The 63,647-nt window shown below is 57.4% G+C and overlaps 4 protein-coding genes across 4 annotated transcripts; 2 read left to right on the top strand and 2 right to left on the bottom strand.

Moving 5' to 3' along the window:
* The first annotated feature begins 13,120 nt into the window (after positions 1-13,120).
* Positions 13,121-14,164, top strand: LOC142004060 (putative G-protein coupled receptor 33). Its single transcript, XM_074981482.1, has one exon. It carries the CDS (start codon positions 13,139-13,141, stop codon positions 14,162-14,164), a length of 1,026 nt encoding a protein of 341 aa, XP_074837583.1. The 5' UTR covers positions 13,121-13,138.
* Positions 14,165-17,720: 3,556 nt separating this feature from the next.
* Positions 17,721-18,659, top strand: LOC142004059 (chemerin-like receptor 1). The gene has a single exon (XM_074981481.1). It carries the CDS (start codon positions 17,721-17,723, stop codon positions 18,657-18,659), a length of 939 nt encoding a protein of 312 aa, XP_074837582.1.
* A 1,998-nt stretch (positions 18,660-20,657) lies between these two features.
* Positions 20,658-39,968, bottom strand: PPP2R1A (protein phosphatase 2 scaffold subunit Aalpha). The gene is made up of 15 exons (XM_074980987.1): positions 39,838-39,968; positions 33,258-33,348; positions 32,717-32,817; positions 32,292-32,524; positions 30,450-30,597; positions 30,184-30,339; positions 29,633-29,747; positions 29,044-29,114; positions 28,448-28,582; positions 27,999-28,172; positions 27,641-27,701; positions 23,670-23,824; positions 23,130-23,272; positions 22,727-22,818; positions 20,658-22,175 (listed from the first exon to the last, which is right to left on the bottom strand). Exons 1-15 carry the CDS (start codon positions 39,913-39,915, stop codon positions 22,159-22,161), a joined length of 1,770 nt encoding a protein of 589 aa, XP_074837088.1. The 5' UTR covers positions 39,916-39,968; the 3' UTR covers positions 20,658-22,158.
* Positions 39,969-45,505: 5,537 nt separating this feature from the next.
* LOC142004058 (uncharacterized) lies at positions 45,506-63,063 on the bottom strand. Its single transcript, XM_074981480.1, has 14 exons — positions 62,928-63,063; positions 62,169-62,588; positions 61,564-61,870; positions 61,209-61,366; positions 60,535-60,643; positions 60,064-60,137; positions 49,908-50,009; positions 49,293-49,454; positions 48,541-48,953; positions 48,301-48,313; positions 47,927-48,247; positions 46,958-47,051; positions 46,643-46,766; positions 45,506-45,679 (listed from the first exon to the last, which is right to left on the bottom strand). The coding sequence occupies exons 1-14, from the start codon at positions 63,061-63,063 to the stop codon at positions 45,506-45,508; spliced, it is 2,607 nt and encodes an 868-aa protein (XP_074837581.1).
* Positions 63,064-63,647: the final 584 nt, after the last annotated feature.

The following is a 63,647-nucleotide window of genomic DNA, read 5'->3' as shown; positions in this document are numbered from 1 at the left end:
AGCAAAATCCGTCCCTACTGACATTTCATACAGTGACTTGTTTATGCTGCTCTATATTCTGAGCATTGGAAGGTCAATATAATATTTATACTCCAGTTGACAATAGAATGAGCACATTTACCCACTGCTGCTTGGGTGCTTGGGTCCTGTTTCGGGGGGGGGCGGGGTTAACTTCACAAAAATAACACTGAGTATTTCTGAAAAATACATCCATTTAAGTGAAGTGCGTACATTTTCCTTTTTGGAAACTAAAAGGAGAATATGCCTGTTTTAGTTCAATAACTGTATTTTTCAAAACTATGGTGTTATTTTGAAGAATTTTGTTTGTATTTTGTAACAGCAACGAAGGGTCCTGTGGCACCTTATAGACTAACAGAAAAGTTCTGAGCATGAGCTTTCGTGAGCACAAACTCACTTCATCAGATGCTGGTCATGGAAATCTGCAGGGCCAGGTATAAATAAGCCAGAGCAAGGCTGGGGATAACAAGGTTAGCTCAGTCAGGAAGGGTGAGGCTTACTACCAGCAGTTGATCTGGAGGTGTGAACACCCAGGGAGGGGAAGCTGCTTTTGTATTCAGCCAGCCATTCGCAGTCTTTGTTTAATCTTGAGCTGAGGGTGTCGAATTTGCAGATGAATTGTAGCTCAGAAATTTCTCTTTGGAGTCTGGTCCTGAAATTTCTTTGCTGTAGGATAGCTACTTTTAAGTCTGCTACTGTGTGGCCTGGGAGATTGAAGTGCTCTCCTATGGGTTTTTGTATATTGCCATTTCTGATGCCTGATTTGTGTGCGTTTATTCTTTTCTCTACGTAAAAGAATAAACGCACACAAATCAGATATCAGAAATGGCAATATACAAAAACCCGTAGGAGAGCACTTCAATCTCCCAGGCCACACAGTAGCAGACTTAAAAGTAGCTATCCTACAGCAAAGAAATTTCAGGACCAGACTCCAAAGAGAAATTTCTGAGCTACAATTCATCTGCAAATTCGACACCCTCAGCTCAAGATTAAACAAAGACTGTGAATGGCTGGCTGAATACAAAAGCAGCTTCCCCTCCCTTGGTGTTCACACCTCCAGATCAACTGCTGGTAGTAAGCCTCATCCTTCCTGACTGAGCTAACCTTGTTATCCTCAGCCTTGCTCTGGTTTATTTATACCTGGCCCTGCAGGTTTCCATGACCAGCATCTGATGAAGTGAGTCTTTGCTCACAAAAGCTCATGCTCAAAACTTTTCTGTTAGTCTATAAGGTGCCACAGGACCCTTCATTGCTGTTACAGATCCAGACTAACATGGCTACCCCCCTGATATTTGTATTTTGGACTTCTTTCATAAAGGGATTGTTAACATTTTTCTATTTGATTGTTTTTTACTACATTATTTTACTACAGACATTCAAACTCCAATGCCTGAGATCCAGCCTTCACATCCCATAACAAGACTTGGTCACAAAGGAGGAGTGTGGGAACAGAGCAGGACAAGAACCAATTGACATTGAAATCAAGAGAAGAAAGTGGGGATGGCCGGGCCACACTCTCAGAAACCATCATTCAGCAGAGTCCGTCAAGGTCTCCCATGGAACCTGCAAGGAAAGCAAAAGAGGAAGACCTTGGACAACCAGGAGAAGATCTCTGAGGCTGAAGCAGAACAGCTAGAGTACTCCTGGGGTCAGCTAGAAGTTTTGCCTGGAGACAGAGAGACGTGGAGACTTGTTGATGACCCATGCTCCACAAGGAGTTCAAAGCAAAAACAAAGTGTCCAGCACCTTAAAGGCTAACGATATTATTAATTAGGTGATGAGCTTCTACTTCTCCAGATCTGAAAAAGTGGGTCTGTCCCGCCAAAGCTCAGCCCGTAATAAATAATGTTGTTGGTCTTTAAGGTGCCACAGGGCTGCTTTCTTTGTTTTGTGAAGATGCAGACTAACATGGCTGCTGCTCCGTGATTATTCTGAGTACAAGGGCTTAAGTCAAGTAAGTCTTTAAAAGGGGAATTCCACTGCATGTATTTTTAATTTAACCCTATAAATTCTTATCATTCGCTGCATGTTTACAAAAAAAAAGCTGTAGCCAGTGAAGGTTGCAACAATATTTTCTTCAAGTTTTCAAACCTAAGTGTTGATATAGATGTGCCGAGACAGAGCTCTACTCCACTTTTCTCCTTCTTATCTCGGTTCTCGAAGGTTTGTTGAGAAACAATCCTACAGCAGATTCAAGCCATTTTTCTGGCTTGTCTTGGTTCAGTCGAGGGGTGAAAATACCTGGACTATTTCCAGTACAGCACTATCTCTTGATCTGACGAAGTGGGGCTGCCTCATGAAAGCTCATCACCTAATAAATTATTTTGTTAGTCTTTAAGGTGCTTCAGGGCTGCTTTTTTGTTTTGTTAAGATACAGACTAACACGGCTACTGCTGTTACTGAACTTTTCACAGGTAATCTCTGAGCTGCAATTCATTTGCAAATTTGACTCCATCAACCGAGGATTAAACAGAGACTGGGAGTGGCTGGCCCCTTACAAAAGCAGCTTCTCTGCCCTGGGTATTATCATCTCCCCATTAGACTCTAACAATGGGTCACATCCCCCTGTCTGATGTGACTTGTTTTTTCCTCTTTTGATACATACTATTGATAATGGGCCATTTCCACCTTGCTGAATAGACCTTGTCAGCTCCAGCCCTCCCTCTTACTGGGACCCCATTCTTTACATACCCCTCTGACCCCCCCCCCCCACACACACACACTCGGGCATCTGATGAAGCAGGTCTTTGCCCACAAAAGCTTATGCTCCAAATTATCTGTTTGCCTATAGGGTGCCACAGGACGACTTCTTGTTCTTGAAGATACAGACTAACACGGCTACGGGTACTGTTTTATTGCAACCCCCCAGGACCAGCTCAGGGCAGGAGTTTGAAGGATGTGATACAAGAACGAAAGAAATTTACGAAAGAATTGTCAACCTTGATTACTGTTTTTAGTTCTCTGTACCTTAAATACTGAGTCTGTTCTGGTCTGGAGAAGTGGGTCTGTCCCATGAAAGCTCATCCCCTAATAACTTAGTTTGTTAGTCTTTAAAGTGCTACTGGACTGCTTTTTTGTTTTAAGAAGGAAAGAAATTTAGGTGGGGTGGGGGAGTATGAGCAGCAGCTCTAGGCAGGGCACTGGGGAGTTCGGTGGTTGCAGAAGTCAGGGTTGGGGGTGAGTAGGGTTTGAGAGCAGGGACCAGGGAGCTCCCAGCAGAGGGCTGGGGTGAGGGGGTGCAGAAGTCAAGGCTGTTTGAGGAAGGTCTGACGACTGGGGGGACAGTGTGTGGGGAAGGCGGGGGGGGTTGAAGCTGGAAAGTGAACAGCCCCTCTGCCTCCCACCGCTGAATGAGGAATAAAACAAACTGTTCCTTCTCCCAGTGATCCCTGACAAAGGGAAACAGCCAGCAACATCTTCATAGGAATCTAGGGGCGAAACAGCACAGAAGGTGCGCAGGGGTGGGAGGCTTCGAAATGGGGCCGTCCCAGGCAGGGGGAGGCGCCTCCAGCCAGCCCCTTTCACCTGCCTGGCAATTGTCTCTTTTCTGAGAAACAATCCCATTCCAGCCACGTCCCCTCGCCCGAGCACAGCAAACCCCGACCTTGCTGTATGGTCCAATGTGAGGAAGCGGTTTACTGAATTGAGTGGTCCTAGCACTCACCGATTAGGGAGTTCTGGAACAGACAGACAGACAGACAAACTCTCCCAAATACCTAGGGGATGAGGAAGTCAGCCAGGACTCCCTCCTTGCGCGCTGCGACGCTTTCGAAGGTCTGTGTCTCACTTTATAAGCAAGTCGTTATTAAGTGAGGTGAAACTTGGGGGGACATAAGATGTATCAGACTCCTGAAAGTGTCAAAGGCCCCTGGGAAGGTCGAACCACCGGCTTAGAAGGTCTTAAACAGGAACAGCTCATCCGTTGAATGTAAAATAAGGGAGAACAACTCACCCACCCCACAAGCCTCACCGACTACCTCTGTTGAGCGCCCCATGTCAATCCCACTGCTACCCAGTGGCAGGGAGTTCCACAGGTTAACCCCACTGTTACCCAGCGGCAAGGGATCCTGCAAGCCTTAGCAAGGAAATTCCCCTTCAGATCCAGCAGGAGACCCTCCAACCATTGTCTTAACTCACCTGGGTAGCAGACGACGGCAATATGGACCAAGCATGAAAAGAGTCCCCGGTGGCTTGTGCTTGCCAGCAAAGTGTCTGTCTGTGTGTCTGTCCCTTCGCCCCCAAAGCCCTGCCAGTGCGTTGAATTCACACACACCTTATCTCAGTGTCTTCTTAATGCTCTGCCCCCACCTGGTCTCTGCAAACCATAAAGGGAAATGAGCATTGGACTGCGGCTTAGCAGCAGGGGCAAAAATAACATTTCTCACATCTTCTCAGCAGAGAACCCACCTAAGCAACAGCCTTTCACCAAGCTGGGGGAGACCCCAGGCATCCCAGCTCCCAGCTACCCCTCCTCCAAACCCCAGCTCCATCTCCCCTCCCAAGGCTGGCAGGAGACCCCAGACGTCCCAGCTCCCAGCCCCCTAGGTGCATGGCGAGGAGGTCCTATTCTGAGAGGTGCCCGTGGGAAGCGACAGGGCCTGTGTTTTGCACAGGTCTGTTCGTGACATGTGCTTGCACCACAGCCAGAGATAACCCTGGCCCTGTTAGCTCACAAGAGCGCTGAGTCGCAAACAATGCTCTCAGCCCAGGAGCAGCACATCTAGTGGTTAGAGCGGGGGCGGGCTGGTAGCCAGAACTGCTGGGCTCTGTCCCCAGCGCTGGGCGGGGGTAGGGCCTGGTGGTTAGAGCAGGTCAGGAGCTGTACGAGCTCCTGCATGAGCCACACATCATGGGAACATGACCGGTGGCCGTGGTTGCCGTGACCTCCTGCCCCTTCCGGTTCTAGACAAACCCTGTCAGCTCCAGCTCTTCCCCAGAGGGTTCCTTACATGGGCTCCAGCTTCCGAGCTGGGACCCCCGACCGTAACCCGACGCCGCAGGGAGAGGGAGCCCAGACGCAGGGGACGAGTGGTTGATTTCTCAGGAAGTGGAGTCTAGTGGTTAGAGCGGGGTGGGGCTGGGAACCAGGACTCCTGAGTTCTCTGTGGTTCGGGGCAGGGACTGGGGTGTCCAGTGAGCTGGTCGGGGAGGGGGTCAGAAACCAGTGGTTCTGTGTTCAGGTCCAGGAGGTAAACGGGGCCCACAAGGTCAGACTGGATGGGTGGAAAGCCAGGACTCCTGGGTCCTGCCTGTGGCTCGGAGGCGGGTCCTGAGTTAGAGGGGGTGCTGTGGGCGCTGGGAGTCTGGGTTCTGCCCAGTGTGCGGATGCAGCCTGATCAGCCTGGGACGCCCCATGTCTCCCCTGTGAGTCCTCCACACGGCTCTCTCTCCCCCTATCCTAGCCTCTCCCATCCCCTTGGCATCTTTCCTGCTCTTTTCACAGCCCTTCCACCCCACTTAGCCGGCCCAGCCCAGCCCCACACAGCCCCTCCATCTCCTCACCCAGCTGGGCAGCCAAAGGCAGCCCCCTTGCAGCCAGTCCCTAAGGAAAGCCCAGCGGCAGCTGCATGGGGGTGGCTGGCCGCGGGGTCTGCCTGAGGCTGGGGAGCAGGCTGACAGCTGCTGCCGTTTTCTCCTTCCGTCTGCTCCTCCTCAGCCTGCTGAGTGACTCTGGTCCCTGTCTGCGTCTGCCCGGGCTTCCACTGGGTCTGCGGCCCCCCAGGGGCTTCTCCAGGCCTGCCCCTCCCTGCAAAAGTTCTCCTCCATCTTCCGCCCCAGCCACGCCCGCCTGAGCATCCCCCGCTGAGCATCCCCTCCTGGCAGCACCGCTCCGCGGGCCAGGCCAGAAAGCTGGAGACGGGTGTGGGGTTCATCACCCTCAGCCTCTGTCACACGGGTTTCCGGCAGCTGCTGGAGGTGGAGGGGGCAGGATCCCTGCAGCTGTAGTTATACGTTTAGCAGACAGCAGGCCAGAGCTGAGACCATACAATCCAGAACCGCAAGGGACCCCGAGAGGTCATTGTGTCCAGCCCCCTGCCCTTATGGCAGGACCAAGCACCATCTAGACCATCCCCAATGGTCTAACCTGCTCTTAAATATCTCCAGCGATGGAGATTCCACAACCTCCCCAGGCAACTTATCCCAGCGTTTGACCACCCGGACAGCCAGGAAGTTTTTCCTAATGTCCAACCTAACCCTCCCCAGCTGCCGTTTAAGCCCATCGCTCCTTGTCCCGTCCTCTGAGGTTAAAGGAGAACAAATTTCCTCCTCCTCCTTCGAAGCAGAGGATAGCGGGACTGGAAGGGACCTCGAGAGGTCATTGAGCCCAGCCCTTGTGACACCCTTGTAGCTATTGAAAGCTGCTATCATGTTCCCTCTCGTTCTCTCCTTTCCCGGAACAAACAACCCAGTTCTTCCAACCCCCTCCCTGGTCATGTCTCCCGACCCTGGACTCTTTTTTGTTGCTCTTCTCTAGACCTTCTCCCATTTGGCCTTTCCTGAAAGGTAGGCCCAGAAGGGGACACCGAACTCCAGTCAAGGCCTAATGGGCGCAGCACAGGGGTGGAAGGACGACTTCCCACGTCTGGCTCGCAAGCCTCCTGCAAACACAGCCCAGAGACCTTTACTTGGTTTGCGATCGGCCACACCGGTGCGGGATAGCGGGGGGAGGTTGATGGGAGGAGGGGGAAAGATGAGGGGGGTGCATGACTCTCCAAATGCCGTGGGTGAGGGGGGCAAGAAGCCAGCCCTATGGGTGGCCCGTGGGACTAGTGGTGAGCACGTCCTCCCGCCCAGCAGGGATCAGGCCCATTGAGGTCCCCAGCAGCAGTGGCAGGAGGTGCCTGGCTGCACGGCTTGGGGAAGGGGAGGGACCACCCCTGCCCTCACCCCTGGGGAGCAGAGCGATGCAGCCAGCAGCCTGGGGAGTGGCATGAGCACCACTGCCATTGAGGGAGGGGGGCGACCCCTGTTCTCCCAGCCAGCCCCCCGCCCCACACTAGTCCTCTGGGCTGGGGGGAAGAGGCACCCCCCTGCTACGGGGTGTGCAGGGAGGACTCACATGTGGGATGGTTATGTGGCTGCCCCCCACCCCATGTCCTCCACACCTGCACGACTGACTCATCTTTTGCTTGTGGCCGGCTCTGAGCCCTGGATCCCTTTGTGCAGTTCTCCTTCCTCCGCTCTCACTTCCCGTTCGGGGTGTTTCAGACTGACTGGCCCTTCTCCAGAAGCCGATCTGGCATTTGTCCTGATTGAACTGCACCCTGCGGACCTCAGGCCATGTCTCCACCTTGCCCCGCTCATGCTGAATTTTAACCCTGCCCTCCAAGTGGGCGCAACCCCCTCCCAGCTCGGTGTCACCCGCCCACGTTATAAACGCCCCCCTGTGCCAGTACCTCAAAGGCAACCCCTGCGCAACCCCCATTGTTAGGCCCATCCAGCAAGACCCTGAGCCATTGGCAACAAGTCTCTGGGACTGTTTTGCCAAGCAGTTTTGGACTCACCTTAGCGTAGCTCCAAGCCGGTTGCCTTTCCCTCATTTGCTCATAAGAAGGTCACGCGAGACTCTATCAAAAGCCTGACGAAAGGTCTAACACGTCTCCTTCCCCCGTGCGCACCGATGAAGGCCTGGACGAGGTGTCTCCAGCTGGTCTCATGCCGGGTATGGGCCCTGCTGGACTTCCTGCTGCCCTTCCGCTAGCTGGGGGAGCCACGGCTGGACAGGGACGGAGCAGGGGTTGGCACAGATCAGGAAGCTTTTGGAAGTCCTGCCTGATGCCCCACCACGTCAGCCATGGCCTGGCGCTCTACAGGAGTGTTGCTCACCGCTGCTCTCCCCTTACTGACACCCTCCTGACACATTGCTTCACCCCCCAGCTTCTACGTCTGGGTGGGCAGAGGTTCTGGCTGGAGCTGGGATATCCCCCGTCGGCCTGGCCAGGGCATCTTTCACTGATGATCTCACAGCAACATGCCTGAACTCAGGGAGAAACAAGGGAGAGAGGCCAGAACTGAAGATGTCCTGAAAGGTGAATCTCCTGGACTGAGTCTTACCCACGAAAGCTCATGACCTAATAAGGTGCTACAGGACCACTTGGAGGGCTGGTTTGGTTTTGCTCTGTGAAGCTACAGACTGATGCAGCCATCCCGCCGAGATAATCCCCAAGTATTTTGGAACGTAGACTCTGTACGGTCCACAGGTCAAATCCTCAGCCAACCTTGTTCAGCACAGCTCTGCTGAGTTCAGTTCAGAATTCTTAGACTCTTCTGCTTCTGGAAGTCAGGGGAAATTCAGTGCCAGGACTCCTGGGGACAGATGCTGGAGGCCAGGAGCAGGAGTTAGAGCAGCTAACGGACACCCAAACTTTTAACGCATTAGTATTAAATTGGCCAGAATGCTCAGCTCAGCCAAAAGCTATCCAACTTTTTTGGTCTGAATCGTTTCGGTGTTCTTGTTTGAAACAGATTTGCATCCAAATTTGCTTCCATTTTATTTTATCATTGCTGAAATTGTGCAAACACCGTGCACAAGAAAAAACAACATTTTGTGCAGCCTGAAAACAGCTTTACCCGGCCCCATGCTCAGACATTTGCAAAAAAAAAAGAAAAACAAGAAAAAGAACAAAAATCATTTGGCATTATCTCTGTTCCAGCCCTGCTGCCTCCAATTTTTTGGAACAACCAGAGATCCGAGGAATCGGTCATTGGCAAGGACCAGAGGTTGAGCCCCTCAGTCCCCACCTGCCAGCTCAGTGTGCATGTTACTCGCCCACGGCTCCCAGGGAAGCTGAACGTCCCAGAGGTGTGAACTGTTCTTCACCAGAGGTGTGAACAGGTGTGAGCAGCTTCTGCAGGATGACTGCACCTGTCAGCGGTCCCGTTGTAGAGCTGAGATCGGGGCTGGTCCAGGTTGGCCGTTTCCTGACTTTCGCTGTCTTGGCTTTCCCCCATTGCTCTGCACCCAGAATGTCGTCACCATCAGTCAGTGCTTGCAGGGCTGCACCATGGAGACCCCTGGACCAAGTCACCCCAAATATGCACCGCAGACCCCCCCCCCCTCCAACCTCCATTGCTGGGAGTTTGGAGCTCAGCATTGGCAAACCACCTCCACGTGCACCAGCCTGCTCCTCGCTGCCCTCTTTGTGGCATCCGCCCAGCCCCACACGTGCCAGTCGCCGCAGGTGTGTCTCCGGGGTGTGGGCTCCCTGGGAGCCCCCTCGAAGCTCCAGTCCCTTTGGTCACACAGCTCATTCCAAGGGGCAGCAGCCGCCGCTGAGTTTTCCCCAGGGGTAACATTAGCCCCATGTTTCTGTGCATCCTGCCCCCTATCCCCCCCGCCCCCAGTCTAAGAAGCCAGGCTGGGTAATGGTGGATTACCCAATGGGACAAAGGGACACCCCCAGCACCAATCCTGAAGCCCCCAAAGAGCACTGGAAAGGCAGAGCAGGGGCTGCACCCCACACCCACACCCTGGCGGACGGGTGGAGGGGAGCCCAGGGTGCCTGGGCTCTCTGCCCAGCGCGGGGATGGAAACTGGGCTCGTGTGACGGGTGGAGTTGCTGCACAGACAGCATCCGAATCAGCATTTCCGTCTGTGGTTTGCAGCTGGCGGATCTCAGTGAGCAAGTGGGGCGGGCAGGGGAGTGACGCCTCGCTCAGGGAAGCGCCTCCACGCACGGGGAGGACAGATTCATGGCGGCTTCGCTAGGCAGACACACACCCGCTGAGCCTCTGCGCTGGGTCCTGAGTCACCACTCAGGTGAGTGGAGGCCCCAGGCAGGGGGCTCCCGGGGGCGTGAAGGGGAGTTTCCAGGCTAAGGCTGCTTAAAAGGCACAGAACATGGCCATTGTCAAGGAAAACCTGTGGGACTCCCTGCCCCTGGGTGTTAGTGGGGTTTGCCTGTGGGACTCCCTGCCCCTGGGTGTTAGGGGGGTTCACCCGTGGGACTCCCTGCCTCTGGGTGTTTGTGGGGTTCACCTGTGGGACTCCCTGCCTCTGGGTGTTTGTGGGGTTCACCCGTGGGACTCCCTGCCTCTGGGCGTTAGTGGGGTTCACCTATGGGACTCCCTGCTGCTGGGTGTTAGTGGGGTTCACCTGTGGGACTCCCTGCTGCTGGGTGTTAGTGGGGTTCACCTATGGGACTCCCTGCTGCTGGGTGTTTGTGGGGTTCACCTGTGGGACTCCCTGCCTCTGGGCGTTAGTGGGGTTCACCTATGGGACTCCCTGCTGCTGGGTGTTAGTGGGGTTCACCTGTGGGACTCCCTGCTGCTGGGTGTTAGTGGGGTTCGCCCGTGGGACTCAATAGACAGAGGCAGCCAGGGAGGTCTGTGACAGGGTGAAGTTTCCCTCATTTCACGGTAATCAGCTGAGGCGTTAGGCATTTACAAAGCTTTAAGTCACCTCCCCACCGCTTCCTGGTAGTGGAGCGCCAGTGCAGCTGTTTAGGAGACCCCAGAGCTGCCTAGCGGATTAGCAGAGCTCCCACACAGGTGTTTCGCTTCCGCAGCTGGTGCACATTGGCACAGGCCTCAGTGAACATAAAATTTATTCCACACACGAATGGAAATGCTTTGACAGACTGTTGCTCCCGTCCCAGCCCTTCCATGCCCCCACACCCAGCTCCCCTCCCATAACCAAGAACAGAACCCAGGAGTCCTGCCTGCCAGTCACCCCCACACTAACCATTAGGCCACAGCAGAGAACTGTCCCCCACAGACACACTAGCCTGGCGGCCCCTGGTCAGCGTGGGAAGCTCGGCTGTGCAGCAGAGAAGCAGCTCTTGTGGATTGCAGCTTCCTGTGTTACAAAGAGGCTGAAAGGGACCCTGCACACTCTCACAGGTCAGGGTGTAGCAGCAGCTCCCATGCCAGGCAGAGGAACAAGAGAGATGGGTGCAGGAGGGACAGCTTCTTCCATCCTGGAGCAGAGATTTCCACCCACCCCCGCTCTGCCTGGAGTTAACCTCACCCACGCCCACCTCCTTGAGCCAGCTACCACCAGGCTGTGAACTGGACCAGTGCCAGCAACTGCTAGAAGGTCCTGGCGCACCATCCCTGCTCCCCGAGCTAAGCAGCCCTCCACGTCTCAGCCAGCTGGAGGGCTTTGCTCAGCTGTGTGTTGGATCTAGTAGCATTTCCCCTCCTGCGTGCTCCCAACCTGGTATCCCTCCTGTCCCTTCCACCCGCCATTGCCCAGTGAGTGAGAATACCCTGCCTGGAGAAACAGAGGGTGCCCAGAGAGGCCCTCTCCCCTAGTGCATTGATGATCACACCTTAAGTCTGGGACAGTTCCTCAGACGTGTCACCTAAAAGAAGGTCTGAGGCGTGGGGATCCCCTGGTGCCCTATTTCCAGACTGCTCTGAAAGCAGCTGCAGCCACAGGTGGGTCTGCAAACTGGCACAGCACCACGGGGCTCTGCTGGAGAAAGGGTGGGGTGGGTGGGGGGAGGCCCAGGGGATGCAGCGTCCTGATGGGAGCTGCTAACAATATCCAAATTGTACTGACACCGTCCAGACACAGGCTGACGGCTTTGGAAACCCGAGTGTGGTTAGTAGTGGACCAACTTCTGCCTGTCCCCACAACGGCCTGACCAACAGAAAAGGAGAAATCAGCTCCTGTCTCGGGGAGAGGAGCTGAATCCTGGGAGCTCCCTGGCCCAGCTTTGTAACACAAGCCACCCCCCAGCCTCTGCTGCTGATTGCCGGTTTTCAAGACAGTTGCCCTGTGGAAGATTGTTCCACTGCTAACGGGTCTGGACTTCAGCTCATGGGCAGTTCACACCTTTGCCAGCTGTAGCTTGCACAGGAAATTTGCAGAGAATAACACTTGGCGAGCTGTCGGCCTGTGCCCTTTGCTGGCTGTCATGGAGTCAGAGAAGATGAGGGTTGGAAGAGGCCTCAGGAGGTCATTAAGCTCCACCGCCTGCTCAAAACAGGACCGACCTCCAACATCCCAGCCAGGGCTTGGCCGAGCCCCAAAAACCTCTAGGGAGGGAGAGTCCAGCCCCTCTCCAGGATACCCGTTCCAGAGGCCCACCACCCTTTCAGGGAAATAACTTTTCCTAATATCCAGCCTAGACCTCCCTCACTGCAACTTGAGACCACTGCTCCTCATTCTGTCACCCCTCACTACTGAGAACGGCCTCTCTCCGTCCTCTTTAGAGCCCCCCTTGAGGAAGTTGAAGGCTTCTATCAAATCCCCCCTCACTCTTCTCCTCTGCAGGTTAAAGAAGCCTGCGTCCCTCTAAGACGTTGTCTACGGGTCTGTAGCTTCACAAAGCACAAGCAGCCCCGTAGCACCTTAAAGACTAACTTTTTAAAAAAGGCAATGAGCTTTCATGGGTAAGACCCACTTCATCAGCTTGGAGGAGAGTAGAGAATAAGAATCCAGGGGTTCTATGAAGGCAGGGAGGTGGGGTCACCTGTCATTAAGAGGACCAGTAGAAGAAATTTCATCAGCGGGGAAATTGCCCTTCCTGTCATGTGGAAGATAACTGAGCTCTCTGTTAAGCCCTGGGTGAAATGTGTCAAACTTACCAACGAATTCCAGTTCCAGGTCTCCCTCTGTGATCCTGGACCAAAACCCCTTGGCAGAAGAAAAGCTACTTTCAAGATCTCCAAGACTCCCGAGCCAGCTAGTGAGCCAGAACCCTTAATGTTCCATTGACTGGCCCCAATTCCTGCATGCTAGGAATCAGCCCTGCCCATCCCCACCTCCCTGAGCCTCACAGTCCCCACCCTGCAGACAGGCCCCCCTCGTGCAAAAAGGCCCCGTAACCCATTCCCCACCCTTCTGACACAGCCAGGCCTCCAGATCACTTCCATAACCATGCATATAACCTAATAGAATGTCCCCTCCCTCACTCCTCCCACCTCTACCTGCTTACCCTCCTCTGCTGCCCTTGGCTCCATCCTGCAGCAGTGAGTTCCACCAGCTGCAGCCCGATGGGTGAGAACATCCAGCCGGAGCTTTGCAGAGGAGCTGTGTGTGACCATAAAGGTCCCTTCTGATGGTGCCACCCAACCCCCTCTCTGGTATTTCTTCTCTCTCCTTTTCCACATCCCCTTTTCCCTCCTCATCCTCACTTCCAACCCCTCTCCCGTCTCTCCCCAGGGCACCATGGAACAAGATACGTCAACCTTCCCACCAAGCCCAGAGCCAAATTCCACCCAGACACAAGCAGCTGTGAGCGCCCCTCACCTGGCCGTGGCTGTGCTGTTGTTCACCATCTTCCTGCTTGGGGTGATGGGGAATGGGCTCTACCTGTGGGTGCTGGTGATGAAGATGAGAAGGACGGTGACCACGCTCTGGTTCCTCCACCTGGTCTCCTGCTACTTGCTCTTCGCCCTGCTGATCCCCTTCTTTGCCATCTACGTCCTTCTGGGTTTCCACTGGGTCTTCAGCACGGCCATGTGCAAACTCCTCAACGCCTGCATCTCCTTAGGCATGTTCTCCTCCATCTTCCTCCTCACCCTCATCAGCCTGGACCGCTACACCCTCACTCACCACCCCCTCCGGTGCTGGACCCACCGCACTGTGCCCCCGGCTAGGAAGCTGGTCGTGGGCGTGTGGCTGGTCTCCATCGCGCTCAGTGCTCCCTACCTGGCCTTCCGTGAGACCCGTGAGGTGGGTGGGGGTAGGATCATCTGCATGAACAATTATGTTCTCTCCAGAGAGAGGAATGGAACAGGGATGCAGGACATGGGGCGACAGGTGCAGCTGGCCGTCTTCGTAATCCAGTTCTTGGTGGGCTTCTTGCTGCCCTTCTGCACCATTGCGGGATGCTACAGACGGGTGGGGCTGATGATGAAGGAGAAAGATGTGGCCTGGGCTGGGAAGCCCTCCAAAGTCTTACTGGCCGTAGTGCTTTCCTTCTTCCTTGGCTGGCTGCCCTACCACCTCTACCATGGCTGGGAGCTCTATGAAGGGAAGGTGCCAGAACCAGTCATGGGTGCCCGCTTGGTCATTTACACCTTCACGTCCTTCTTCAATGCCTGTTTTGCCCCCATCCTCTACCTGTTTGTGGGGGAGAAGTTCTGGCAGGTCTTCAGGTTGTCCCTTCTCACCCTGGTTAAGGCGGCTTTTGTCGATGAACTCGGTATCAGTGGTCCCGAGCTGAGTGGAAGAATGCATGACAGAAGCTGACTTGGGACAGCTGGGAAGGCGGGATCCCACTGGTTCCCAGGTCCCCAGTGGTTCTAGAACATGATGGGTTCCATGAATCTCACTGTTCATAAACTCTGCAGTGTCCCTGGAGACCAGATTGATGATTATCCCCAGATTCCTGTGGGTTCCAGGTCTCACATCGGTTTTCAACCTCAGTGAACCATCAGTGGCACCCAATCCATAGCCCTCTCCAGGGGTTTGTTTGTTTTAAGTCTCTCGGTGTACTTCAGCCTTAGTAACTCTCTTGGATTCTGCCTCGCTCGCCAGCTCTGGGATCTCATTCATTCTAAGCCTCTCAATGTGTTCAGACAGAGTCCATGAGTTCTAGATTCTTGTGGGCTGTAGGTTAACCTGCGGGACTCCCTGTCACTGGCAGTCTTGGGTTCAACGTGCAGGACTCGCTGCTGCCGGGTTAACCTGGGGAACTCACAGGGCAAGATCTGATACAGAGTGAGAATTTCTCTGTCTTGTTTCAAGTCAACCCACCTAATGATGCCTGAACTCCCAGGCTCCGAGACCTGGGGAAAGAACCCAGGAGTCCTGGCTCCCATTCCCCCTCCCCACCACTCATTAGACCCCAACTCCTCCTAGACTTAGGGAATAAAACCCAGGAGTCCTGGCTCCCAGCTACCCACCCCACCACCTCTGCTCTAACCATTAGCCCATTCTGCTGAGCACAGAGGACTCCATATTAGCAAGTTGTGAGGGGTCACAGCCCCTGGCAGAGCCAGTACCCCCACTGGTGCAGGGCTGGTGGCACAGCAGTGGGGCTGAAGCATCTCCACGGGTCCAGGTTTTCCCCTCTCTCGTATCACCACTTCAGAGCCAGCCAGTCCCCTGCCTTGGGGCCAGACTGCAGCTGGCTCCCCTACATGGGGAAAGTCCCTGCGTCCAGCCCTGCCCTGCTCCAGAATCTGGTGCTTTCTGGGCTGAGGGGCAGGAGCCTGCCATGGGTGTGGCTCTGGGAGGGGCATGGAAGCTGGGGGGCAGAGCGCAGGGGAGGGAGTGGGAGGGAGGCCTCCTGGCTTCTGTTCCCTCTCTGTGCCTCAGTTTCCTCAGCTGACAATGGTAAGTGTGTATGTGCACAAGTGTGTGTTGGGTGTCTCTACCGCCCCCTGCTGGAGGGGATCGGCCCTGAACACCGTGTGTGTGTGTGTGTGTGTGTGTGTGTCCCTTGCGCCCCCAGCTGTGTGTGTGTGTGTTTCCCTTGTGCTCTCTGCTCTGCTCTGCGTGTGTGTCCCTGGTGCCCACTGCTGGGAAGGGCTGAGCCCTGCTCTGTGGGGGGTGGGCCCCCTCCCTGCTGCTGGGCTGTGAGCTGTGGGGGGGGGGCTCTGAGCTTCCCCACACCGGGAGCAGCCGTATACTCCCCCTCGGAGTCCTGGCGCCTGACACACACACACACACACACACACACACACACACGTGGGGGGCGCGGGGAGTCTGTGAGGTCGGGATCAGAAGGGCTGGAGAGGGGCTGTGATAGGAGCCGGCACCGCCCTCAGCCCCTCCCCCCCCGACAGGTGGGTCCCAACTCCCGCAGCCTCTAGGCGCCCACAGCGCCTCCCGCTTGGGCCAGCTGGGGAAACTGAGGCCAGGGGCTACAGGCGCGGCAGGAGTCCGGCCTCCCCGTCCGGCCCCTGCTCTGCCCACTAGACGCCACCCCCGGCGAGGGGCGAAACCCAGGAGTCCGGGCTCCCCACCCCGCCCCCGCTCCCTCTCGGCTCCGGAGCATCCTTCCCACAGGTGAGCGATTTTGTATTAGCTGTGGGGGCGGGGGTGTCTGGGACTGGATGGGTCAGAACAAAGGTGGGCAGAGAGCCCGGACTCCTGGGTTCCATCCCCGGCGCGGGGCGGGAGGAGGAGGGAGCCCGGACTCCTGGGTTCCATCGCCTGTGAGGGGGGGGAGGAGGGAGCCCGGACTCCTGGGTTCCATCGCCTGTGGTGGGGGGGTGGGGAGGAGGGAGCCCGGACTCCTGGGTTCCATCGCCTGTGGTGGGCGGGGGGGGGGGGGGAGGAGGGAGCCCGCACTCCTGGGTTCCATCGCTGGCGGGGGGATGGGGAGGAGGGAGCCGGGACTCCTGGGTTCCATCGCCTGCGGGGGGGCGGGGGGGAAGAGGGAGCCCGGACTCCTGGGTTCCATCGCCTGCGGGGGGGCGGGGGGGAGGAGGGAGCCCGGACTCCTGGGTTCCATCGCTGGCGGGGGGATGGGGAGGAGGGAGCCGGGACTCCTGGGTTCCATCGCCTGCGGGGGGGCGGTGGGGAGGAGGGAGCCCGGACTCCTGGGTTCCACCCCCGGCCGGGCGGATCTAGTGGGTAGAGTAGCCCGGACTCGGACTCCTGGGTTCCATCCACAGCCAGGCGCCAGGCAGCGCCCTCCCCCCTGCCCCCGGTCTCTGCAGCCGACACCTTGAGGATGGTCCCGTTGCTCCGGCTACGGCAGCGCAGCGAGTCTGGGAACATCGCGGGGGGCGGGCGGTGAGGGGACGTTCCGTTCCTGGCCCGGGGGCGGTGCGGGGGGGCGGACGCCTGGGTTCTGGTGGTTGCGTGTCCGGGGTGGGGGCAGTTCTCTCCGCAGAGCCGCGCACGCCAGGGAAGAGGACGGCCAGCCAGGCACCCAGAGAACCCAGGCGTCCGAGCTCCCAGCCCACCCACCCCACCGGTCCCCGACTGCGCGGCTGGTCCCTGGTTTTACAGCTCCGGCGAGAGGCTGGGGGGCCGCAAACGGCAGCCAGGAACCTCCGGGGGCGGGGGTCTCAGATAGCCCTTTGGGGGGGGGCGCTAAAACCTCTCGTTAAATCTCCCCCCCGAGCCAGAGAGAGAACCTAGGAGTCCCGGCTGCCAGCCCCCTCCCCCCTATAACCCCTGCACCCCACGTTCCCTCTCAGAGCCAGGGAAAGAACCCAGGAGTCCGGGCTCTCATTCCGCTCCTCCTTGCTGTAACTACTAGCTCCTACTTCCCCTCCAAGAGCCTCAGAAAGCAGCAGCAGTCCTGCCTCCCAGCCCCCATGCCCAAGCTGCAATCCCTAGACTCCACTCCCCTCCCAGGCAGAACCCTGCGTCCTGTCTCCCAGTCTCCGCTGCGCCTGCTCTGCCTCAGTTCTTCCAGCCGTGGTAGAGCCCTAGGGCCCAGCAGCCCTGAGCCAAGCCCTGTTCCCATCCAGCAGCACAGCACCCAGCGGGGCTTTCAGCCCCAGGGAGCCAGGAAATTGATGCATTAGGATGGAAGCATCAGGCCCAGCCGGTTGTTTGGGAACAAAGGGGGCGGAGGGGTGGGGGGAAATACCACCCGAGCTACTGTGCCCATTAGCCTCACTAAGTGAGTAGGGCTCACAGCTGGGGGGGGGGCACCTCACACTCCCCCCTTCCTGCAGAAGGAGGGGTGTGCCCCACTGTGCCCACAGGCAGCAGTTTACAGCCTCTTGGCCTTCCCCCAACACCCCACTCCCAGCCCGCAGGCACAGAGAGAACCCAGGTGTCCTGGCTCCCACCTCCCTGCGGACCCCTTCACAGCAGACCCTCTTTCTCCTGCAGGGCCATGGTGCCCCTCAACGGCACCTCGGGGGAGGCCCCGCTGCGCCAGGCCATGAAGGTCACCACAGCCGTGGCCTTCGGCTTCATGTGCCTGGCAGGGGCGGCCGGGAATGGGGCGGTGCTGTGGGTCACGGGCTGGAAGCTGCGCTGGACCCCCAACACCGTGTGGTTCTTCAACCTGGCTGTGGCCGACGTGGCCTCCACCTTGCTCCTCCTAGTCACGGTCCTGTACCTGGCCCTGGACCTGGACTGGCCCTTCGGCTCGGTGGCCTGCAAGCTGGTCAACTGCCTCTTCGGCCTGAGCCTCTGCAGCGGAGTGCTGCTGCTTGGCGGCATCAGTGTGGACCGCTGCGTGGTGGTGGTGGCCCCGGTGTGGTGCCGCAACCACCGCACAGCCCGACTCAGCTGGGTGGCCTGTGCTGCCATCTGGGCCCTGTCCCTGGCCACCTTTGTGCCCAGTTCCTTCCTCTTCTCCGAGCTTTCCCTGGAGCACAACCGGAGCTCCTGCAGCAACCTGGACGTCTTTCAAGACTGGAGGCACCAAGAGGCCGAGATTTTGACTGTGTTCATCTTCCTCTCCCAGTTCCTCCTGCCCTTGGGGGTCATCTCTGTGTCCTACTCCATCCTGGTGGTGGCCATGAGGCGGAAGAGGCTGGCCCGCTCCAGCAAGCCCCTTCTGGTAGTCACCCGAGTTGTCATCTGCTTCTTCCTCTGCTGGTCGCCCTACCACGCCTTGGCCTTGGCCAGGGTCTCCACAGCCCGCATGCCCAGTGCCGTGAGCCTGGTGGCCATCCCCCTCTCCAAGTGCCTGGCCATGCTCAACAGCTGCATCAACCCCCTGCTCTACGTCTTTGCCGGCCGGGAGTTCCAGGATGCCGTGCGGAGGCCACTAGTGCAGGCCTTCAAGGCGGCTTTCGAGGAGACACCAGCAGCCCCGCTGTGAAATGGGGATGGGGCTCTCCCCGGCAGGCAGGGCTGGCTCCAATGCCCCAGGGAAGCACTAGGAGGTGCTGTGCTGCAGGGGATGGGGGATCATGCCCATTGCCAAGCAATGGTGAAGGAAGCTCTCTGCTGAAACCTGGACCTCCACTCTACATCTACCAGACAGACCCCACTCCTGGCCCACAGCCAGGCAGAAAACCCAGGTGTCCTGGATCCCAGCCCCCACCCCTCGCCGCACCCCAGCATCAGGCTTTCGCAATGGACTGTCTCTCCAGCAGGGCGATGCTGCCCATCAATGCCACGTCGGGGAGGCATTTTCCTGCATCGCCTACCCCAGGGCCCTTTTGTCTTAGAGGGGGTAGAGGCCTCTCTACAACCACACTTGAAGCCCCATGTCCCACCTTGTCTGGATGAGCCTGGCGCTGCTGCTGGACAGAAATCCCAGAACTTTGCTCCAAAACACCACTCCGGGGAACTTGCCAAAAAACGTTTCGGGGAAATGTTGGTTTGGGTCCAGTGAGCCATTCTGGGGCAACTGGGACTTTTTAAAATACAACTGTGTAAAACGCCAATTAACTTCTCTAACAAACCAGAAGCCAAAACAGGACTTTTCCCCCCAAAATACAAAACAATGAGACTTATTTCCCTCTTACATATCAAACAGCACGAAAGATCCGACCCTTTGACACGACCCATTTCCTCCCCGGAGCCAGCAAACCCTTCCAAGGCTGATTCCTGTAGGAGAAAAGCCCAAATCCTCTGGGTAATCCCAAAACGGTGAAACGTCCCATCTGAGTCCTGAGCTGCCGCAAGGGAACGTCCTCTAGATGTATCCCCAGCTCATCTTGCTGTCAATCCATGTGCCTGTCCCAGTGCCAAAGCAGCCTTTGGAAAACCTCAGCTGGCTCCTGGAGGGGATGGCCTGCCCTGGGTTAAAAGAGCCCCACAAGGGGCAACAGAGCCATTTCTGCCCCCGGCAGTTACTGTTCAGAGGGGATTTGTTAGCCAGATGGCCTGGAGGGTGGGGATCTGGTTGGCTTAGGGGGGCAGGAATTGTCCTCAGGGTGTGGCTGCTGCACTGCTTGTGCAGGGGGAGGAGGTAGAAAGTCCAGGGAAATGGTTACAAGCCCTTGGAAGATTTGGCCTGCTGCCTTGCCCCCTTGCCAGACCCAGCCCAGGGCCACGCTCCCTGTAAACTGAGCACTTGGGTGGCTGGCCAGTTGATCAGCAGTGCACCCACAGCAAGTGTTTCTATTAGAGGTGCACATGCTGCAATGTGCATAAAATTTATTCTGCCCTGCGATGAAAGAAATTGAGGCAACATTGGCCCATGATCAGCAAATCCCTTTTGCCACCAGCCAAGACCTTCAAAGGGGGCTCAAGATTTTCCTTTATGGCCTTGCTTTGGAGCTGGATAGAGCTAAACCATCCCCGCAGCAGCTGCATCACAGCACCGAACAAGGGGTCCTGCTATGAACAGCACCAGGGCCCAGCCCCAGAAGCAGTCACATCTCAGCACCAGATGAGCAATCCCTGTATGAACAGCCCCCAAACCCCGACTCCAGCACCCTAAAATCCTGTCTGTGTGTGTGTCACAGAGGGTGTGGGGTCTCCTGCTGAGGGTAACCTTGACAACCAGGTAACACCTTTGTACTGGAGACAAAGGGGAGGTGGAGCCTGAGGGGTTTGAATTGGAACTGGGAGTCAGGAAGCAGTTAGTCTGGGCTGGGAGAGAGAGACAAAGGAGGGGGCAAGGCCCCGGCTCTGGGGGCCCCTCAGGGCCTCCTCTCCCCAGCATGGATGGGACTGGCTGTCTCTGCCAGCTGTACTGACTCCTCTGTACGACGCTGTGTCCTGTTGGCTAATAAACCTGCTGTTCTCCTGCTAAGCAAGAGTCTCTGCTGCCTGCGGATGGGGTGCAGAGTCTGGGGAACTCCAAACCCCATCACACTCACAACCCCCCTGCCACCCGTCTCTCCACACCATAGGTCACAGAGGAACGATCGAGCATTTTATTAATCATGGAGAAGAAAAAAGAAATAAAACAAGTTTACACAAAAAAACCCATTGGATTTAAAGTGACATTTCACTGACAGTGAGAGGGGAGGGGGCTTGTGTTACAGTGGGTGAAGGACCCACCTGTCGTTGCTCAGTGCATGACCACCAGGGGGGCAGCAAAGGGGAGGGAAGGTCCCACTGAGGCAGGGGGGGGGGGCGTTAAATGCCCTGCGACTTTAAGATTCCTCCCATTCCACACTAAATGGCTCTGACTCCCCATCCAGCTCTGCCCATGCGGGGGTACAGCGCGAGGGCCATGCAGTGGTGGTGGGGGGGGGGAAGCTGTGATACTACTGCCCAGGGGAAACTGAGTCAATTCCTGCCCAGTCAGCTGCATCTGAGGGAGAGGCGAGTGAACCTGGAGCAGATTTTGCCCCCATGACCCAGGTCAAGATGAAGCCTCCTGTCCCTCACTGGTGACCGTAAGATGCCAGCTGCTTTCTCCAAGGCCAGCTCCCCTGTCAGGGCCGGAGGGTTGAGGGGCAGGGAGGGCTTCAGAAGTTGTCAGCTGAGACCCTGCCAGGGTGAGGAAGGGCAAGTTCTAACCAGCCTCACCCCTGCACCAAGGAGCTCACCCAGGGGCCGTCTGGCCTTGCAAGCCCTTAGCCCTGGCTGAGCAGCATTCGCAGACCAGCTGAGGTGGGCACCTGCCCAGCCTAAAGGTGAAACTGACAAGGGAGATGCCTCCTGCCAGACATGAAACTGACGCAGGCTGTGGGAGAGATTACCTTCTCCAGGGAGATCTGGTCTCTCCTCTGCTTAAGGCCTGGCCGTGGCGGCTCTGGGCGAGTTTGGACTCGGAGAGAAAATTGGTGGCATTTCTTGACCCCACCCCAGAGTTGCAGGGGCTCTGTGGGAGGGACAAGGGCCTGTGACAGCAAGGCCAGGGCTGGAGAGAGTTAAATATTGCAGGGCAAGAGAGGGAAGTCAAGAGCCTGAGATGGGGCGAGCGTTGGAGGGCCTGACCAGCTGTGGTTCTGGTACAACCCCAGGCCACCCACCGCCTTTCCCAAAGGCGGCTAAAGTCACCCCCTCACCCTCCCTGGCGCTCAGAGCACGAGGCCAGCAGGAGGGGAGGGTGAAGCTGCACAGGAGGGATACGAGGCCAGTCCGAGGGACAGGGGGATGGGGGTGTGTGGGAGCAGCGAGCTACCCAGCTGCAGTGTTTGAGTTGGGGGGTTAGTGGAGAGCCCCCCCCATCCCCAGTGCTGTGCCCCGAGGGTTAACCAGATAGGAGTTGAACTGCTGGATGGGAAAGGGCCGTGATGCTCCAGGCGAGCAGGGAGTTGATCGGAAGGGGCTGAGGCAGGGGGCCCTGTGTTGGGCCACTGGGTGCCCCTACCCAAACAGGGTTCATACACATGCACAGAGGCTGGGGGGAAACGGGGGAGCGAAGGTCTGATGGTGGCTGGAGGTGTAGGGGATGGGGGGCGTCCTCGGGGTCAGGCCAGTGCCAGCACTGTGGGGAGAAGAGGCAGGGGGTCAGAACACAGGGAGGTGGCTCAGCCCTAGACTCCCCCTTTCAGATGGGGTCTCCTGCTGCACCATCCCCACGCAGCCAGAATCCCAGTAACCAGGCGGGTGTCCCCCCCAAGCACCCCCTTGTACTGGACAAGAGGAGACCCAGAAGCCCCCTCCCCCAACCCAGCCCTGGACCCACCTCACCACAGGTGGGAGGGGGTGGCGGCAGAGCCCAACCAGAGGGGAGCGGGGAACCTGCTCAGACGCTAGGGGAAGGGGAGCTGCTGATCACCCCAGGGGAGAAACAAATGGGAACCTCCCCTCTGAACCCCACCACCACTCAGGTGTCTCCTCTCCCCCTCCAACACACACAGCAGAGAAGGGGCCCTGAACCACACTCCTGTCCCACCCAGTCCTCTGACAGCTGTGGGGGAGGGATCACCACAGCCCTCACCTACAGCTCCCACCCCCATGGCTGAATCAGCCAGCCCGAGCCCAGCCAGCCTCCGCGCCCTGCAGCAGACAGCCGGTCCCAGCCCCACCCCGTACCGGTCAAGGCCTCCTGTGCGAAGTATTTCACATCCACGTCCTGGTCCTGTGTGAGCTTCTCCAGCACCGGCTTCACCTCATTCTGCAGGGTGCTGCAGGGATTCGGGGGTCAGACGGACCCAGGGCCAGAGACACAGGGGGACACTCCACCCGCTTCCCATCGCAGCGCCTCGGGGGGGCCCACAGGCAGCCAGCTGCCTCGCTTACTTCTGGCCCCCTCCCCACTGATCTAGCCCCTGAACTGGCCCCACGTCCCCATCCAGCCCAGCGCCCTCCCCAACCAGCCCGTGCGCCCTGCTGAGCCCAGTTCCTGCCACCGGCCCCCTGCTCCCCGCTGAGACACTCTTCCCACCCCCCCGCAAAATCCATCCATCCATCCAGCCCAGCCCCAGCCCATCCGTACCTGTTGTCCAGGATTGGTCCTATTTTCTGCAGGGACTTGGCCACGTTGAAGCGGACGTTGGCGACGGCATCGCCTGCCATGCGCAGCACCGTGGGCAGCATGTGCTTGGTGGTGATCTCCTGCCCGCACACCTCTGACAGCACCTGCGGGGGGGGGGGGGGGGGAAGGGGTGGAGTGCCACACCAGCGTGTACCCTGTACCCCCCACAATGCACAGCCGCCCGGCTCCCTGCCCCCCCTACATTCACCCCCCCCCCGGCCCCAAGCCCGGCTCCCCGCCCCCGCTGCTTTAACCCCCCGCTCCCTGCCCCTGCTGCATTCACCCCCCCAAACCCCAGGCCTGGTTCCTTGCTCCCGCTGCTTTAACTCCTGGGCTCCCCGGACCGGCCCCCTTTCCCTGCTGCATTCACCCCCCCACTCCCAGGCCCAGCCCCTCACCCCCACTGCTTTAACCCCCGCACCCCCAGGCCCGGTTCCCTGCCCCGGCTGCTTTAACCCCCCCGGCTCCCAGGCCTGGTTCCCTGCCCTGGGGGGCACTCACGTTGATGCAGAAGAGCGTGGTCATGCGGTGCAGGTAGTTGGGGTCGTTGGACATGGCCAGCACCTTGGGAATGATGGTGGCGTGTGCCCAGTCTTTGCCAAACTTCTCCACTAGTTTTTTCAGGTTGCTGGTGGCCGCCTCCCGGATGGCATAGACTGGGGGCGAGAGGAGAGAAGACGTCATCGGAGGGCACTAGGGCCTGGCTGCTGGCAACTGACGTTAACCCCGAGCCCTGGGCAAGGTACGCAGCAGCGCCAGCCCATTCACAGGGGCACCTGGCCCAGGTCCTGCTTTGGGGGACCCACTGCAGCCGTCTCACCCAGTCTATGGGCAGGGCAGCACTGGAGACATGATCCCCACCCACCGCCCTGCCCAGGGAGCTGGGAGAGGGTGGAGCAGGCTGGCAGGTCACTCCAGCTCCCACTAGTGCAACGCATGGGGCAGACCCGCAGTAACCCCCCGGCTCATCACTTGGGGAAGAGGGCTACCTTGGGTCCCCCCTCCTCAGGACAGTCCTGGGTGAGTAACCCTCTGGATTTAGATTCCTCAAGGGTCACAATTCCCCCTGCCCCTCCCCAGCCCATATTCAGGGGTGTCCTGTTTACGCCCTTCCAGGCTTTGGTCCCCCAAAGGGACCCATTCTCAGCAGTGCTCATCAGATGGGCTCTCCCCCAACCAAAGCCTGGAGAAACACAGTATTTGTTGAGGTTTCCCCCGCATCTTTCGGGAATTCCACTTTTAAACACAGGCCCCATCTGCTTTTCCTGCCACTGAGGAGCTGCCGATTGTCCGTAATAATCCATCAGAGGCTCTGAAAGTCCCCCTGGGCCCTGAGTTCAGGGGGTTTTGCAGCCGAGAGGGCTAGGAACTGGCTGCTCCTCTTAACCAAGAGCTGGGATTTTTGCACCTTGCCTGATAAGATCTCCCAGTGCCCAGGTTCCATAGCAAAGGCTATTCTGTCTCCTCCCTCTCGACCACCCCCAAGGGAGGCCAGGTCAGGACTTTACTGCTCATGTGAATTTATCTGGCTTCCACTGGTTTGTAACTCCCTCTGCCTGTTCGCCCAGCGCTTTGCAACTGTCAGGCATTTGTGGACCCCTGACAAACTTCAAACGAGGTGTGCGTGCCTCTGAGAAGCTGACTGGGCCTGCAGACCCTCCCCGCTGCAGGACTGGAGGTTGGAAGTCACCGAGCTAGATTAAAGAGCCCTTTGCTGACAGAGATTTTCACTCCATTGCTGCTGTCATGGGGTTTGGGGTCCCCAAGCTCTGCACCCTGACCCCAGGCAGGAGTAGCTCTCACTCAGCAGGTAGAACGGGAAGTTTATTAGTTGACAAAAGCACAGCTCAGCACAGAGGCGTCAGTACAACGGGCAGAGACAGTCATTCCAACCCATCCTAGGGAGAGGAGCCTGAGAGCCCATCTGGGGCCTTGCCTCCCCCTCAGCACAGGCTGGCTGCCTTCCCCCTCTCCCTCCCGCTTTTAACTGCCACCTCCCATTCAAAACCCAGCTTGGCTCTTCCCTGCTCTTTGTTCAGGACAGAGGTGCCACCTGCCAGCTTAGGTTATAGCCCCAGGGGGTCATCCTTAGCCACTGTGAGCTGCTCTGCCTGTCACACACACCCACCCCGACTCACACCCACCCACCCCACACTCCATCACAGCAGCTCCTGTCCCCAGCTGGCCAGCCCTTGGGGGTAAGCTGGGCTCAGACCTGCCCAGGTCTTTGCCCTGGACCTCCACCTTCCTCCTGAGCTGGCAACACCTGGGTGAATGAACCACCCCAACTGGGAGGAACAGGGCTGAAGAAAGGTGTAGCCCGGCTGTGAGGGTGAAGCAGAGAGCTGCTGAAGCAGAGCTGGGCAGTCTGGGGTTGGGGGTCAGTAGGAAGGGCCCAAGGAAGCCAGGTTAAGGCAGGCCCCAGGAAGTGGAGCAGGCTCATGGGATGGGGGAGCCTGTAGGCAGGACCCACACAGGCCAGGAAGAGGCCCCAGGAAGCAGAGCAAGCCTGGGGGAGAGGGAGGAGCCCCATGCAGGCCAGAAAGAGGTGAACCACACGAGGAATCACTGGTGAAGGGAAGCGGCAGATTCCCCCCAGTCCTCCCCACCCCCAATAGCCCTTTCTCAGGAGCCAATTCCCCCTGCACAGCCCCTGCCCCGCTTCCAGAGGGGTGGGAGACTGAAACCAACTAGACATGGGCAGCCCCATAGCACAGAGCTGACACAGAGCTTAGTCAATTACAGAACTGTTCTGCAACTGACCAGATTCATATTAATTAATTTCCCTGGAGGACTTAGATTCCACCAGCGTCACAGGGCTGTGACAGCTAAGGCCAAGCGGAGGGAGCAATCTAACCCCAAGAAGAGGGTCTAAGGCCTTTTCTACAGACTGAAGGGCAATTACTGACAAACAGTTAAGACTAATTTGTTTATATTAAAGTAGGACCAGGCTCTAACGCCAGGCGCTGCTCAGACACAGGCTCTGCCCCAGCTGAGATAAGAGCCCCCTGGCACTTGAGACACTCAGCCAGAAGCAGGCCCTGCTCCAGCTGGGATTGGGACCCTGTCTACCAGGCGCTGCACAGTCTAAATGAAGGAGTCAAGGCTGTGATTTCTAAGCACATGTGACACACACACACACACACACACACACACACCCACCCACCCCCGCCCCTAGAGCTGGAAGGGACCTTGGGAGGTCATCTAGTCCAGTCCCCTGCCCCCTTGGCAGGACCAAGCACCATCCCCGACATCTATTTGCCCCAATCCCTAAATGGCCTTCTCAGGGATTGAACTCACAGCCCTGGGTTTAGCAGGCCAGTGTTCAAACCACTGAGCAAGCAGGAGGTTACAGCCAGTCTATGGCAGAGCCAGACACAATTTTAATGTGGATAAGTGTAAAATAATAGACGTTGGAAAAAATCATCCCAAGTATACGTACAATATGATGGGGGCTAATTTAGCTACAACTAATCTGGAAAGATTTTGGGATTATCATGGACAGTTCTCTGAAAACATCCAGACAGGGTGCAGCAGCAGTCACTAAAGCAAATAAGATGTTAGGAATTATTAAAAAAGGGATAAAAAAATAAGACAAAAAATATGTTACTGCCCCTTTATAAAACTATGCTACGCCCACACCTTGAATACTATGGACAGATATGGTCTCTTCACCTCAAAAGAGATATTCTGGTATTAGAAAAGGTTCAGAAAAGGGCAAGTAAAATGATTAGAGGTTTGGAAAGGGTCCCATATGCGGAGAGGTTAAAGAGACTGGGACTTTTCAGTTTAGAAAAGAGGAGACTGAAGGGGGATATGATAGAGGTTTATAAAATGATGAGCAATGTGAAGAGGGTGAATAAAGAAAAGTTATTTACTTGTTCCCATAATATAAGAACTAGAGGACACCAAATTATATTAATGGGGAGCAGGTTTAAAACTAATAAAGGAAAGTTTTTTCCACACAGTCAACCTGTGGAACTCCTGGCCAGAGGAGGCTGTGATGGCTAGGACAGTCAGAGAGTTGAAAGAAGAGCTAGATAAATTCACAGAAGTTAAGTCCATAAAGGGCAATTAGCCAGGGGTAGGAATAGTGTCACTGGACTCTGTCTGGGCTTGATCATTGTCTTCGGTCCACCCCCTCTGGGGCACCTGGCACTGGCCACTGTTGGCAGACGGGATGCTGGGCTAGATGGACCTTTGGTCTGACCAAGTAACGGCCATTCTTATGTTTGTAGAACCCAGGAGTCCTGGGGCCCAGCTTTCAGTGCGAACCTCTACACCAGCCTCTGCCTCCTGCACCCTTACAGACCATCCCCCGAGAGGCACCACTGCTCAGTCAGAGGGGGCCTCTCTAGAGCTGTCCACTGGTCACGTGGAACGAGGCCACCCTGCAGCAACTGTGCTCCTGTTCAAACCAAGGGCCCCCGTGGCCACGGGACAGCTGGGGGCAGGTCCCCCGAGCAACCCACCGTGATCCACCAGCCAGGCCATGCATAGCGAGTTCAGCTTCTCGTCAAAGAACTCCACCCCCTGGAAAGGAAGAGAGGTGGTTACTGCTGGGCCCTTGCCCTAGGGATGGGACCCTGGAAGAGGAGCAGACGAGGAAGCCCCCACAGGCGGGAACCCAGGAGTCCTGGCTCCCAGCCTCCCCGCTCCGGTGTGTGGAGTGCCCTGCAGCACAGTGCCCCCAGCGTACAGGGCTGGCTCTGACCCACTAGGAAACCTGGATTCTCTTCTGACCAGGCGCGGACAGGACACCACCCGATTCCCCCGTCCCCAGGCCTTCACCCCGAAGCTGTCGTGCTCCCCACACCCAGGCCTCCTTACCAGCTGCCCGGCCAGCAGGGGCATGTACTCGATGATGGCCAGCCGCACGCGCCACTTGGCGTCCTCTGCCAGCTCCACGATGGCTGGCAGCAGAGACTGGGAGAGCTGCCGGATGCCAATCACCTCGTTCACGCAGTCCAGATTGGAGATGATGTTGAGCCGAACCTCGGGGCACTGTGGGAGGGAGCAGAGCTGAGCGTGAAGGCTTCCCACAGCAGATGGGCCCAGAAGTCCTGGCTCCCAGGCCACCCAAACCCCCACAGCCATCAGGCCCCACTTTCCTCCCAGAGCCGTGAAGAGAACCCAGGCATCCAGGCGGGCTCCCAGACCTTCCCCCAACTCCTGAGAGCTCTACCCAAGGAGCGAAATGGCCACCCACAAGACAGAGGCGTGGCCGGCAGCCTAGAGATGCAGCCAGCTCGGGGGGGGGGGGGGGGGGGGGCGCTTACCTCATCTTTGAGCTGCGCCAGGAAGAGCGGCAGAAGGTGCTCGATGGTGTTGTCCTTGCCCAGGATGGGCGACAGCCCCATGATGACGGAGGCCAGCGCTGATTTGACATGCTGATTGGCGTCCGACACCAGCTCCTGCCAGGGGAGGGTGAGGGTGGAGGTGTTAACACAGACTGGCCTCAGGGCACTGTGAGCTGCAGGGCTCCCTGCACTACCCTCTGTACCACCCCCAATTTCCCCCATGCCCCCTCTGCCCTCCCCAGCCACTACTCCTTCGCACCCCTGTCCCCTACCCAGACCCAACTCCCTAGGTGGCTTTCACTGAATCCCCTGCAGCCCCCCAAATGTTCTACCCCCCGGCTCTTCTGCCCTTTCACCCCCTCCTCGGCCCCATTCTCACCCCCTCCTCGCCCCCTACCCATCATGCCCCCCCCCACCTTCCCAAGGCTTCCTACCCAAGCCACCCCTCTGTCACTCCCTCCACCAAAACACACTCACCCCCACCACCAGAGGGGCTCCAGGCTGAGCCCCTGACCACCCATAACCTGGCCCCAGCTAGTAGCTAGGGCTCCAGCTGAGCCCTGCCCCTGCTGTACCTTGATGCAGGGCAGTATCTGGGTCATGATGACGTTCTCTCGGCAGTCAGCTGAGAGGTTCTCGCAGAACTCTGGGGAGAGCAGATGGTTAATAGCGTGTGGGGTAAATGAGGCATGGGGTACACGAGGTGGGAGCAGCTCCCTGAGGGGCTGAGGCCAGCTGCTTCAGGAGCAGGACACAGGGGACCAGAGTTCAGACCTTCAGCAAGTGACACCCCCCTCCTTCTCTCCCACAAATCTTCCTCAGAGGCAAGGATAAAAATCATACCCCCCCCAACCCCATCCACTCCCCTCCCTCCACACTCCTCAGAGGGGCCTGGATCAGCTGAGATCAACATGCTCCACCCAGCAGGGCAGGCCCACACCCTCCTGTCTATCCTGGATCCAGCCAGTTACCCAGAGCTCCAGCCACAGGGAACCCAGTCAGCCCCTGGGGCAGATGATCCCCTCACCCCCATACTCACAGTCCACACCCTCACCCATGGAGTCCCTCCCCCATGAATCACTCTGGTTATGGGGTTTGTTCTGGTCTTTCCAGCAGGTGATCTCCACCCCCCACCTGGACAGAGGGAGGGGCACCCGGGCTGACCTTTGACCTTGTGGGAGGCGGCGGCCCGCACCTCAGCCTCGCAGTCCTTCATGAGGTTCTGGAAAGCCGGCACTAGGTCAGTCTTGGTGATCTCCGGCCCCACGGCTTTCTGGAGCTGTGGGGAAAGGACACTGGGTCAGCAGGGGATCTGCACATCAGAGTATTTGGGGAATCCAGCCCAGAGCACGTGAGGAGTCACCAGATCGACAGCTGGTCAATTTCAGCCGAGAGGAAACTGACAGGCATTGAAACGGGACACAACGCAGGGTCCATCAGCAGCCCCCTGCTAGCCCAGCCCCAGGATCCCCAGCCCCAAAACCCACATAGCTCTGCCACACCCCTCCCTATCAACCCACATCTCGCTGCCAGCCCAGCCTTGGGATCCTTGCTCCCCACAGCTCTGCCAATGGGTCTCACACCAAACCTATAGCACCCCTCCCGTGGCCCCACCCCAACATGCATGCAGCTCTGCCATGTCCCTCACTCCCCTCTCGCCCACACAAGATCAGGTCACCACAGGTCCCTGGAGTGAGGCGAGAAGACACACTCACCTCTGTAAACTTATCAGCCACCATGTACCGGACCCGCCATGATTTGTCCTCAGCCGCTTGCCGTAGCGTAGGCATTACCAAGGACTCCAGGTCCTCCTGGGGCAAGAGCTGAGCGATATTGACACAAGCCTCCACGGCCAGTAAGCGCACAGAATCCTGTGGGCGGGAGGTGGGAAGGGGGTTAGCACCAGCTCCTGCTCCCCTCCCAGAGCAGGGAGAGAAGCCGGGAGTCTCCAGCCGCCGGCCCCTCACCCTGGAGATCTCACCTGCTCGTCGGAGGCCAGGTTGGAGAACATGGGGATAATTTCACCCTTCACGTGTTCCAGTTCCAGCACTTTGGCGAACTCGCCCAACTTGGAGGCTGCTGCCCGCCTCACCATGGGGGTGTCGTCGGAGCACAGATTCCGGAAGTACCTGTGGGGGTGGGGGAATGAGATGCCTGCGCTGGCTCCTCCCTGCTGCCCTTGACTACCACCAGGGCCCTTCTAACTCAGCATCACCGCGACCCAGATCAGACACACAGGCGGAGGATAAATCTCAGGCAGAGGTGAGGAAAGTATCCCCCAAAAGTTACCTGAGTAAAACTGCAACAAGAAGTCTTGTGGCACCTTATAGACTAACAGATTATTTTGGAGCATAAGCTTTCATGGGCAAAGACCCGCTTCAGCAGATGCATGAGTGGGGGGATGGTTTCAGAGGGGTATTTAAAGAGTGGGGTCCCAGAAAAAAGGGAGGGCCAGAGCTGACAAGGTCTATTCAGCAAGGTGGAAATGGCCCATTATCAATAATAGGTATCAAAAGAGAAAAAAAATATCTACCTATTTTTAATCTACACAAATAGCTCTCCTATCTACCCCAGTGACATCATCACAGGACCTAACATAACCATACCATTACCTGCACATCTACTAATATAATATATGCCATCATGTATCAGCAATGCCCCCACTGCAATTTACATTGGCCAAACTGGATAGTCCCTATGTAAAAGAATAAATGGACATAAATCAGACATCGGGAACATTAATGTACAGAAGCCTGTGAGGGAACACTTCCATCTCCCTGGACAGTCAGTAGCAGATTTAGGGGTGGCAGTCCTGAAACAAAGAAGTTTCAGAAATCAAATGGAGAGAGAAATCTCTGAGCTGCAATTTATTTGCAAATTTGACTCCATTAACCAAGGATTAAACAGACACTGGGAATGGCTTGCAGCTTACAAAAGCAGCTTCTCTGCCTTGGGTGTTAAGATCTCCTCATTAGATTCTGACAATGGCTCACATCCCCGTCTGATGTGACTTGTTTTTTCCTCTTTTGATACATACTATTGATACTGGCCCATTTCCACCTGGCTGAATAGACCCTGTTAGCTCTGGCCCTCCCTTTTACTGGGACCCCACTCTTTAAATACCCCTCTGAAACCACCCGCCCCACTCATGCATCTGCTGAAGTGGGTCTTTGCCCACGAAAGCTTATGCTCCAAAATATCTGTTAGTCTATAAGGTGCTGCAAGACTTCTTGTTGTTCTCAAAGCTACAGACTAACACAGCTACATCTCTATACTGAGTAAAGGCGCGGCTGCAGGGGCAGATACTTTAGTACAAGCTATAAGTGTCCCTCAAACTACTTGGGTAAAAGCATGTGTCCTTTCTAGATTGTACTCAAGTAGTTTTGCAGCAGACACTATGATAGTTTGTACTTAAGTACACCCCCACCCCCTCAGCAGATGCACTTTTACTCAAACTTTTTGGATACTTTTCCCACCTCTGATCTCAAGTGCCTCCAAGAGGAGCAACGCGCTGAGCTAGTCCGAAGACGGAGACTGATCCATGTAGGAAGGCAATTATGTGACAGGTAAAGGGAATCTATCCCACTGCGTCGAGGTCCCTCCCAGCAGAGCCCTGCCCAGACTGAAAACCTCTGTCTTCCTGCAGAAATGACATGGGGACAGGCATGGATATGAAGGGGATAGCCAGGACTTTACCTCCCAACCTTGTGATCAGCCCTGCCAGAGTCTCATCGCCCCAGAGCTCTCATTCAGACCCACAGCCTGCCCTGCGAGCCTCCCTCCAGCCCCGGGACCCCTCCCAGCCCCACAGGGCCTCACTCACTGCCGGAGCTCTGCCTTGACCGAGCTGGAGACACGAGGGTAGCAGACGCTGAAGAGGCCACAGGCCGAGGTGCGGGAGGTGAACCAGTCACCCCCCGCCAGGCGCTTCACCAGGGGCACAAAGTGTCCCTCCAGGTCTGAGGGCGAGTGCTCATGGGAGATGGCACGCAGGGACTCCACCGCCTTGTCCCGCACCACGGTCTCCTCCACTGTTGCCAGGCTCTCCAGGGGGGGCTGCCGGGGGGAGCAAGATGGGGACAGGAATGAATCCTCCCCTGCTTGGAAGGGGGAGAGAACCCAGGAGTCCTGGCTCCCAGCCCCTTTCCCCCAAACTCCTTACCCAGAGCTGGGGAGAGAACCCAGGAGTCCTGACCCCGGCACCCCTAGAAGAGCCTACATGCCCTAGGCGGCAGGGATCTGACCTACCAGCAGGCAGTGCACATACTCGGGCCCTCCGACCAGAGCGGTGAAGGTGCCCAGCTGTTCAGCCAAAGCCAGCAGCACCTCGTCCTCATCGTAAATCGTGTCTGCAAGAGAAGCAGTGGGTGAGCTGGGAGAGAAGAGGTGGCTGACGCCTGGGAAAGGGGGACAGCCAGGCACCCAAGTTCAGAGGGGATCGAGAGCGGGAGAGGACTGAACTCTGAGCGCTGTCTCCTGACACACACAGGGGCTCAGTGGCAGCATCCCAGAGCCCTCTCCTGGCCAGAAGGGGGTGGAAAGTCCAGAGCCCCTCCTCCCCCACGCCTGCCTCTGCTCCCGCCACACCCCCACAGCCCCATCTCCACATCTGGGCTGGCGGTTGCTGGCCACGGTTTAACCAGGAGACCAGCCGTACTTCACCCATGGTCGAAGCAGTGGCAGAACCCAGGAGGCTGGCCTCCCAGAGCCCCGGGGCTCCAATCCACCAGCCTGACTGTCCTCCCAGACCCAGGCAGAGACCGCAAGAGTCCCACAACCCTCTGGTTACCCGTGAGGAAAGGCAGGAGCTCGCTGCGGGTCCTCTCCACTCCAAGGGCCAAGGCGATGGTGGAAAGCTTCTTGATGCTGTTGAGACGTAGCTGCGGGGAGAGGGGCGAGTGGGTGAGACCCAGGTGACGGGTGTTGGTGAAGGAGGGGGTCCCCACCCCAGAGATTCCAATCAATACTGAAACCGGCCCCCCAAGTGGGAAGCCTCAATTCCAAGCAGGATTTAAAGAGGCAACTGGAAATGGAGGCTTTCGATCTGGGGGATTTCAAGGGCCTTGCTTTACAGGGTGGGGCGGGGGAGGCTTCAATTTCAATCACCAACTTTAATCAGATTTTCATTCAGACCTCATTTGCTGAAGGAAGGGGCGTTCTCGCTGGCTAACGGGACCATCCAAACACAGAGACCACAGCTAAAAGGAGCCCTCACCCTCGACCTGAATCCTCTGGTAGCTGCTTAGAGGCGACTAACTACACACACGGATTTAAGCAATTCTAGAGCCCAATATTTCCAGATGCTTTTTACTTCCACATTTGTGACGCATTAGGAAAGGGGAGCGATGCGAGGCTCGTTGACATGCCGCTTGTGAATTGTGGCATGGTGCAGCAGGGCAGCATGCGCCTGGAATTTAATCGCACGCACAAAACAGCCTGTACAAGTTATTTGTACTGAATAATCTCTCACACAGAAGTGCGAGTCTGCAGCTCACAGGAGCAAGTCCTTACCAGGGTACACGACCTGACACAACATGTTTACGCAGCTTCACCTCAGAAGTCAGGTGTTCTGTCTGATTCTTTGTCTGGAAAAGCAGCCACTGAGTCCAAGTTTCTGACAAGGACTCAGGGGTTTCAGCAGGTTTTCCACTGTAAAGTTTTCAAAGGCTCCTAAATTCAGCCCTCAGCATATTGCACCAAATGCAAGTTTCATTTAAGTGAGTTTATTTAAAAATACTGTCATTTACATAAAACAAAACCAATCTGATTTACATTTAAAAATCACCCTTTATCCAGGCTGCAGCCACACAAGCACCACTGCTGGGGCAGGAATTCACTTCAGCCTCTGACCCCACTCCTGGGGGGCAGCTTTTTATACTAACCCCTGCCTTGTGTGAAACAGTACTGAGAACCCCACAACTCATAACATGCAAGAAGCCACCAAAGGGCAGCAATTACTCTTCGACATACCTTTCTCCCTGTCTCCCTTTGTTTCCCTTATCAAATCTCTACACTTCCCCTTTCACCCGCTGCATAATTTTTCATTTTTATAGCTTCCTTCGTTTTTCTTCTAAACCACATCAGTCATTTATTTAAATAAATCATGCCTTCTTCCTTGACTGGGGCTTTGAAGGCATTAGAAATGGATTCTTAACAATGCTTCATTATCATTTACATTTCCCCCATTTAATTCTTCCTCTCAATTGATTTGGCTCATTATTTTCAGCTTTGTAACAGCACACCTTTTAAACCACCAAGTAAAATGTTTCTCACTGGCCTGGACTTTGTTCTGTCTATTATAAATGCAGCTAAGTCATGGAAGATAGGGGTCAGAACTCAAAATGTCCTACACAAAGTGGAGAAGTGGTCTGAGATAAACAGGATGAAGTTTTAAAAGGACAAATGCAAAGTACTGCACCTAAGAGGGAACAGTCAGCTTCATCGATACAAAATGGGAACCGACTCTCTAGGAATCATAGAACACTAGGACCGGAAGGGGCCTCGAGAGGCCATCGAGTCCAGTCCCCTGCCCCGACGGCAGGACCGACCACTATCTACACCATCCCTGATAGACATCTATCTAATCTGTTCTTAAATATCTCCAGCAAGGGAGATTCCACAACCTCCCTTGGCAACTTATTCCAGTACTTGACCACCCTGACAGTTAGGAACTTTTTCCTAATGTCCAACCTAAACTTCCCTTGCTGCAGTTTAAGTCCATTGCCTCTTGTTCTCTCCTCAGAGGCCAAGAACAAGTTTTCTCCCTCCTCCTTATGACACCCTTTAAGATATCTGAAAACCGCTATCATGTCCCCCCTCAATCTTCTTTTTTCCAAGCTAAACAAGCCCAATTCTTTCAGCCTTTCTTCATAAGTCATGTTCTTCAGACCTTTTATCATCCTAGTTGCTCTTCTCTGGACCTTCTCTAATTTCTCCACATCTTTCTTGAATTGGGGTGCCCAGAACTGGACACAATATTCCAGCTGAGGTCTAACCAGCGCAGAGTAAAGCGGTAGAATGATTTCTCGTGTCTTGTTCACAACACACCTGCTAATGCATCCCAGAATCATGTTTGCTTTTTTTTGCAACAGCATCACACTGTTGACTCATATTTAACTTGTGATCTACTAGAACCCCTAGGTCCCTTTCTGCTGTACTCCTTCCTAAACAGTCTTTTCCCATTCTGTATGTGTGAAACAGATTATTCCTTCCTAAGTGCAGCACCTTACATTTATCTTTATTAAACTTCATCCTGTTTACTTCAGACCATTTCTCTAATTTATCTAGATCATTCTGAATTATGACCCTATCCTCCAAGGTAGTTGCAACCCCTCCCAGCTTGGTATCATCTGCAAACTTAATAAGTGTACTTTCTATGCCAATATCCAAATCATTAATGAAGATATTGAACAGAACTGGTCCCAAAACAGACCCCTGCGGAACCCCACTTGTTATGCTTTTCCAGTGGGATTGAGCACCATTAACAACTACTCTCTGGGTGCGATTAGCCAGCCAGTTATGCACCCACCTTATTGCAGCGCGATTTAAGTTGGACTTGCCTAGTTTGTCGATAAGAATATTATGCGAGACCGTAACAAATGCTTTACTAAAGTCTAGGTATACCACATCCACTGCTTCTCCCTTATCTACGAGTCTCGTTATCGTGTCAAAAAAAGGAAGGAGCACAGTGGAAAGGGAGTTAGGGGTCAGAGTGGACCACAAGCTAAATATGAGTCAACAGAGTGATGTTGTTGCAAAAAACGGCAAACATGATTCTGGGATGTATTAACAGGAGCATTGAGCAGAAGAACAACTTCTTGTGTCTTGCTCTCAACTCAGGGCTCAACTGGAGTATTGTGTCTACTTCTGGGCACCACATTTCAAGAAAGATGTGGAGAAACTGGAGAAGGTCCAGAGAAGAGCAACAAGAATGATTAAAGGTCTAGAGAACATGTGGGAAGACTGAAAGAACTGGGCTTGTTTAGTTTGGCAAAGAGAAGACTTGGAGGGGGACATGATAGCAGTTTTCGAGCACCTAAAAGAGGGTTACAAGGAGGAGGGAGAAAAATGTTCTCCTTGGCCACTGAGGACAGGACAAGGAGCAATGGGCTTAAACTCCAACAAGAGAAGGTTAGGTTGGACATGAGGAAAAACTTCCTGTCCAGGTGGTTAAGCACTGCAATAAATTGCCTAGGGAGGTTGTGGAATCTCCATCACTGGAGATATTTAAGAGCAGGTTTGGTAGACATCTATCGGGGATGGTCTAGATGGTGCTTGGTCCTGCCATAAGGGCAGAGTACTGGACTTGACCTCTCAAAGTCCCTCCCAGTCCTAGTGTTCTGTGATTGTATGAACACCCTGCACCCAAGTTACGATTAGGTTTAGGTCTGCAATCGGTTCCCCTTTAATGAGGAGATGAGTTCTAACACAGAATTCCCCCTTGTTGAATGCAACCCCTGGAGTTGAGCAATTGTTGCCTATAACACTCACATTTCAATGACATGCAATCAGCCTGAAGGCCCAGATGAGAATACACTTTCCCCCCTGCACCTCTAAGAGCCTGTTCTCCACCATGATCTGATGCTCTACAGCAAACTCCAAACACAGTAAACCCTTGATTTTTCAGACGCCGATTTAGCGGACTTTGGGAACAATGGATGTCCACCAGACCCCACCCCCTGCTGTTCCCAAAGCCCGCTTAATCGGGGCCTGTAAAGTCCTAATCCCCCACAGTCCCCTCCCAATAAAGTAAAGGACTTGCCCCAGCCACCAGAGCTGCTGCTGCTTGGACAATCACTGCTGCTGGAGCCACCATGCGCTCCTCCAGCCAGGGTGGGTCACATACACTGGCAGATGGCAATCACGTACGCCCCTACCCCTGGTGGGAGGGGCACCTGGTGGCAATGGCCCCTGTACCTGCGCAATCGGCTCTGGAAGCTCCAGCCGCACGGCGTGGGGGTACCTACACCTCCTCCAGCAGCAGATGAATCGTGGGCGTTTGGGGAGAGGGGGTTGCAGGGACTGGGGGAGCCTGGCGGGGGTGCGTCTCAGTAAACCCTTTGATTTAGTGGACACCCCTTCCCCTATCAGCCCACTAAAGCAAGGGTTTACTACAGTATCTCGTCTTGCCCATTGTCTGTCTCGACACCGATCCATGAGCATCCAAGAACATTTTCTTCTGAGTTCTCAGTGGCTCCGAAAGGGGCGAAGCCATTTTTGGCAGCGTCCATCCCCCTTCTGAGCCTTCCTAAAGGGTTTAGAACAATGGTTTTCAACCTCTGTTCCAACCACAATAATTTCAAGTGGCGGTAGGGATCCCCTGGGAACTCTTCAATATAGTCTGCAGACCCCCACAAATTTGGAGACTATAGGCTGAAACCCACAGTTCTTTGGCAACCACCACCTTTTGTACACCCTTTATACACAGTCTGCTAACTCTCGGGGGCTACAGGTTGAAAACTGCTACCTGTGAGGTTCCGATAATCGAGTTTGTGCTCAGAAATGTGTAATGCCAGTTCCTTCTGTTTGTAAGGCAGGCACCAGAGATGGAGGAATGGCAACTCAAGAATTGCATCTCTTCCCAATTTTGTTCAACATCTTGGTTCTGTGCTCAGTGCCGCTATGTTCCCTCTTTTTACCTTCCCCTTTTGCTAGTCGTTTTAACACCCTCCTCACTGATCCAGGCAACCCCTGTTAGCTGCCTTCCCCTCAGAAGGTGGATCCATGTTAACCTTCAGAAGGAAACAGAAGCCAGGAGTCCTGTGGTCTGATGCACTACACCCCACTCTTTTCCCAGAGCTGGGGATAGAAACTCAGGAGTCCTGGCTCCCAGCAGCCCCGATCTAACAAATAGATCCCACAACCTCTCTGAGAGCTGGCAAAGGAACCAAGGAGTCCTGGGTTTCAGGCCTCCATCTGCTCTGAGCTGTAGATCACACTTCCCACACACAGCCCATTCCTACATGCAGCCAGAGCCCCTCCCCTTCACAGGGTCTACTCCCATACCCTTTCTGCTATGTCACCACTGGGGCATCCTGCCTGGCCAGTCCTGCTTTTCCTGATACACACACCCTGGGAGCCACACCCTGGAGGTAGCCAGACAGAAAAGGCCCCAGCATTTCTCACCCCGTATTATGTCCCCACAGGTATGTGCTCGAGGCCCAGGGAAGTCCTAAATTGCTATATGTGGCTCTAACACCCTCTCCCATTAGCCCCACTCACCATCGTCTCAATTCCACATCCCCGCCCTGCACTCCTCTGACCTCCATCCCCAACCAGCCTCCCGTAGTGTGAGCTCAACCACTTGATCCCTGGGGCACCCCACCACACCAAGCCCCTCTGGTGAGACCCCACCACACACAGGGAAAGATTAGAGAACCGTCGCCTCTCCATATATTCCACAGTTACATGGCAGAAACGTCCCCGGCCAATCACAAGGCTGGTCTCAGGACTGGTGCCCCGGCTGAGGAGCAGCGCCCTGCCCCTCTGCCCAGCAGGCAGCAGCTCAACGCAGAGAGCCATGGGATTGGTTTTTGCTCAATAAGGCGGCGCACGTGCAAGGGAGCCCTGTGATTGGCTCTGGAAAGCCACGCTCAGCGCCCCCGAAGGAAGCCCAGGATTGGCTGCCACAGGCCACTTCCTCCACCTAGACCACGGCCAGTGGCAGGGATCGGCTCCCACTCGCCACGTGACAGACACTTCCCACAGCCAATCACAGACAGAGCCCAAGGAGGGGCTCCCACCTCACTCAGTACAAGAGAGGGCATCTCCCATTCCCGCCCCCCCGGGGCATAGCAGGGTACAGCCTGCAGGACTCTCCGTGACTGACTCCCTGACCCCCAATGTACCGCGCTTCCCGCTCCCGCCCCCCCAAAGCTGGCCATTCATCAACCTCCTGTCACCTGGGCGGGCCTGGCCTGTGATTGGCTCGAGGGCTGGATAACATATGGGAATTCGCCAATCAGACTGCCTCGCCCACCACACCCTAGCTCACATGAGCCAACCCCTATGATTGGTTCCAGCCCCCCCCCCTTAATCACCTCCCCTTCCCCCCAACTCAGCAGCCAATCAGCTCATGGTCCCCAGGGAGAATAGACAGGGCAAGGGAGACGCCAATCGCACGGAGACCCTCAGCCAATCAGGGGGCGTCGCTCATGGAACCCGTAGGGAGCGGGTGGGAAATGAGTCGGCCCCCGACACTGGCTCCCCATTCGACCCGAACCGACACTCCCCCTCCCAACCAGGCACCGCCTCTCACACCCGCAGCGCGGCGCGAGGGATGACAGGCGGCCTGTGATTGGGCGCCAGGGTCCGTTCGCCCTGTGGCTGCCCCCTGCCGCGGCCCCGGCTTCCCCAGCCCCAGCCGGCACCTGCACGTCCTCGTTGCGCAGCTCGTCGATCAGCACCGCGATGGGGTAGAGCGAGTCATCTCCGTCGGCAGCCGCCATCTTAGCTCCCGGCTCGGGCACTAAGGAAGGCACGGGGTAGCCGAGGCCGCTTTGCAGGGGCGGCTGTACGTTCATTGGCCGGTGGCCACTGTAGTTCCGCCTACCTGCGCGCTCATTGGCTGATCTGGACCTAGCCTCGCCCTGCCTATCATTCTATTGGCTGGCACCCGTACTGACGCTGGATTCACATTGGCTGAGAGTTGAACCAATCACCTGAATTGTTATTGCCTAATGCTATCTCTCTTCCTCCCGCCCACTCTCCATACCCATTGGCTGTCGGACCTAGAATCCGGCAATTTCTAAAATTCCATTGGCTAGAGGTACTACATAATCCCACCCTCCATCATCTCTTAATCCCGGGATAATACCCAATCAGACCCCTCCTGTTCCCTTCCATTGTGCCGCCATATCGCGCAGCTATTGGCTGCCGTCCACAAGTGACACTCAGCAAAGAACTTTCCCTCTGCCTGGCGTTGGAGGGCAACCGAACTTAGTGAGGGCGGGGCCCCGAATGTGTTGCACATGGGTTGCCCCGAGCAACAGTGGGGGTCGGCCATCTTGGATCCGTCCCCACGGCAACAGCACTCCCAGTACCAGCCCCGCGCAGAGGTGAGCAACCTCAGACTCATCGTGATTACGTCACACAATTATAGATGACGTCATACCACCCAGTGCGAGGTCACAATAGCATCCACTACAGTGTCTGGCACCTAGCAACAATCTAGGTCTTGGTGATGACATTGCAACGCCTGTTGTGATGTCCTAGAAGCAATGACGGTGTCCTCACAGCTGCGATGATGTCATGGGGCAACACTTATGCCACCATGACGGGGTGGGAGCTGTAGGAGTGGGGGTGGCCTGGCAGGTCCAGGTGCTGCCCTCAGACACACCCCCCCCAACAGCTCCCATTGGTCAGAGTTCCCAGCCAATGGCAGCTGAGGAGGCGGCTTTTGAGCAGGGCACTTTGCAGAAACGCCCCCCCCTCCCCGCCCCCCGGCCTCCTCTGCTTCTCGGGGCTGGACATGTTGCTGGCCACCAGGAGCCATGCAGGCAGGGCACTGTTGTAGCCCCGCTGGCCCCCACCTAGGTGTCACCAGCGGTTGCCGTCTGCGGGCTGGAGCCTGCGCCAGGTTTTGTGCAGCTGGAAAGTTTTCGCCCCAAATGATGTCCTGGGATGCTGGACTAATTTGGAGCAGCTGGGAGGGGTGGGGTGCTAGGCCGACTATCCCCGGGGGCTGCTGCAAGATGGCAGTGGGAGGGCAGGACACCAGGATAGATGGCCCTGCCACAGCCCAGGCCTATCCAAGGGCCCCGTCCAGGTTTTAAAGCACCGTTTAAACTGACCAGCGCGAGCCAGCACAAACAAGGAGCCTGAAGCTGTTACTGTACCAGCTACCAGCTTAGCTAAACCCAGGTTTCCCCAGACTCCTGCCAACCCTCTATGACTGGGAATGTTGTCCATCCTCCAGCAGCCTGTCTGCCCATTTATAAATCCACCATGGCCTTCATCTACTCTTCCCTTTTAGCCTGGTCCAACCACTTGGTTAGCTCTGCAGAAAAAAAGAGTGCAGATATTTTAATTCACTGGACATGCCCACCCCCAAAGTCAGAGGGAAATGATTCACTGAGGGTCAAACCAAAAGCTTTTGAGATTTTTAGCAAACCAAATATTTAAAAAAAAGTCAATTTTGATCTGAAAGAAAAAGGATTTCTCCCCAAAAATTTCCACAAACTACAAAACCACAAACCAAAACAAAACGTTCAGTTGACGCTAAAACTAAAATGTGTTCAGCTTATTCGTGTATTGAAAATCTGAGGTGAAAGTTATTTTGGATCAAACAAAACCAAAGTTTTCTCACTTCTCAGTACACTGGAACATTAAAAAAACAAAATTAACTTCAGACTGAGCCAAAAATGTTTTGAAATATTTGGGCCCCAATGAAATGAGGTGAAAAATTCAACTTCCAATGAACCAAAAACAAAATGATATCAAAGTTCTCAGAGGTGTAGAAAACTGGGAGGGGGGAACTGCTTTGACTGAAAAGAAATGTTTCTTTTGATTTTGAGCACTTTCAAAAACATTTTTTCGTGCCTTAAAATAAATTAAACTTCTGAATAAAAACTGTGTTCACACAAAAACATCAAAACATTTCTTTTGGCAAATGTTATAATGGAATGTTTTGCTTCTTTTCAGAATTTGCTGAGGTTTTTTTCTTCCCCAGCACAAAAAATCCATCAATGTTGTCATGTAACTGAATTTGCATTTTTCACCTGAACTAAGTTTTGCCTGGTGCTGGTTGGAAACCATCTTCACAGCTACTGGTACCTGCATTCACTCGTGAGAATTTGTTAATACAGATATTCTATTCTATTCTCTCTATGTTCTTATGTCAAGTTCGTCACTGGAGCATATGAGGGCCTGGTAGTCATCACAGATATAGAGCAAACACCATAATAGGACAGATCTGGGACAAGCTTGCTGCCAGGCTACATGAACCTCTGTATAGAGCCCAGCAAATCCACAGATACTGGGTTTATGTCCATAGGTATTTGTGGATCATTTTTGCTAATGTGAATGGAGTTACAAAGTTTGCATCTATGCAGGGATTCATCTAGATAAATAGATAGATACAATAAACTCTTTCATGTCCTGGGACCAGGAAGTTGATGGATATTCAAATATTCTGGGTAACAGAGAGGTATATCTAGCAATGTGTAGCACTAAGGAAAAGCGAGAATAGATACTAAGAAACAAATAAAAATGTATGCAGAGCGTGACATTTACCAACAACAGTAGCATTGTACGCTGCAAACTCAGATTGTATTAACTGTATTTATCTGTGTTTACTTTCACTATACCGCACTTACGGAAAATGTAACTAACATTTACTTCTGGTAAAAGTGATGGTTATTTGAGAGTTCTGGGTAATAGAATGCTGGACATGAGAGAGAGAGACACACGCACACAGGTGGACGGGGAGGCCTGGCTGGGAACAGCTCAAGGGAAGCCCTGCGGGTCAGGTCTTGGGCCCAGGGGAATGAAGCCATCAACACCCGGAGCTGGACGGAGAGTGGGGTTGGGGGCCCTCAGATCTGCCTCAGTTCCAACTCTCCCTGGGCTGTATGCTGTACTGCTGAGCCCTCTAGAGACAGGTGAGAGCCCTTCCCCTGTGGAGAGCACCGGCTCTGACCTGGACCTAGGGCAGAAGCTGGCTGACTTCACGGGATGGGAATTTCCTTCTAGGTGGCACCGGCTCTGAGCAGGGTGGGGCTGGCTGGCTGCAGGAAGGGTTGCAGGGATCTGTCCCAGGCTTACAGCTTGTTCCAGCTCCCCTCATCGGAGATCCCAATGGAAGTGGCAGATGAGCCCACAGTCTCTGGCAGAGCAGTCCTCTGCTTAAAGCAGTTGTTGTGCATTGGGATCAGTGGAGTTTACATCCATTTGAGAGTGTTTGTTTTCTCAAGTTTCTAAACGTTTCGTTAAGTTGTTCTTCTCATTCTCGTCTGTTGCCCCATCCTGCTGCTTTCGATGACTGCTCTCTCGTCCTCTTTGCTGACTGCCTGCTTCCCCCACCAGAGTCCTACATATGACCCTGCTCACATTTTAACAAGGATGTGCACCTGTCCCTGGCCTGTCCTAGTCCCTCCCTACAACACCTGATGATGGTGTATCACTTGCATGACAGGGAGCTTTCACTAGCAGAGAAACAATATCCGCACTTAGGATATCAAGTTAATTTTAAGTATCGGAGGGGTAGCCGTATTAGTCTGGATCTGTAACAGCAACGAAGGGTCCTGTGGCACCTTATAGACTAACAGAAAAGTTTTGAGCATGAGCTTTCGTGAGCACAGACTCACTTCATCAGATGCTGGACAAGCATCTGATGAAGTGAGTCTGTATTCACGAAAGCTCATGCTCAAAACTTTTCCGTAAGTTAATTTTAATGAACACTCCTCGCACTCGTACAATATTTGTCTTAAATTGGAGTTCAGCCTCAGACACAGTTAAACAATTACAACATTGTCCTAAATTAGGTAGCTCTCAACTATTATTTTATACAACTGCAGGCACACCCACTTGGCCAGATGGGCGCACGCCCGAGCGGTGAGAGCCCCTCACACCAACATAACACAAGAAGGTCACCCAATTACAATTAGAAGCAGCAGCTTTAAAACAGACAAAAGAAATGATTTCTTCCCCGTCAGCCTGTGGAACTCATGGCCAGGGAACGGTGGAAAGGCCCAAACTATCACAGGGTTCCAACAAGAACATGAGTTCAAGGAGGACAAGACCAGCAGTGGTTACTGGGCTGGGAGGGTGTCATGGAGGTGGGGGGTGCGAGTCAGGCTGGATGTGTGTGTGACAGGCGGAGCAGCTCACAGCGGCTAAGGATGACCCCTGTGACTGTAACCTAAGCTGGCAGGTAACACCTCTGGCCCTAAACAAAGAGCAGGGAGGAGCCGAGCTGGGTTTTGAATCAGAGGTGGCAGTTGGAAGCAGCGGGAGAGAGAGGGAAGGCAGCCAGCCTGGGCTGAGGGGAGGCTGGACCCTGGACGGGGCACCCCTCGGGTGCCTCTCCCCAGGATGGGTTGGAATGACTCTGTCTGTAGGCTGCACTGACGCCTCTGTGCTGAGCTGGGCCTCTGTCGCCTAATAAACTTCCCGTTCTACCTGCTGAGTGAGTCGCTCCTGCCTGTGGATGGGGTGCAGAGCCTGGGGACCCCAGGATCCCATGACAGACGGTGTCTCAGCCTCAGTTTACCAGGAGCTGGGAATGGACAACAGGGGAGGGGTTGTGGTGATTGTCTCTTCTCCTCCTTCCTTCTGAGCCTGCGGCATTGGCTGCTGTCAGCAGACTGGACACTGGGCGAGATGAACCATAGCTCTGACCCAGTCCGGCCGTTCTAATATTCTCATACAGAGCCCAAATGGAGCCCCCCCCACACTGTAGCCACTAGACTCCACTCCCCTCCCAGAGCTGAGACAGAGCCCAGGACTCCTGCGTCTCTCTCTCTCTCTCTGTGGAGCTGGTAACAAAGATTGTGCATTAATATTTTAAGGCTAACCCATCCCCCTCGGCGACTTGCCACAAGCTGCCAGAATGAGGCAGTGTTAGAGCCGAGCGCATCTAGTATCTATTTAATTTCCTTTCTTTTCTATAGGAATAAGATGAAATTCGGGGCTCCCGGCAGCTAATTCCTAAGTTACCGGCTACAAAACTTGAGATTTCCAGTGCCTCAGTAGCCCCCGGAAAGAGGTGAGAGGTGGAGGGTGTGGGCAGGTGGGGATCATTTGCTGCTTGACTTGTACTGAGCATGCTCAGTAACTCTGCTGATGCTGCAGTCCTCAGGCTGCAACCCCCACCCCCCCAACGCTGCATGTGCAGGTCAACCCTCTACCAAGAGCTGAGCTGGGGCCCTGCTGAGGAGTGAGGGGCTCTTTGTGCCTGGGGCACTGAGGCTAGGGGGACAGGCTTTGAGGGGACTGGAAGCCTCCCCACAGTGCAGGACTCCAACATCTTCAGGGCCTGGCTGACTCCACCTGAAGTCTGGGCCACAGATCCCTGCACAGACCCACAGCACAAAGAAGCTACTTCCGCCAGATCTCAGAATACTCGGACTTGGGGGCCGGCGGGGGCTCCCCCTCTGGGTGCTGCAGCTTGGTGAGGTCGATGGCGGCGTAGTGCAGCTCCTCCGGCTCCCCGGGGCTCAGTGGGGCGCCCTGGACACCTCTGCTCTGGCGGGTGGCTGGCGGCTTGTGCTCCTGAGCGAGAAGAGAGGCGGAGATGCCGGGCTGAGGTTTGCAACCGCTCTGCTCAGCAGCTTGCACGGATCCCTCCCCCCACGCACACGCATGTCTTGCACCAGGGGTGCTCGTGCGAGGCCTGGTGTGCTCATGCGAGGCGCACCATAGCACGCCGTACGGGGCGGTGTGCATCACACATCACGCGCAGGGCCTCCTCCCATGCAGCTCGCTGCAGCCCGCGGGCAGGAGACGGACGGGCTGGGTTTCCTGCACCGGGCGGGCAGGAGCTGCTCCCATGCAGCGTGGGGGGCACTGGCTCAGTGAATGCTCCCGCTGCGTTCCCTGCACCGCCCGTGCCCAGCGAGAGGCAGGGGCTGTGAGCGCTGTAGGGGCCGTGCATGTGGAACTCCAATGGCACTGAAACCACGGACCAAGTCTGTGCTCTACCGCCGAGGCTCAGCGCCAGCGGGCCTTCAGCTCATGTAGTCACAGGTTCAATCCCTCCTGCCGATGACCGAGGCCCATTGGTGTTACACGAGCATGATTTGATCCCCCTGGATCTTGTGGCTGTATTGACTCTGCTGGTGCAATTTTTCAAGGCCCAGCAGCCCCGGTGCCCCCGCCCGGATGGATCGCCCGCACCCAACGGCGCAGCAGGCACTGCCGAAGGCGCTCGGTGCAGCCGGGAGACGCCCAGGCGTGGGCAGCGTTCCAGCCGCAGTCTAGGCCTGTGCATGGGGAACGCCTTCGCTGCATTTCCTGCCCGAGCGAGGCCCCGGGACGAGGGGCGTTGGCTGCAGGGGGAGCGGGCACAGGCCGGTCAGGGAGCCAGGCTGGCGGCAGAGGTGTCTGTCCTGCCCTGGGCGTGCAGCGGGGGTGGGATGCCCTGGGGAAAGCCTGGGGCGGAGGGGGAGAAGGGGAGGGGCAGAGACGGGGGAGGGAGCCAGGAGGCCTTGGTCCCCACAGCCCCCAGGTACGTACCACGGGGAGGGGGGTGACGTTACAGTAGATCAGGCTGGGGATGTCGGCCGTGTGCTGCCCCTGGCTCCCGTTCGCCATCTGCCCGGTCTCAGCGCTGGGGGGCTCCGGCCCCCGGCCCCGTCGCCTGCAGGGAAATGGACCCGGACAAGTGGAGTTGGCTGGGGCAGGGGGAGGAAAGTGGGGCAGTGCTAGGGGTGGTCACAGCACAGGGGACTGGGGCAAGCCAGGGAGAGGGGCTGGGGACAGGGCTGGAGTGGACCGGCCCAGGGGCAATGTCCGGGGGGTCTCAGCATGCTCTGGGGGCATCAGACTCACCTAATCACCCAGAGCCCAAGAAGGAAGAAGCCGAGGGCGACCCCCACTCCACAGGCCACCCCGGCTCCCAGCAGCTTGCCAGAGCCCCCTGCATCTGCGAAAACACAGCACGGGGCACAGCTGGGAGAGGACCCAGCCCATGCGAGTTGGAGCCCAGGCAGAAAACCCGAGGGCTCCGGCCCCGCTCCCCACCCAGCCCCGGGGCAGGGAGTCACACAGGTTAACCCCACGCCTCTGTGACGAGCAGCTAGAACAGATTATATCGCAGAGAGCCCCCAGTGACCCCCATTACCCACCCCAGGCAGACCACCCCCCACTGACCCCATTCTGCTCCCTGCACCCAGCTCCGCTGCTCCTGCGCCCCACCCCTCAGCCCCGGGGCCTTCCCTCGAAATCGCTGTGGCTGCAGCAACCAGGCCTGTGGTCCCAGTGCAGCCTGAGGCCGTCCTTCCCCTCCACACCCAGCTGCCCACTGGCCCTCTGCTTCTGCCGGGCCAGGCTCCTGGGCCATGTGAGGGGTTCCTGGCTCTGGGCACCAACACCGGAGCGTGTGTAGTGCCGGGCAGGATTGGATCCCAGTGACACTCTGCCCCGCCCCCGCACAGCATCCCCCAACCCTGGCAGGGAGCGCGGGAACTGGGGGGGCAGGGGAGGGGGTGGGTCCCGGCAGAGGAGGCTTCTGGGAGCAGGGCAGGGGGAGGATGGAGGGGATCCCAGCAGAGAACGGATTGGGGGTGTGAGGGTGCAGATGGGGGTGGGCAGAGCCAGCAAAGAGAGAGGAGGGAAGTTCCCAAGGGAGGAGGGGCTGTGAGGCGAGGGGGGCAGAGCTGTGGGGGTGCAGGGGTCCCAGCATAGGGTGTGTTGGGAGTGGAGGGACAGTGGGAGGGCCAGGTGGGGCGGAGGTGGGGGTCAGTGTTGGGGGCAGGGCTGGAGGTGCTGGGTGGGGATTGGGGAACCGGGGTCACTCACATGCGATTCGGAGCCGGATGGTTCTGCTGGTGGCCGGGCGCCCTGCTGAGCTGTACGTGACAGTGCAGGTGAGGTTCTGGCCGTGGTCCCCCGCGGTGGGCGTGAAGCTGAGCGCGGAGCTGTAGGCCCAGGAGCCGTTCTCCAGCCGGGCTGAGACATCCCTGGCTGTGTCATTGAACGGCCCCGTCCAGGTGACTCGGGGAGGGGTCCCGGAGCAGCGCCCAGGGGCCGTGCAGGTCACAGTCACCGGCTCCCCGGCCAGCAGCTCCCCTGGCAGCCCCCGCACCGGTGAGGTCTGGATCTCTGGCTGCTCCGTCAGCCCTGAGACACGGGGAGAGGGTCAGTGGGGGATGCAGGGCCTGTGCCCCCTGAGCCAGGGATCTCCAGCTGGGGATGTCTCCAGGATGTGCCAAGGGGTCGAGTGGCAGCAGCTGGCCCGGGACGGGCTGGGCTCCCTGCTCCAGGCTCTGGGGCAGAGAGGGAAGCAGCTCACACCTGGCCCCAGCCAGGGACAGGCTCAGGGGCAGGGGCCTGTCCTCTCCAGGGGGCACCGGCGCCTCCCCAGCCGCAGCGCAGGGCTCATTGTGGTCAGTGCAGCTCCACTCACCCAGCACAGAGAGCCGAGGCTCCGTGTAACCGAATGAGTAATATGGAGGGCGGGTAGTGGAGCGGTAGCTGTATCTGAACTCTGCTCTCTGCACTCTAAGGAAATAGCTCCCCTCGTCCGTCCGTCGGGCGTCGCTGATTTGCAGGGAGCAGTTGCCAAGCGCTGGATCCACAACCAGCCGGAACCGGCCCCGGGTCTCCTGCGACACCACCCGGCGGGGGTCACTGCTGGCCACGGGCGGATCAGAGCCCACCTGTGCCTCTCCCTTGTACCAGTGCCTGTAGAGCTGTGACCCGGGATTCTCTCGGTCGTACTTCTCTGGGTACTGGAAGGTGCAGGGGAGGCGAACGCAGAGCCCCTCCTGCACCGACACCGCCTGCGGCACCCACAGGGAATAACCGGGCTCCTGGGACAGGGACCCTGCAGGGGCACAGAGAGAAACCAGGACCATAGAGAGCAGAGACCAGCCCTGCGCTGCTCCCCCAGCTCTGCCGGTGCCCCTCACTCCCGACCCGCAGCCCCAGGCCTGGCTCCTCACCGAATCTCCAGCAGTTCAGTTTCCCTCCATCCCCTGAGCCCCCTCCCTGCTCCCTGTCACTCAGCCCCAGCACCAGGCTGGGCCGTTCGGACCCTGGGACCTCTCCCGTCTCACCTTCCCCTCCCCCTCTGGCCGGTCTCCCTTCCCGGCCCTGGGACAGACCTGGCCCTGCTTAGCACAGCTTCTCCCTCCCCCCACTGGGGCTGCAGGCGCTTCCTTACCCCTCCAGAGCAGGGCGAGGATCAGGGCCCTCAGCGTGGCCGCAGACGGGGCAGGACCCCCTGCCCTCTGGGGGGGGCCCTGAGCCGGGATCTCCCAGTCCCTGGGATCCTGCTGCAGTGACCGGGCTGTGCCCATGGCTGGGGCGTGCGGCTGGCCCAGACCTAGGGATGGACAGGGGTGGGCAGTGTGAGAGGGGAGGCGGTTTGGGAGCACACGTCTGCCCTGGGGACATTCAGTGCGCCCGAGCTCTGCGAGGGGCTGCTGCAGCGCGGTGACCCCCAATCCCCTGGGGTCAGAAATGCTGAATTTGGGAAAATGCTGAGATTTTCTCTGTGATCCAGCAAGGCGGTGGGGGGGCTGGGGGCTGGCAGCCCTGCTCTGGGCCTGCTCTGTACCGTCTGCCCCACACACCCCATGGAACGGTGCCCACGACACCCCATGGCCAGGGTGGGGGAGGGCTGCAGACTGAGCTGTGAGACGAGCATGTCAGAGCCGTTGGAACAACTCTCGCCCCATAGGGTACTGATGGGGGGATCCTGGAGCCCCTGGGGTAAGCGTGCTCCTGGGGGGGGGGAGGGCCGGGCAGAGTGGGGCAGGGCTGGTGCCGGGCCCACCTCGGAAGCGGGGAGCAGGTTGAGCCTGGCAGAACAGCCCAGCCAGCCTGAGCTGCACCTGGGATGCTACCGGAGCAATGGCGAAACCCTTCAGCCAGCCGCCTGGGGGACAAAGGGTGACACCAGCTGCCAGCCCGGACGTCCCCAGCAGTAACCAGCCAGCCAGCCGCAGCTCTGGCCTTGGCAGTGTCACGGGGGTGGGGGCTGGGAAACGAGGCAGCCATAGGCCCCCCGAGAGCAGCAGGCGTCTGACCCCCTCCCACATCACACTCCCTGGGCCAGCTGGGGAACGCGGCTCAGCAGAACCGCCAGAGAGTGAAGCCAGGGCTCGTGGTCCAAGCGGATCCAAGCGTGGCAGTGAGGGGAACGTCTCAGCTCCGAGGGAGGTGCCGGGTGGGATCCCACAGGGCCCTGTTCTGGTCCCGGAGTGGTTCAAATTGGAGAACTGGGCTACCCAACTCAGCACTGAGCCCTGGTGGCCGAGAAGGCTGACGGCAGGTTGAGCTGCACTTTAGAAGTGCTGCCGGCAGGTGGAGGGATGTGATCCCTTCCCTGTGGCGCTGGGGACCCATCTGGAGTCCTGCGTCCAGCTGAGGGCCCCCACTGCAGAAAGGATGTGGACTTTGCAGAGTCCAGCCCAGGCAACAAAACTGATCGGGGCTGGAGCACGCGGCTCAGGAGAGGCTGAGGGAACCTCAGTGCAGAGGGTCGGGGTGTGCGGGATGCTGGAGTCACCACATGTCCTGCCCCCAGGTCCCCCGCTTCCTGGGGGTTGCAATACAACAGAACTGTGAGATATCTAAGTTACTGTCCCCACTGATCGGTGACCTCCTGGGCTCTCCTGCGACTCTGATCTCCCGGGATTCGAGGGCGTTGCTGACACTTTGGAGGCCGGAGCTACAATCCACAGGGATCTGGACACAGTGGAGAACTGGGCTGCAGGCGGCAGGAATGAAATTCAGGACGACACATGGAAGGTGCTTCCCCGAGGGCAGGGAGACCAAGCGCACAAGGGCAGATGCGGCTGACTGCCCTGGCCGCAGCCTGGCTGGGACGGAGCTGGGAGTGGTGGTGGGTCCCAAACGCCGAAGTGGAAAAGACCCGGTGCAGGTTTGGTTGTGTGATGAGCGGTTGTGACGTTCTGGGGGTTCGAGCGGAATGCGCCAAACGTTGTTGCCGCCCCTGTTCTGGGTTTGCACCAAAAGCTGGGCCCTGATCAGGCGGGAGGGGCACCAGCAGAGCTGTGGGAGTGAAGCCCTGAACCCCGTTACACTGGGACTGGGGCTGGTCCCTTCGGGGGCTGGAAGAATCCAGGTGGATTTGGTGAAACTGGTTTACACGACCTCTCACTGGATTTAGAGGGTTCCTGGTTTGAGCACCAAAGCTGCGGGGCAGCCTGTGGGACTGGCTGGTGTAACCCCTTGCCCGCCAGGAAGGCAGCAGAGGTGATTTGGTGGCTGGTTTGATTTGCCTTAGAGGAGGAAAGCCCAGCCGGGGCGGGAAGTGGCCTGGACTTAGCAATTTGCTCAGGTTTGGTTCACTCCACAGTGGCTGGGAACCTCCTGTATGTTACAGCCTGGCTCTCCGACCCCACAGGCCGGGCCCCAGGGCTTGTGACCCGGGGCCTGGAGAAGCGCCATGCATGGGAACCCAACACAGCAGTTTGCACTGACGGGCCGGGGCAGAGGAGCTGCTGGGGGGGCGGGGGGGGCTGGTGCAGGAGAGATGCTGTCACCGAAACCCCAGCCCCAGCATCCTGCCGCCTTCCCCTCCCTTTGGCTGGGGCTGCTCACAGCCTTCCTGAACCCCCCTACTCAAACCACTACACCCCCTGCCCTCCAGCTGGGACAGAACATGACAACCCTGTTCCCAGCCCCCTGCCCCGACTCTAACCCTTTACTTCTGCTTTTCCAGTAACACAGTTAGAACCCCAGCAGCTCACACCTCCTGTTGGCCTGTACACGCTGCAGACACCAGTCACTCACCCTGAGCTGAGATGCAACTGCCTCTGCGTGGAGCAGCTGGGAACAGCGCAGTGGAACAGCGGGTGCGGGGTCAGGACGGCTGGCGAATGGCGACTCCAGCAGGGAGCGCGGGCGGCTCTGTAGCTGTGCCAGGCAGGGAGCAGGTGCGTACGTCCGGCCGTGACTGGTGAGAGATGGGAGATAACGGGAGGAAGGGGAAGTGGACGTGTGAATGTGGCCCCAGGACATCTTGCACAACCTGGTTCCAGGGGCTGCAGATCTCAGAGCCGTCAATGCCAGAGAGAGACTGTGAGAGCTCCAGGCCAGCTGCCCTGCACAGCCGGCTTCTGCCCCACGGCGACAGGCACTGGCTGGGGGAGGGCAGGCTGGCGACTGGGGGGCTGGGCCCCTGGGGGGTGGAGAGCCCGAGGGTGCAGAGCGAGGGACACCCTGAGGGGCAGAGGGAGGTGGCTGCAGGCTCCGAGGGGAGGTCCCGGGGCCCAGGGCCTGGCCCTGCAGAGGGAGGGCGACGCTGCGGATCGAACCCGCCAGGGCTTCCTGCACACTCAGATTCCCAAACCAAGTAGGGAGCCAGCACCGGTAAGAGACCGTGTGAAAGTGACGCACATATCAGAGGGGCAGGTGGAGCCTGAGGGGTTTGAATTGAAACGGGGAGCTGGGAAGCCAGTAGTCGGGGGGGAGAGAGAGAGACAAAGGAGGGGACAAGGGCCCGGGTCTGGGAGCCGCTCGGGGCCTCCTTTCCACAGCACGGTTTGGACTGATGGTCTGTGCCGGCTGCACTGACTTTGTACGACGCTGTGCCCAGCCGGCTAATAAACCCGCTGTTCTCCTGCTGAGTGAGAGTCACTCCTGCCTGTGGACGGGGTGCAGAGGCTGGGGACCCCGAACCCTGTTACACTGCTGGAGGCACCTTCCACATTGCCCATTCCTGATGTCTGATTGATGTGCATTTATTCCATCGATTTCTGAAAGCAGGCTGGTATGCAAAATTCCAGATTGGCTGGGAGGAGGAGGTCTTCCTGGGGTGGGCAATGGCCTGGCTCTTGTTACAATGGAGGACACACCCAGAGAGATCAGATTTCCACCCCACCCAGCAAGGGAGATGATTAGAAGCTGATGGACAATTCATGCCTCTACCTCAATGTCAACACGTTACATGGCTCTTTGCAAACATTCTGTGCATTTCTCAGACCTGTACAGAAACCTGTGGGGGACACTTCAGCCTCCCAGGACACTCAGTAACAGATTTAAAAGTAGCCGTCCTACAAGAAAGAAATTTCAGAAATCAAATGGAGAGAGAGATCTCTGAGCTGCAATTCATTTGCAAATTTGACTCCATCAGCCAAGGGGTAAACAGAGACTGGGAGTGGTTGGCCCCTTTCAAAAGGAGCTTCTCTGCCCTAGGTGTTAACATCTCCACATTAGACTGAGAATGGGCCATATCCCCCTGTGATGGAGTGGGGGATACCTGTGTGTGTGTGTGTGTGGCTCACAGAGGGTGTGGGGCTCCTGCTGAGGGTAACCCTGACAACCAGGTAACTCCTTTGTACTGCAGACAAAGGAGGAGGTGGAGCCTGAGGGGTTTGAATTGGAACTGGGAGTTGGAAGCAGTGAGTCTGGGCTGGGAGAGAGAGAGAGACAAAGGAGGGGGCAAGGCCCCAGCTCTGGGGGCCCCTCGGGGCCTCCTCTCCCCAACATGGATGGGACTGGCTGTCTCTGCCGGCTGTACTGACTCCTCTGTACGATGCTGTGTCCTGTCGGCTAATAAACCTGCTGTTTTCCTGCTAAGTGAGAGACTCTCCTGCCTGCGGACAGGGTGCAGAGCTTGGGGGACCCCAGAACCCCATCACACTGGTGTCAGGAGTGGGATGTTCTGCACCCCGAGGATAGAGCATCCAGCAGTAAGTGACCGGGGCCCCGGAATGAGTGGGGCCTGCGAGACCCAGGTGTGCTGAAGGGCAGTGAGGTGCAGCTCCCCAAGGCGGAGGGGCCTGCGGCCGAACCCAAGCAACTGCGGTCGTGGTTCTCGAGAGGGGGTGCCACACCCGAGCAGGGGTTACTCCTGGGAATCTGTTGGAGTCGGTCCCAGAAGGTGGAGGGGCCGAGGGCCCAACCCCCAGAAAACAAGTGACCGACAAGGAGGCTGACGCTGAATGAGTTCTTCCCAAGACAGTGTGCTCATGGTCCTTGAGAGCGGGTGTCATACTGAAGTAGGGGTTCCTCTGAGAGTCTGTTGGAGTCGGTCCCAGAGGGCAGAGAGGCCTACGGCCTAACCCCAGGGAGCTTGTGACCCGCAAGGAGCCTGGCACACTGAAGGGATTCTTCCAGGAATCGTGGGGTGCAGAGGGCATCAGCCTGAGAGCCTGCAACCACGCTGAGCAACTCCGCTGTGAAGTGGCAGCACCTGGAAACTGAATCGAGATTAAAGAAGCTGGACAAGGCAGTGTGGATGTGCAGTGGCAGAGCTGAGGGTTAAGGAAAATCCTGCAGAGATGAGCCCGGATCGGGGCAGGGAACCCTGGACTGCCTGGAGCTCTGAACCGAGTGGCCTGCCGCAGCTCAAGGAGGGAAGGAGCGATTCCAACCCATCATCTACTAGGGGCCAAGACAGACCTGCGAAGAGTTTTCCAGGCCTGGGCCGAGGAAGGTGCCTGTGTGTCTGTGCAGGAAAGCAGCTTGTCCACTGGGAATGGCAAGTTGTCTGTGAGAGAAGCAGCTCCACCTTCTGTGTGTGTATGGAGACCAGCCGGGGGGCTGGGACAAAGGAGAGAGTGTCTCCCATTGTCTGTCTGTGTTGAACAGCAGCAGCAGCAGCAGCCTGGGGAGAGAGCAGAGCCTGCATTTGGAAAAGGTGCCAATGAGGAAACTAGCCCATTGTCTAAGGAAGACTTCACCAGCCTGGGGTGGCTGGAGAAGGAACCACCAGGAAAGAGCATTCCAGGTGTGACTGACTCCAGCCATGGGGGCTGGAGCAGAGGGAATGGCTCTGGGATGGGCAGTGGTGTCCCTGCTAAGGACACTGGTCCTTGGTGCAAGAAAAGTGCTTCTGCTTCTGGGGAAGTGAATCCTTTGCCTGAGCCTGTGGGGGCTCAAGATGGAGCCAAGATCCCAGAGCTGGATCTGAGGGCAGCTGAAGCCCAGATGGGAAGTGGGCCTGCCTCTGTGTCTCTCGGGGGGATGATGCTTTAACTCGGTCTGATCCAGTTAGTATCATCAGGGAATCCCAGAGACCAGACGATTCTAGTACTTGTTCTTTGCCTGATGCTGAGGTGTTACTGGGAGGGGGTGAGAGGACTCTGTCCTACCAGAGTCATCCTCTCGCCAGGACACAAGAACAGATGGGCAATGGAGTTACGCTGATTGATGAAGATAAAGGAGCTGGTAGCAGAAGGGAGGAAAGGGACCCTGACCTTCTGTCTGGTGGTACTGGCTGTCTGCCTGGAGGGGGATTACATGGGAATCTGCCTGATGGGCCAGAAGTGATCCTGGGTGTAGGTGAAACCCAGGAGCTGGTTGTGGCTCAAGGGAGCAGTGCCCCTGTGGAGCCAGACGGGTGAGTTGTTGTTTGGGGGAGCTCTTGAGGAAGAGAATTTCCCTGAAACTTTTCCTGACCCGTCTGTGGGGACTACAGAAAATGGGAGTGAGGTGGAGGAGAGTGAACAGGAAAGGTGCTTGTCTGTAAGCACCAGAGCAACCCTTTGCCTGGGGAGAAGTTTGTTTCAGCTCTGATGACCAGGACCTGCCTGAGTGTGAAACCACTGTCTGTGCTCTGCAAGGGTCCAAAGCAGGCAGGGTAAAAGTTTCTCAGGAATTGGAAGTTGATGCAAGCAAAGTGAAAACTATCAGGGAATGTGAGCAGCCCTGTGAGAACCAAGTAAAACAGCTGCACAGTCAGTCTCTGTAGGATGCAGGAGAGGGCCAGCAATTCCCCATCTCCAGATGGTGGAAACACTTATATTCTTATACTGGACTCCACTTCTGACTCCATGGGGAGGCAGTAGTTGGAGGGGGAAGGACAAAGGAGCTGTGGTCCTGGTGGGCCAGTAAGGGATAAACAGGGATTCCTCCATGTGGATTCTGCGACTGGGACTCACAAAACAACTCTCAGAAAGCAGTTTGGTTTGCAAATTTCCAGGCTGGCTGGGAGGGGGCCGTCTCCCTGAGATCATCAATGGCCCAGCTCTTGTTAGAAGGGAGGGCACAGCCAGAGAGATCAAATTTCCACCCCAGGGGGCAAGAGAGAAGATTAGAACTTGATGGTGCTAAGAAAGGCCTCAGCCATTTATCCCCAAAATACCAGATTCTCAAGGATGTTGCACAAAGGTTGTGGTCTACCAAAGAGCAACGTAAATGTGCAGTTGCAATGGGTTTGTTCTGTAACTCACGCTGACTGCTGTAACCAAGGGGTGCTGCTACCAAAAGCTGTAGAATTGTACCATGTACTGAAGGTTTGGAAAGAGCCATGTGACATGATGACATTGATGTAGAAGCATGAGTTGTATGTTGAAGGAGTCTGTAACTCTGAAATGTCACCATTGTTCCCTGTAACTAGTCTTGCAACCTCTCACATGAGGAGGAACATTCCAAACCTATTGTGTGGCATGGAAGGGGAAACTGAGGCACACAACCATTTTGGTGGTCTGGCTAAATGCCAAGGGTGGAAGCATTTGTACCTTCCTTTACTGGACTGTAACTGAATTCCAAACATTGGCTGGAGCAGCTGTATGGACTGGTGGGCAGACAGGGCAGGGCCCAGACCAGAAAAGAACTATTTGATCTGTTGGTGCTGCAGCATCTGTATGGGCTCCGCCTGCCCGACTTGAGAACGTGGCTGATGGACCAGAAACAGAAGCAGGGAGACCGACCAACCTGAGGGAACTAAAGGGACTTGCCCGGCTGCATCACATGAAAAAGGCCAATACCAAGCTCCTGAGTTGGAGCCTCCCCCAGCAGGATTATGACATGGAGGTGGTGCACGTCAAGGGGAGCACTGAGGGTGCAGCCGATGCCCGATCACGAGGGGAGGGCCCCAAACTTCCCCAGGTCACTGGCTGAGTGACCCAGCTCAGTTCGGTCTGGAAGGGGGGAGAGATGTGATGGAGTGGGGGATACCTCTGTGTGTGTGTGTGGCTCACAGAGGGTGTGGGGCTCCTGCTGAGGGTAACCCTAACAACCAGGTAACTCCTTTGTACTGCAGACAAAGGAGGAGGTGGAGCCTGAGGGGTTTGAATTGGAACTGGGAGTTGGAAGCAGTGAGTCTGGGCTGGGAGAGAGAGAGAGAGAGAAAGGAGGGGGCAAGGTCCCGGCTCCGGGGGCCCCTCGGGGCCTCCTCTCCCCAGCATGGATTGGCCTGGCTGTCTCTGCCGGCTGCACTGCTCTGTACGACGCTGTGTCCCGGGCTAATAAACCCGCTGTTCTGCTGAGCGAGAGTCACTCCTGCCTGCAGACGGGGTGCAGAGCTTGGGGACCCCTGAACCCCATGACACCAAGTCCCTGCAGAGCTCCGGTTGTCGGGGTGAGAGCTGGGGTAGGAATCCCCCAGCCAGCACAGCCCAGCACAGTCACTGCGTTCGTGAGGTCAGGGACGACCCTAAGGGGGTGGGGCCTGGGGCAACGGCCTCCCTGTGCTCCACCCCATCCTGCCCGGCTCAACCCCTTTGCCCAGCCCTGCACCCGCTCTGCTCCACCCCCTCCTCAAAGCCCCTCCCATGGGCAGTGGGGGTGGGGTGTTACCTGGGGCCTGTTGCAGGTTGCAGGTGGGGGTCAGCCCCTCTGCCCTCAACACAGCAGCGTGAGGTGGACCTGCCCATGTGGTTCCCCTCGGCTCCTGTTAAACAGATGTTCCCCCCAGAGGTGGCTGCACCTCAGTGCCCAGAAAAGGGCCCTGGTACAAACTGCCCCTGTGCCTCGTTCCAGAGGCGGCTGCATGCCCCTGCGAGCCGAGATCCTTCTGCACAGCGGGGAGCTCAGTGTTTGACTCGTGCGTCTTTCATGAGTCCTGGAATTACAGGATTAGACTCTGGAAAAAGAGATTCCCTGGGACGCCGGGAACTGCCAGGCCCAGAGCAACACCGGACATGGCTGGTACCAGGGGGACGGTGGGGAATGGGTCTGTCTCTTCCTGATCTGCGAGGACAAGGGTTAATCATGGTCTGTCTACCTACCTGTCCCCAGGGACTGGATCAAACCGTCACCCCTTGGAGGGCAACGGCCCCGAATCCCATTCCCTGTCTGGTTGGAACGGGGGCAGGGGTGAATCCGCACCAATGAGAAAAGATACCAGACTCGGGGGTGGAACCAAAAATGTTCAGCTAAAAAGTACAAGAGCAAATCACTTTCCGCCAGACCGAAGATAAAGCCGAACGATCGCCTGTTCGGGGGGCGGAAAAGCCGAGGCGTGTTCATCGGGGGCACAACACAAAGAGGAACTGGATTTGGTTGTGGATTAAACATTTAGAAACGTCACATTGGGGTGACCGTGATGTACAAAGCCCTGGATGGGCTGGCTCCAAGGTCTTTAAAGCCCTGTCTCTTCCCATATGAACCCGCCCAGGGATGGAGGCCAGCTGGGGAGGATCTGCTCCCTGTTCCCCCACCGAGGGAGATAAGATTAACATCCCCACAGAGCAGGGCCTTGGCAGCCTTTGCTCCCAGGCTGGGGAATTCTCTTCCCCAGGATATCTGCAGGGCACCCACATTAACATGGTTTCTGCGCCCAGTTAAAACCGCCCTTACACTTGGGCTTTTATTGCTGTTTGAGTTTGTGTGGCACTCCTGCTTTTGAGCTGGTTCTGTCCTTTTGGAATTTTATATGTTTAAATCATTTGGCAGAGGTTTATGTTTTTTCAAGCATCTTTAAGCCGCCGCGAGGAGCTGAAATAGAGAGGCGGGGTAAAAATCTTTTCAATGAAACGAAGAAAGTGAAACAACGACTTGTAAATATCTCAGGGGAGCGAAAAGGAGGCAGGGAGGAGAGAATCATTTGGGGCCAAACAGAAAAGCTTTGTGAACCAGAAGGTTAGAAACAAATCTGCTCCGGGGTGAAACGTCAGAGTTTGATTTCAGGCGGTTTAAAGAGTTTTGAATGAAAAGGCTGCGCTGGGAGGAAATCTCGGCCCGTGGCGTGGGCTGGAGGCGGGAAGGCGAAACGTCTCTTTCTGAGAACATCCCAAGGAAACATTTCCAGTCAGGGATTATCTTCCCCCCATCGAACCAACGGGTGAAATCAACCCGGAACCACACCGTGTTGTGCTGTGGCTGAGGTTGTGTTTTGCACCAGAACCAAGTGTGATGGGGTTCAGGGGTCCCCCTGCACTGCACCCCGTCCGCTGGCAGGAGTTACTCACTCAGCAGGTACAACAGGAGGTTTATTAGGCAACAGATGCCCAGTTTCTCACAGAAGCGACAGTACAGCAGCCAGAGACAGTCCTTCCAACCTGTCCTGGGGAGAAGACCCCGAGGGGTGCCCCTCTGGGGTGTAGGTTTCCCCCTCCTCAGGCTGGCTGCCTTCCAGCTCTCCCTTTTCCTAGCCTCTAACTCCTGCCCCCGATTCAAAACCCTGCTCAGCTCCTCCCTGCTCTTTGTTCAGGCAGAGGTGTTACCTGCCAGTTGTGGCCCCAGGGTCATCCTTAGCCACTGGGAGCTGCTCTGCTTGTCTCTCACATCCAGCCTGACTCACACATGCCCTCCCCCCACTCCATTACACCAAGTCTCTGGCTGGAGCTGTTCCCCGAGCTGGCTGGGGACGGGCGCCAGAGCCACTGGGCTGCTGTTGTCCGGCCGGGCTGGGCTGGGCTGGGCTGGGCTGGGCTGTTCTCGGAGGGCCTGGCACTGCGCTCGTCACGGGGGTCGCTGGGCACTTGCAGTTATCACAGAGCAGAGTCACAACCACCAGGGCAACAAACAAAACTATCCCAGGCGGCTTCCAGGCACTTCCCGGGCCGGGGGTCGGAGCTGGGGGAGGGAGGCGGCAGGATACCAGGCTGCAGGGGCCCACGACGGGTCTGATCCCGAGGCGCACGGAGGGGACGGGATAGCAGAGGAGATGGGCCCCTTGGCCTCCCCCTGGGCGGCCGACCCCGGCCGAGATCTCCTTCTGCGTTTCCTCAGTGCCAGGAGATTCGATTCCTTGTCAGCTCTTTGGTGGCCGGGGAACGGCCAGACCTACGCACCGGACTCCTGGACCGCGGAGTCCCTGACCCCCGGCCTGTCCTTCCTCCTGCTTCCCCCACAGCAGCAGCGCGTCCTGCATACAGAGCAGGAGATGTGGGGGTCAGCGGGGGGCTGGCAGTCCAGGCAGGGGGCAGGGTGTGTAGGTGAGTGAGAGAGGGCTGAGTTAGTGCAGGGGGTTGATGGAGGGCAGGGGGGGACGTGGCAGGGTCAGGGGGTCGGCAGCTGGCGGCTGAGTCGGTGAGTCAGTGAGCAGGGCAGGGCACTAGCGAATTTGGCCGGTAGATAAGTGGGGAGGCAGCTGGGTGGGTGCAGAGAGGCTGGTGGGCGGGGGAGGAGGTTGCTGGGGGCTGCAGAGGCAGGTGGGCGGGTGAGTCGGGGGCTTGGCAGGCAGGTAGGAGGCTGGGCGAGATGGGGAGGGTGGCGGGGCTGGGAGATGGCCAGGCAGGCAGGTGGGGGGGCAGCGGAGTCACCCTCTGTAGTAGAGCCGGGTGAGGTAATAGGCGAGGAAGAATCCAGTCCCCATGAAGACGGATTTGCAGCTGATTTCGATGAGTGTCCGAGTGCCGCCACCTGTGGAATCTGGAACAAGCCGAGAGTCGGGGACTGATTCTGGCAAACCTGCCCCACGTCCGCCAGGCCGGCCCTGGGGTCAGGTCAGAGCCGGTGCCCCAGAGGGGAAATGACACTCGCGCCGGGAGCCAGCCCCACCGGAGCCAGGTCACAGCTGCTGCCAACGCACACAGCACAGGGCACGGCTGGGAGAGAACCCGGGTGCCCTGGTGCACCCGCCCCCAGGCAGACTCCAACCTGGGACCTCAGTGCAGGACCCTCTACAGCGTGGGCTACACGCCAGCTGGCGCTCAGCTACGGCCGGCGGGGGAGATGCCTTTTCGCTCTCCGTAAGGGGTCTAGATGCTGGTGCATGGGCCACTGAACACCCGCCGTGGGACATTCCGCTGGTGGTCCGCACACGCCAGAGTGCAGAGAACGGCACCTATTCCGCACACGGATGGAACGAACATCAGCGGGAACAAGACAGAGACCCATCACCCGGTGCTGAGATGCAGCCACCTCTGGGGGTGGGGGGCACAGTCCCGGTGCCTGGACATGCCACACATCTCTGGGGCAGAGATCGCTCCCTGACCCATCTCCTCCCCACTGCCCAGCGCCCCAGAGCCGGCCCCAGGGAGCAGAGACGGAACTGGGCCGGCTTCTCCCATCACCCTCCCCACAGCCCTAAGGTTCCTCAGCTCCCCGCTGTGTGCAGGGGGACCTGGGGGAGGGTCCCAGCAGATGAGGATTCTGGGAGGGGGCAAGGCCGGGATGGAGGCGATCCCAGCACAGAAGGGTGGGCTGGGGGGGCACGTGGGAGGGGCTCCAGGGGAAGGGGGAGTGGAGGGAGGATGATCCCAAAGGAGGTGGGGGTCAATGTTGGGGGCAGGGCTGGAGGTGCTGGGTGGGGCTGGGGGAGCCGGGGTCACTCACAGGCGACTTGGAGCCGGATGGTTCTGCTGGTGGCCGGGCGCCCTGCTGAGCCGTACGTGACGGTGCAGGTGAGGTTCTGGCTGTGGTCCCCTGCGGTGGGCGTGAAGCTGAGCGCGGAGCTGTAGGCCCAGGAGCCGTTCTCCAGCCGGGCTGAGACGTCCCTGGCTGTGTCATTGAACGGCCCTGTCCAGGTGACTCGGGGAGGGGTCCCGGAGCAGCGCCCAGGGGCCGTGCAGGTCACAGTCACCGGCTCCCCGGCCAGCAGCTCCCCTGGCAGCCCCCGCGCCGGCGAGGTCTGGATCTCTGGCTGCTCTGTCAGCCCTGAGACACGGGAAGAGGGTCAGTGGGGGACGCAGGGCCTGTGCCCCCTGAGCTGGGGATCTCCAGCTGGGGGTCTCTCCAGGATGTGCCAAGGGGTCGAGTGGCAGCGCCTGGCCCGGACCGGGCTGGGCTCCCTGCTCCAGGCTCTGGGGCAGGGAGGGAAGCAGCTCACACCTGGCCCCAGGTAGGGACAGGCTCAGGGGCAGGGAATGGGGCAGGGGCCTGTCCTCTCCAGGGGGCGCCGGCTCCTCCCCAGCCGCAGCGCAGGGCTCATTGTGGTCCGTGCGGCTCCACTCACCCAGCACAGAGAGCCGAGGCTCCGTGTAACCGCGTGGGTAATATGGAGTGTGGGTAGTGGAGCGGTAGCTGCATCTGAACTCTCCTCTCTCCACTCTAAGGAAATAGCTCCCCTCGTCCGTCCGTCGGGCGTCGCTGATTTGCAGGGAGCAGTCGCCGAGCGCTGGATCCACAACCAGCCGGAACCGGCCCCGGGTCTCCTGCGACACCACCCGGCGGGGGTCACTGCTGGCCACGGGCGGATCAGAGCCCACCTGTGCCTCTCCCTTGTACCAGTGCCTGTAGAGCTGTGACCCGGGACTCTCTCGGTCGTACTTCTCTGGGTACCGGAAGGTGCAGGGGAGGCGAACGCAGAGCCCCTCCTGCACCGACACCGCCTGCGGCACCCACAGGGAATAACCGGGCTCCTGGGACAGGGACCCTGCAGGGGCACAGAGAGAAACCAGGACCATAGAGAGCAGAGACCAGCCCTGCGCTGCTCCCCCAGCTCTGCCGGTGCCCCTCACTCCCGACCCGCAGCCCCAGGCCTGGCTCCTCACCGAATCTCCAGCAGTTCGGTTTCCCTCCATCCCCTGAGCCCCCTCCCTGCTCCCTGTCACTCAGCCCCAGCACCAGGCTGGGCCGTTCGGACCCTGGGACCTCTCCCGTCCCACCTTCCCCTCCCCCTCTGGCCGGTCTCCCTTCCCGGCCGTGGGACAGACCTGGCCCTGCTTAGCACAGCTTCTCCCTCCCCCCACCGGGGCTGCAGGCGCTTCCTTACCCCTCCAGAGCAGGGCGAGGATCAGGGCCCTCAGCGTGGCCGCAGACGGGGCAGGACCCTCTGCCCTCTGGAGTGGGCCCTGAGCCGGGATCTCCCAGTCCCTGGGGTCCTGCTGCGGCGGCCGGGCTGTGCCCATGGCTGGGGTGTGCGGCTGGCCCAGACCTAGGGACGGACGGGGTGGGCAGTGTGAGAGGGGAGGCAGTTTGGGGGCACACGTCTGCCCTGGGGACATTCAGTGCTGCCGGGCTCTGCGAGATGCTGCTGCAGCGCGGTGACCCCCAATCCCCAGACCGTCCCCAAGATCCTGGGGTAAAAAATGCTGAATTTGGGGAAACTCCGAGATTTTCTCTGTAACTCGTGAGCTGGGCCAGACCTGGCGAGACGATGGGGGAGGCTGGGGGCCGGCAGCCCTGATCTGGGCCTGCTCTGTACCGTCTGCTGCACACATCTCTAGGGACAGTGCCTCCCTCTCCCCACGGCCAGCCATGGGGAAGGGCTGCAGGGGGCAGAAGGGTGTGGGACGGTTATGGCCTAGGGGCTGATGATGTGGGAAAAGCTGAAGGACTCCAAGATGTTGACAGCCAGGCCAGCTCCCCGACATGTGCACTGGCAGCAACGTGGGGGGCAGAGGGGAGCAGGGGAAAGAAGGGCTGGTTCGAAAAGCCGGATGGGCGCAGGTCCATGGGGCCAGAGCCAAGGCACCCGAGGGAGCCGAGGCCG

This window comes from Carettochelys insculpta, chromosome 30 (assembly GCF_033958435.1).
Source record: "Carettochelys insculpta isolate YL-2023 chromosome 30, ASM3395843v1, whole genome shotgun sequence".
Lineage (NCBI taxonomy): Eukaryota > Metazoa > Chordata > Testudines > Carettochelyidae > Carettochelys > Carettochelys insculpta.
The sequence above is the reverse complement of the archived record's forward strand: the minus strand, read 5'-3'. Positions and strand labels throughout refer to the sequence as shown.

Bases quoted from the DNA above. Each gene is read 5' to 3' on its own strand.
- LOC142004060 (XM_074981482.1), top strand. From the start codon at position 13,139: ATGGAACAAGATACGTCAACCTTCCCACCAAGCCCAGAGCCAAATTCC.
- LOC142004059 (XM_074981481.1), top strand. From the start codon at position 17,721: ATGGTGCCCCTCAACGGCACCTCGGGGGAGGCCCCGCTGCGCCAGGCC.
- PPP2R1A (XM_074980987.1), bottom strand. From the start codon at position 39,915: ATGGCGGCTGCCGACGGAGATGACTCGCTCTACCCCATCGCGGTGCTG. The intron at 28,173-28,447 runs GTAAGCGCCCCC...TCCCTCCCACAG, and splicing joins TGGCGCAGCTCAAAGATGAG to TGCCCCGAGGTTCGGCTCAA. The intron at 22,819-23,129 runs GTACGGATGGGC...GAATCCCTGCAG, and splicing joins GGACCAATCCTGGACAACAG to CACCCTGCAGAATGAGGTGA.
- LOC142004058 (XM_074981480.1), bottom strand. From the start codon at position 63,063: ATGGGCACAGCCCGGCCGCCGCAGCAGGACCCCAGGGACTGGGAGATC. The intron at 50,010-60,063 runs GTGCGTAGGTCT...TTTGTCCCCCAG, and splicing joins CTCCGCGGTCCAGGAGTCCG to GCGGCTGGCTGAAGGGTTTC. The intron at 46,767-46,957 runs GTGAGTCTGATG...ATTTCCCTGCAG, and splicing joins CTTGGGCTCTGGGTGATTAG to GCGACGGGGCCGGGGGCCGG.